The sequence below is a fragment of the Alternaria arbusti genome (genome assembly GCF_024043155.1).
Source record: "Alternaria arbusti strain BMP 1465 chromosome Unknown scaffold_42, whole genome shotgun sequence".
In the NCBI taxonomy this organism is placed as follows: domain Eukaryota; kingdom Fungi; phylum Ascomycota; class Dothideomycetes; order Pleosporales; family Pleosporaceae; genus Alternaria; species Alternaria arbusti.
Genome location: NW_026249982.1, coordinates 1 through 55,201, shown reverse-complemented (window position 1 = coordinate 55,201; position 55,201 = coordinate 1). Strand labels below are relative to the sequence as shown.

The window sequence follows — 55,201 nt, the reverse complement described above, 5'->3', positions numbered from 1 at the left end:
AGCCTCATCTCACATACTCGACATCTCCAAGATCCAAACCGCCTCTCACAAAGCAATCTTCGTAAACGATGAATGTACTCATTCATATTTCATTTCATCCAGATAGCAAATATACACACGAATCACCCAATCCATCCCAGCCCATCCGATCCGATCCATTCGCCCTGGATTATAAAAACGCCTTGAAAAAGCCTTCCTCATACGAAGAAGCTCAATTGTCATCCCATCATACTGCATCCCAGCATGCATCTAAACAATGGGGGGTATTAACCAAAAAGCACCACCTCCATTATCTTTCATGCTTTCTTCACCACCACCCACTCATTACATCAATATCCAGACCGACCCACCGACGAACAAAGCGAAGATGAGGATCGTGAGGATCGCCGCGCCCGCTTTGTCCCCAGTGGTAATTTCGGATTGGAACTTGGGCAATCGGTCCGCATCGTTTCCAGAGCCCAACCCGGGGTTGCCTTCAGAAGTACCGCCGGTATCGCGTGAGTACGGCGGCGGCACCCTCTGCGCATTCAACACACTGATGACGTTGAGAGCCGTCATCTGCGGACCCACACCTTTGATGTTGTCCCAGCCCTGCTTCCACCAACTCATACCGCACTGGTGGTTTCCGCCGCCGTGGTCAGACGGACCCTCGCACGTTTGCGCAGCAGCAACGGCGGACTTTTGCAGCTTGGGCATGATCTGGGGCGTGAATTCGGGGGCCATTTGCATGGTGATGCCGAGCCAGCGGGCGAGGTACGCTTTGAAGGATTCCTGGTCCGCGTCGCAAACTATGTTTGCTTCGCAGATCTCGACCATGACGCCGCCTTTGTCTTCGGGGAAGAAGATGGCGACTTTGTTGATGAATTTGGTGAGTTCGTTGCGCCACTTGTCGGCGCCGTTGGTGTAGTTGTACATCTGCGACATGGTTAGCCATGTGATCGTAAGTTTAGTACTGCCTATCTTACGTATGCTGCTCCAGCAATCATGATTCCGTAGTTGTAGGTCCAGGGCGTTTGATCGGCGTCGCTGCATGGAGGGTTCGTGCTGATACTGGTTCCGTCGTAGACTTGGCCATCGCCAGGCAGAATGGGACTATTCGCCATCCAGTCGAATGCCTTCTCCGCCCACTTTGCATATGTGTCGTTCTTCGTGTACATGGCCAATCGCGCGCCGAGATGGAAAAGTCCTCCGTTGGATGCGGTGTTTTTATACGTCCACCCATTAAGCCACGGATAGATCTGCCAGCGCATGCCACCGCCGCAAGTGCCGTCGGACACCTCCTTCTGGTAGCGGCCGACGAATTGGTTGAAGACGGACTGCGTCATGGCGAGCCAACCGGGCTGGTCTGAGGGAGGATCTTTGAGTTTGTATTCGGCTGCGGCGATCATGGAGAAGGCCCAGAAAACTTGATCATCGTTTCCTTCGTTCTTGGACTGGTTGGAGGGCATCTACAAAGCTTAGCGACAGCCCTTGCGATAGCGCATAGAGATACATACCAGGTCTTGATGCTCTCCGAATTGATGTATCAGTCCCTCGCGGACCATCTCATTGTACTGATCGTCGCCGGTGTAGTGCCAGTAGTCGAGGAGGGTACCGAACATGGCGCCCGCCTGCCACCAGTAGTAGGGTTCGTAGAGGATACCCGGGTAACCACCGAGTACATGGATGCCCTTATCGTCGATAGTCGCATATTGCGCGACGAGCTGCTTGGCGACCTGGGAGGAGACATCGTTGATAGAAGCTGTAAGGTGAGGTCAGTATATGCTACAAGCGCATGGCAGTCATGCGACGGCGACGGGCATCCTACTCTCAGAATTGGGGTCAAGCACGATGGCCTGGGTGAAGGGTCGCACAACATCTGTCGACAGCAGAGAGAGCGCCGCTAGCGCTCGCGCAGGGCTGAACAACCTCATCTCGACATGTGCTTTGCGCCTAAAACAATGCTAACGAATGGCTACCCCGCAAGTGCGTGAGACCAAGTGGGGAGGAAGCGAGAAAGCGAGATCAAGCAAGATCAAGCAAACAAGCAGCGTGGTGAGGTTGACCGGGGAGTAGGAGGCAGGTACCGGAGAAGGTGGTGACAGTGGAGGAACGGCGACAGAAAAGCGAGTGTGAGTGGTAGTGGTAAACAGGCGTCCAGCGTTTGATGACGGACGTGACAAAGAGAGGCGGGAGCGATCGTCGAGGCAATAGCGGGCAGCGGAATGGCGGCACTGGCAAGGTAACTTTGATGGATTAACACGGGCCTGTGCCCCCATAGGCTACCCTGGCAATCCCATGGTCGTATTCGCCGCCTGCATCTAATCATCATGCAGCTGGCGTTCCCTCTAAGCCGAGGAAAGGCAGGTCAAGTTGTAATTCACAGCGCAAGCGCCGGTGCGAACGGCGCCACACCACCACCACTAACTGAATACAAACAGTATCCAAACAGTGAATGCATTCCCACAGTCTGCGTGTATCTTGCGCAACGCAGCCGCAGGCCCGGTATCCACGTTGAAACTCGAGGACCTCTGGAACGGATTCCGCATGCCTGCGCCCCACCTGCAGGGCATGTTTGTGGCGCAGGCGCCTGACTTTGCGCTGTTTGGCCTGACTTGACCGTTTGTTTTCCTCGTTCCGCTTCGTTTCGTTTCTCACGTGGGTGAAAACTCCCGATCAACAGCACCGCATCTGTGGCTGAGTGAACCTGATCTCCAAAGCTACGACGTCAACGTCTGTCTCACACAAGCGTTTCCAAGCAAGCTTACAGGCGTGCTTGAGGCCGAACCCGCCTGCCCAGCTGTCTTGACGGCTCACTGCCAAGACCTCTGCCAAGCCACTTCCCGTGCAATTGTGTGGGGATGCCGGAAATTGCGGTCATGGACCCTATTCTTAGTACACAGGTAGTTAGGCCAGGCCCTAAGGCAAGCAAGGCAAGCAAGGAGGGCAAGAAAAATATGGAACACCAAAGATTCTTGGTCAAGGGCGCGAATATCATGCTTTTAAGCAGCAAACAGGGAGACGCGCGTATCGCACGCGTGCTCTTACGAAGCCTTTTTTGCGTTTACATCCTAAACACACCCCAAGTGCTCTCCTTCTCCACGCCCTTGTTCTGCCCACCGCACGCCATCTGCAGGCCCATGCCAAGGACCCTCCGTGTATGTTCCGGCGGTATGATTCCATCGTCCCATAGCCTTGCCGACCCGAAGGTGGCCTCACTCTCGTGCTCGATCCGTGCCTTTAGCGCGGGATCCACTTTCTTGCCCACGGCTTCCATGACGGACGAGAGCTGTTCTGCGCCCATGACCGACGTCTTTGCGTTGGGCCAGGTGAACATAAGTCGGGGGGAGTACGCGCGGCCGCTGTACTTGTGTTAGCAATGTTATGTCGGGGAGTGGGACTAGAAGGAGCCTTACCACATGCCGTAGTTTCCAGCGCCAGCACTAGATCCGACGACGACTGTGAACTTGGGTACGTCGACGCAGCTCACGGCTGTTACGAGCTTTGCGCCGTTCTTCGCGATGCCGCCCTTCTCGGCGTCCTGGCCGACCATGAATCCTGAGATGTTTTGGAGGAAGATGAGGGGGATGTGTCGCTTTCCGCACAGCTGAACGAAGTGCGCGCCCTTGAGCGAGCTTTCGCTGAAGAGAATGCCGTTGTTGGCTACGATACCCACGGGGTGGCCGTATATCTTCGCGAAACCAGTCACCAGAGTAGAACCGTACAATGGCTTGAACTCGTCGAAAGAAGATCCGTCGACGATGCGTGCAATGATCTCGTGGATGGGGATCTGGCGGCGTAGATTGGTACCGACGATGCCTGAAAGCTCCTGGGGGTCGTAGAGAGGCTCCTGGAAAGTAGGCTGCGAAGTAACAGTCTGGTTCCGGTGCCAGTTCAAGTTGCCGACGCTCCTCCGCGCAAGGACAAGTGCGTGTGCGTCGTCAACTGCGAGGTAGTCTGTAACACCAGAGACCTCACTGTGAAGCTTGCCTCCACCCAGGTCTTCTGCGGACACCACCTCGCCAGTCGCTGCCTTGACGAGCGGTGGCCCGGCAAGGAAAATATGACCCTGATTCTCCACGATAATGTTCTCGTCGCTCATGCTAGGTACATAAGCACCACCCGCGGTACATGGTCCCATGACAACACTAATCTGTGGGATACCCATGCCCGACATGCGCGCTTGGTTGTAGAAGATGCGGCCAAAGTGGTTGACATCCGGGAATACATCTGCTTGGTTGGGCAAATTCGCACCTCCAGAGTCGACGAGGTAAATACAGGGCAACCGGTTCTCTTGGGCAATCGTCTGAGCTCGCAGATGCTTCTTCACTGTGACGGGGTAGTATGTGCCTCCCTTGACTGTAGCGTCATTGGCGACAACCATGCATTGCACACCGTTGACTGTGCCGATGCCAGTGACGATGCCACCTGCAGGCACATCGTCCTCTCCGTACATGTTGTAACCTGCCATCTGGCTTAGTTCGAGGAATGGCGTACCCGGGTCAATGAGTGCAGATATCCTGTCTCTGACCAGCATCTTGCCTCGCTGTATGTGCTTGTCTCGAGCTTTCTGAGGTCCACCTTGTGCGATCTTCGTGTGCAGGTTGACAAGGTTCTCGGTTGCCTCGTCCATCTGGCGCTTGTTCTCTTTGAAGTCTGCATTGCTCGTGTCGACGTTCGTGGGGATCACAGAGACGGCTTCGGCATGGTGGGAATGCGTAAAGGTTGCGGTGTTTCGAACAGTCTGTGGGGTAATCTGAGATTGGGTGTGCGATGGTATTGTAGGACGCGATGTAGACGAGAGGAGGCAGCGTTGTGCTTGCGATCGGACAACTACTGAGGGTCGTACAGAATGCTTGAGCAAGGTCAAAGCCTCTCTTGAAGGCGCTCTTGGAACCATTTTAGTCGGATGAGTGAGCGCTTGGATGACCTCAGCTGTCCAATTAGCCCTCTGTGTGTATGTGGGGGAAGTTGCTTTGCGCGTATCCACGACGCGATATCGAAGGTGTGATGGATCGTTGGTAAGTTACAGCTCAACTATAGCACCTAATAGAAAGCAGACAAAAGAGAGGCAAGAAGTACCCGGGCTTCCGCTCCAAAAGAAATTGACCTCGTTGTTTGCCGAAGCGCAGTTGAAGCTGGGGTTCGGATGACATCTCAAGACCGCTGTTAGCCGTACCGCGGCTCTGCGGGGAAACCGCGCTAGTCACACATCGAGCAGGTACCAAAACACCTTGACCATGCATCGTGATGCGCGAACAACATTGTAGTTTGTTCTATATGATAATCACGCGCATGGATGGTCATATTTCACAGCTTCTCACACTCAACCGGCACCTCGACCACCTGATCCAAGCCCTCATACTTCGGTATATCAAAATTATACTTATCCGCCATCTCCGGGCTCAAGAACCTCCCACCAAGGAAATGCCTCCCAGTGAACTTCTTAACCAGCGGCTTCGGTGCAGTCAAGCTGATGAGAGCTGGTGGCATGAAGCCCTTGCCAGGTCCAGAGTCTTGAGGCCCGTCCTCGATATCCCACGATGATGGCGCATCGACGGCGAGCACAGGGACAGAAGTAGATGCTAGAGCCTCGATGACTTTGGGGAAGGGCTCGCGCACTTCGCCAGAGAAGCTGAAGCCGAAGATTGCGTCGACGATGTGGTCGGTTTGTTTCAGTGCGGACGTGAAATCTTCTGTGAATGGCACTTTGAGGTCTTCGAGTTGTTTCTTGAGGCGCTGTGGAGGCCGAGGGTCAGATAGATGTGCCTCCGCTACTTGGCGGAGTATATACCTGATAGAGCTCATTCTTGCTCTGCTTTGGGTAGTAGATTGTAGGTTGGTAACCGTAGTGGAAGAGATGACGGGCTGCGACTAATCCATCGCCGCCGTTGTTGCCAGGGCCACATGCTACGAGGATGCGCTTGCCTTTGCTGAGAGGTTGTAGTTTGAAGACTGAATCGTCAGCTTGACGGAGTGGATTCTACAAACTACCAACGTACCTGCTTGGGAAACAGAGAGACCAGCGAGCTCCATCAACTGATCGATGGAGAACGCGCCCGATGACATGAGCTCTTGGTCGAGCGCAGCTGCGCTTTTGGCAGAGAGAGTCTGCGAAGTGAGATTAGTAGTCAACATCAAGTCAAGAGTCTTGGAACTCGACTTACTCGAAGAGCCATCGTAAAATGTTCAGTTCACAGATGGTGTATGTAATGTTGAAGGCAAAATGGTTGTCACAAGATGTATTCGTGAACAACATGGTGTTGCCATTACATCACCGCTCAAGGATGATGAGGTGAGGGCAACAGCAGTTGCACAACATCACTACACAATCAACCTGGATCTCTACCTACTTAGAAGACAGAATAGGTCAGCAAACCACAGAATAATTTGTTTATTCCTCATTCTCCAAGTCATAGTACACTACAACTCGCACGTGCCCACGCATCTCGGCAGATCCTCGGAGCAAAAAGATATACCCAAACCACCAACCAACCGCCCGCTCTGCTCGCGCAGTCGTCGCAGCAGCAACATACCCATATCACAACACCTCACAATGGTCTTAAGAATTCGACTCGCCCGCTTCGGCAAGAAGCACGCCCCCTTCTACAACATCGTCGTCGCACACGCCCGGTACGTCTCCCAATTCCAGAAAATAAGTACATCTCGGGAGTCCGCAAATACTGCAACCAACACATCCTCACACACCTTCCCGACCGCCCACCGCCCAGAATCATCGCTCAAATACAATAGCCAAGATTGGTTCGCTAACAAAGAGAATTACAGCACAGCGCGCAACTCCCGCCCCCTAGAAGTCCTCGGCACCTACGACCCAAAGCCCCAACCACCACGACCCGGCGACACCCACGGCCGGCCGTGGAAAGACATCAAACTGGACCTATCGCGCGCGCGGTACTGGGTCGGTGTCGGCGCCCAGCCCTCAGATACGGCGTGGCGGTTGCTGTCCATGGTGGGGATTCTGGAGCCGCAGTATAGGGTGGGTAAGATTGCGGGGATGGTGGTGAAGAGTGGGAGTGCGAGTAAGAGTTTGATTAATCCGGTGGGTGAGGGAGGAGGGAAGCCGGGGGTTGTGGTGGAGAATTTGGAGGGGGGGACGGCGGAGACGGCTTCTGCTGCTTAGGTTGTTGAGGGGAGAGTGTGGATTGTGCGGATGCGAGGTATCTGGCAACGCGTGAAGAGGTGAAAGTGGACAGAAGGCTGAGATTTAGGTACCTGGACACATCAGCGTTCGCAAACGACCTCGGGATGGTGACTGGGTTGCGCTATGGAAGCTTCAATCTGGACGATTTTCGAGTTTATCTGAGCAGGAAGGAAATGTGCGCAACACAGCAAATCAGACTTTGGCTCCGAAGAAGGAGCATATGCCTCAGAGGATCAGCTCAAGAAGACCTAGTGTAGGAAAGCCCGCTTTATGGAAAAGTGGCATTTCCAGTCTTTTACTACAGATCGGGGAAGGTTACGTCTGAAATGTATAACTTGTAACAATACAACAAACATGAACATGCGGACTTCTACTCTCGATCAACGCAATGACAGGTCATGAGGGGAAGATGTCTCGGAAAGAGCGGTACGATTACTATTTCGCTCCAGACTACCACAAGGCTACACATATACTTGTGAGAATACAGCAAAACCGTCGACACCATCATCGACTTAACTCCAACATCAAGGCCATCCCATCCAGTCTAATAGATAAGCCCCCAAGCAAATAACTCCCGCTAAATGCAACACCATCTCCCCAAACGCAACAAGATCGGACCCTCTTCAATGCGCCGCAACCAAAAAGGTATTCGTAATGAGACAAACGACCATAACAACAACACCGTAAATGCTCAAAGCAAGCGCCAGATTACGCAATAGGCCCCTTCTGAAATCACGATTAAGATGTCCCTCGCTCGTAACATACCCCTCCGCCTCTCCACTCTGATACTCATCTTCGTCGTCTTCGTCTTTGACAAGACGTTGGTGGTGTGAAGATTCCGGGTCAGAAATCTTGTAATAAAACAAACCGGGTAGAATGAAGGAAATCGTCGTAGAACCCGTGCTTCCAACATACGCCAGTACTTTCTCCAGACTAGAAACGGTCATGGCGGTGATGAAGGAGAGGATGATGAGGACGGTGGAGATGACTGCGAATTTGAGGTCGCTCATCTCGCTGCTCTTGGGCGCGCCGGGCTTGGGCGTGTTGTTCATGAGTGTGTTTCGTGAGGGGCTGCTTTCGCTTTGTTTGCGGCCGCCGGGGCGCCACTTTAGACATGCGTCGATGCTGGCGCGGCAGGGGTGGATTTGGAGGGGGTAGGAGAACATGACGAGGATGACGATGGCGAGGCGGCCGATGGTGCTGGCGGCGGCGGTGGGGTACATGGATACGATGTTGCCGTGTATGTTGTCGCCGTAGGATAGGTAGCCTGTGATACCGGTGAGGATGTACAGACCGCATGCACCTCCGATGGAAGCGAAGATGACGGTGGTTGTTTGGAAGTGCGAGTTGTCGGCTATTTCGTTCAGGATCGAGAACATGTTCTGGTGGCATGTGTAGGCGAAGACGATGACGGGGAAGGCGGCGAGTGCGGAGACGGGGCCCGCCCATTCGAAGACACGGACGTTGCCGCGGTCGGCTATCGTGTCGCCTTTGAGGAAGTGGGCTACGACGAGTATGACGAGGTAGGCGATCGAGAAGAGGGCAATCACGCTGGTGTACTTGAGTGAGTCCAGGCGGCGCAAGAAGGACAGCGGAATGACGATGAGCCTGGATTGGTTAGTACACACCACTCCGAACTTCATAACCAGCACCTACATGAATGCCGTGATCCAGAACTGCCTGTCGACCAGAAAGGTGATGTCTCCAGCGCCCGGCGCAAATCCTCGAACCACACCCGGCATCAGATCTCCGATGATGATCAGATAGCTGACGGCGACGCCGAAGCACTTGACCGCGATAGCGGCGTCGAAGATGATAGACAGGTTCGGGTATGTCATCTGAGACAGCGTCGCAAAAGATACATGTCCGCGGTCGATGTAGCGCGCGCATCGCGTCTGGAGGTAGAGGCCAAAGCCTGCGGTCGTGCCAGCCCATGCGATAACGAAGATGCCGAGGAAGATGCCCATTTTGGAGAGCGCGGAGGGCATGGCGAGGAGGCCGGCACCAAGGACTGTGGACGGTCAGCATGATCTCGTGTGGGGTAGCTGGCATGGGCGTACTGGTGTTGGCCAGGTTGATGACACTGGAGATCCATGTCGCCTGGCCCTTGAATCCGACGTCCTGCTTCCCTCTGCCTCTCCTACTTGGGTCAGCTTTCAGTCCGATAAGAGATATACGAGGCTATCGTACCGTCGCCCTCTCAGCGACCCGGTGCTCGAAGTCATGGGGTCTGCGTCTGTTGGCTCGGGGCCGATGGCGGAGTAGGAAGCCATGCTCTGGGGTGCGAAATGCGCGGTTCGTGTTATTGCGCGTTCATCCGTTGCGGGTTGGCGGTGGTGCTATCTATATTGCGATGACGAGCACAGGCAAGCGAATGTGATGACAGAGCTATGGGAGCTCGAGCTGGCAGTGAAAAGCGAGGGTGGGAGTGCTCCGCTGACGTCTGGTCTCGAGGCCCCATAACCCGGGGGCTTATCAGCGGCCGCTAAAATTAACATCCGCTCCGCTCGAGGTACGCGCCCGCGTTTACACGGCTGGGCGAACATAAACATCGAATTCAGCACCACCATGGACGAATACGAGGAAGCGGTTCTGTTCACATTCTCACTGCTGGAATCGCGGTTGGATCGCCTGGAGTATATCCTGGGCGGCCCGCAGGACAACACCAAGGACAAGCAAAAGACCATCCCGGATCGCATACACAGGATCGAGCAGTCACTGCAGCAGCTGGCGGGCAAGACTGCGCTACTCGATGAGGCCAACAACTTACGTACGCAGCCCTCATCTCCTTCACTATTCGAGGCTAACGTCACCAGTGAGCAAGCACAAAGATGTCCTCAAGACACAACACGACGACAACGATGACGGTCCACCACTCGACAACGCCCAGAAAGCTGTCTTGGTGACCGAACGCGCAACAAGCTTCGCGACAACTGCGTCACAGCTCCAAGCTCTCGAAGACCAGCAGATACCCACCACCGATGGCTTCGCCAAGCTAGCTGTGTTGCGACCGCGTATTGCCGAAGCAGAAGAGCGCCAACTACAACAAGCACTCAAGATATCCGAGCTGCGGAAAAGGAACGGCTTGCTGAATCAGCGGTACCAGCAGGTCATGCTCCTCGGCGCAGGAAGATGCTGGGTCGACTACGACGAGAGGCTGAGGAAGGCCCTGAGAGCGCTTGTGCGGGAGGAGTATAGGAGAAGGCCTGCTGAGGAGGAAAAAGGCGTGGCACGCGAAGAAGAAGAGGGCGATGAGAGTGAATCTGAGGAGGATGAGCTGTGAGAACTGTCAGCATCACGCAACAGTTCACCGAACCAAGAATGCCACGCTCGGTGCCATCAGTCTCCGCGCAGAAGCACCAATCGCCTGCTGAGACACCGTACGTCCATTACTATTTTCTCAACCACGTTGTGTTGACGGTACGTGGACTTTATGCGTTGCGCAAATACCGACGTCAGACGGTTTCAAGGCGTGGCTGACAGATGCCAGGTGCTTCACGTGCACCTTGGGCGCCCTCGTCACAGCCACAGCCGGTACCCGCGACCGTCATTCTAGTTTTGCACATCTGACAGAGGCTCAGCAGTCTGGGCGGGGCATGTGGACCAGATCAGCAGCGAGCATGTGGACCGGTGTCACCATCGTTGCAGCGATCCAGAGTCGCGCATGTTACAAAAGCGACGCGTTGCCTCGGATCAAGCAAGCATCCGAAAGTGACATATTGCAAAACAAACTTCCCGATCATGACGACGGCCATGGGGAAATTGATGCGTGGTACAGTAACGTCAATTGACCTTTGCACCCTGACCGGAAACGCTTTGCCATGTCACAGGTAGCAGTCGCAGATAGTTCAAACACGAAAAGAGTTTGTAAGCGCCAGCTTTTTCTTGCTGAATGATGTAAAGTGAGGTCAAGTGAGGGTCTCAGCAACTTTGTAGGGCTGCGGAGGGTTCGGTGCCGTAGCACGGCGTTTCATGACCGTCTCGTGTCAGCTTGGTGACCTGGCCCAGGGCCCCGAAGCGTAATGGCGCCGACAATGGTCCGGACGTCAATTTCCTGGCTCGCCTGGGAACTACTGCGCCTAGACACAGCTTCAGCCGCAAATGGACGCGGCGCACGTGTCGGCTACCATGGGTAATCAAGACAGGCCATGGGGAAACGTGGATGGCATGCCTTGAGGGCGACGCAGGGTGCACATGAGATTAGCCAGACTTGTGCAGTGGAATTGCAGCTGTCAGACCAGTTGTGTATGACAGCAGCGGTGTAGATTGTCGATTTAATCAAAGTACCACATTTCGGACGGGGATGTCCTGTGTGTGGGAGGGTTCTCGGGGTGTTCTTGAGTGACGAGTCGAGGATGCATGATGAGGCGTCGCCATGTATTGGGATCCCTTTGAGCGACGTACCTAGGTCGTACTAGCTGCGCCACGTCTTGGCTTGGCGTATTGAAGAGTGGATGAATGGATGAGTGAATGGCCGTGAACAGCTTGACATTGTCGACCACATTGTCGAGCAACAGGTGGACGAGATAAACACAGCACTGAGCAAACACACACAGTAGACTTTGTCTGTGTACGGCGGCTCGACGGCCGCCAAAGGCACTAATGCACTAAACGCGCGTGCAGCTGTCCAGGCCTTTGGCTGACGGGCGCGGTGCCATTTTAATCTCTGCACAAGTGGGACCCGCAGCGCTGCAATCCCCGAACAACCCTTAGCCATTCCAGCCGGCGCGGCCAATCGAGAACTACTGGGAACCCAAGGTGAAACCGTCGCATCTCTCGCTCTGTTCCCGCCCTCGCCCGTAACCCTCCCTCGACATCCACCGCCTGCTGCCATAATCGACCTTCACGCAGCCGCCAGAGTCGCAGAAGCCTTGCGCGCCCACCAACACTGCTGGTCACTGGACGCCCGCCTCCCGCTGCTTGCGCCCTGTGCACCGTTCGCTGCCCTGCACAACTCCACCAACGCGCCGATATACTGGCCCAACCGCCCACGCCCACGAACATCACTCACTGTCTTTGACTCTCGACATTCACTCATAATACCGCATCGGGCACCCACGCTCTTTCCTGCTCTTCCTGCTCTTCCTGCGCCCGCGACAGCATAGCTTAATCGCCCCTTTCCCCGCCGCTTCCACCAACACATGCCCGCTTACGGCTCGCTGGGCGGCTCTCCTTCACTACGCAAAATGGAAAACGGAGGCTACGGCCAGAGGTCCCAGGGCTTCAGCATGAGCCGCATCATCGGGGATCCCTTTGCGCTCGCCACGATATCGATTGGCATTGTGAGTAGCCCGGAGTACGCGGCAGTCGCGGGATCTGGTCGCTAACGTGGTATACAGCTCGCCTGGGTCATCGCCTTTGTCAGCTCCATAATATCAGCCATCCACGGCGGCTTCCCCAACTTCGCCTGGTGGACGCTCGTCTTCATGTTCTTCTGCATTGCGGGCGTCACCGTCACAGTCGCCTCGGATGCGGAGAGGACGTACCATGTCGCAGTAAGTAGCCGCTACGGCATACCACGAGAACGCACTTGCTAATTCCAGCAGATCGTGGGCTTCCTTGCCGCCGGCCTGGTCTTCACCACCTCATCCGTCAACTCGCTCGTCTACTCGCCCGTCGCTCCCTTTGAAGCCGCGGCTGCCGGCTACATCCTCCTCTCCATGATCGCCGTAAGTCATGCCAGCACGCCCACCAGCAGTCCCAACTAACATGCCCAGATCGTCTGGATATTCTACTACGGCTCGCAACCACAAGCCAGCCACCGCGCCTTCGTCGACTCCTACGCCCTGCACAAGGAGCACCCCGGCTCGCGCTCCTCCCGCCCCATCTCCAACGGTTACACCAACCGGCCCGAAACCCAAACCGCCAACATCCCGCCGCAAATGTACACATCCGCCCAACTAAACGGCTTCGAAACCTCATCGCCCGTCTCCGGCTACCCCGGCGGCCCCGTCGGCGCAAACGGCCGCAACAGCTCAGCCCCCCAGTTCGGCGGCATGAACAACAACGTTTCCACCCCCACAAACGACGACGCAAACAACCAGCAAGAGGCTTCCATCGAGTACCCGTACCGCGCCAAGGCTATTTACAGCTACGAAGCCAACCCGGACGATGCGAATGAGATTAGCTTCCAAAAACACGACATCCTCGAAGTCTCGGACGTGAGCGGACGGTGGTGGCAGGCTAAGAAACCAAACGGCGAGACGGGTATCGCGCCCAGCAACTATCTCATCTTGTTATAAGAGAAGAAGAAGAGAAAGGGCGCGGAGAGACTGGTTCTCTCGAAACCCTTCTTTACGACCCTGCCACGAATGTTTCCTTGCCTCGTCAACTTTCTACTCTACACTTCCATGTGCACAGCTATCGACAGCCAACGCGGAGCTGGATAAGGAGAGAATTTATGTGGGTGTTTCTAGGGCTGATTGGATATTTGACACCGTGCAACACAGAAAGTTGCGCACACGGGTGTTACTGTGGCTACCATACCTTTCTGCACGATACCCAAAGTTTCCCGTTTTTTTGTCTCTTGTTTCTCAGTTCGCTTCTACATCAATCAGAGTAATTCTAAATCTTTTGTTCGTTTTACTCGTTTGAAGCCATTGTGCTGTTTTACCTTCACACTCACAACTTACCCTTCTTTCCTAGCCTTCTTGTCATGTATTTTATGTATCTCTGTTTTTGCGTTGAGTTCATCGGCTTCCAATGTGAAAGCAGAGCAATGGGTGTTTTTCGGCATGTGAGAGGGTAGTTTTCGTGGTTGTATCTCATGAAATTGAGACAGAGGAGATAAGTGGGTGTATGCATTAGCCTCAGCAAGCCGGGTCTTTTTCAGCGCGCAACAAGTAGCGGGAAAATTAGCGATTAGCGATTAGCGATTGTGTGGAGGAAATGAAGATTGTATAGAAGCAACAAGAGAGAGAGGAGTAAAGAATGCAAACTTGACTGAACTCATCAAAATGTGCGTGCTTTACTTTCTGCGTGAAGACCATGCTTTCACCTGTCCGCATGTTAAAATAGTTTAGCAAGTGAGGATTCCTTAGTTTATAGTAAGAGAATAAGATTGGGTATCTAAACGCCTGTCCAAGGAGATGCAACCAACGCCTTGTTATATCCAAGCCTCAGAACGCCGTATCCGTACATAAATCTCCTCGACGGTCAATAAGAACCATGACCCTCGAGCGATAATCCGTCTCATACTCGGCCATACAAGCCTCTAAATAATATACCGCCTCCATCCATTAGGGACAAGACATTTCTTCCCACTGTCATCCGGGCCCATACGGAACCGCTCCCATCGCGCATCATACCCAGCGCCGAGAACAAGGATAGTCTCATCGTCGAGCCATCCGATGAGCCCCTTGGTCGGTCGGCCGCCCGGCACACCCGGAATACCTGCACTCAGAGTAGCGGACCTACCGTGTGGACCCCAAGTGGTAGGCTCGTCACCCATTTCGAACTTGGCCGTAGCCGTAGGATATATATCTGAAAACGCGCGGGGCAGACCAGGGATCTTGGACAAGATACCATACTTGTGCTGCGACGGATCGGCTTGTGAAGAGGCATTTGTCGCGGTTACGAGGTCGTAGATGTGGAGGCTGGATTTATCGGATGTCACGGCGAGGGTCGAGCCGTCGGGGGAGAAGGCGAGGGAGAAGACAGCAGCGGGGTCGACGCCTCGGCGGAGCTCTGCTAGTTTCGTGCAGGACGGGAAGGACCATAGTCGGATGATAGTGCCCTTCTCGCTGGCTGTTGCGATGAGGTCGCCGTTCCTGCTTATGCCGATTGCGCGCAACGGGCTTTCGTGAGCGGGTATGATACTCACATTGCCCGTGTTGAGATCGTAGATCTTGACCTGGCCCGCCGCCCTTCCTGGAAATGCGACGATGCTCGTGCCCAGCTCACACAGCCCGAACGGGTTATTGACGGTCTCGTACTCCGCCGATTTGACCGGCGGCACCTTCATCTTGTATATGCATATCGAGTTGAGCAGCGCGACGATCATGTGTGACTGCGAGAGGCGCACGCGCTGGACGGGCGTCTTGAACTCGGTAGATGTGGTGAAGCGCTCGGTTTTGTCGTTCCAGATTTGGACCTCGTAGATGATGTCAGTGTCGTTGACGCTCCAGTCGGGGTCCTCAGGAGGTACCTTGTTCTGGGGGTACTTGGGCTGCTTCCCTCCTCCGACCAGGGCGATGTAACTCTTGTTGCCGAGCATCTCTGCGCAGCCGATGCCGCCGCCGACTTCTGTGGGGGTGTTAGTGGGATGTGGTCGGTATTTAGGATAGGGTGCTACCTCTGGAAATCTTCTCTTCGCATGTTGAAGACGAGAATACTGGAGGTGTTAGCAGGGGCCTTCAAGATGTATGCGCGCGTCATACCGCGAAACCCGTTCTCCAGGGCTACCGAGAAGTGCGAACAGTCGGCGTTGAAGGATGCCGAGAGCACAAAGGGCCCGGCATCCGAGTCTAGAATGGGCCGGGTGTTCATGCTGGGCGCAGCGAATAGAGCGGATGTTTGTACGGGAGGTTGTTTCGACTGCTCAAGTGGGGCGTCTTAAGTGCAGTGCGGAGGTGGGTGGAGCGCTGTGCTGAGATACTTCGAACTTAAAGTGGCCAGCAAACGGCGCCGACAGCGTTATCGCGGTGTATGAAAGTATGCTAGGCCCATTTTATCAGCAGCGACTGAGGCAAGGCGAGAGTGAATAGCTGCGAGAGGGTTGGTTGATAGCGATATCGAGGGTCCACGGCTCCTCCAAGAGCTCGGTCACGCCCACGGGATCCACCTGAGCTCTCCCGGCGCTAGCCATCTAGGGCAAGCGCGACTTGAGGACCTGATGGATGAGCAACGATGCTTTTGGGCACCATCAATCCCATTGCTATGACCGGAGAATTACGACCACCTCCCGCGCAGAGCCGCACGTGAGTGATGGGATTCTCTAACTTTCCATTTCAAGTTATAATGTTGAGCTTCGAGACCCTGATAAAGTACCCCGCTGAATACTGCTACCGGGCAGAACAGCGCGCAGACATTGGAAAAGCACCAACGCGTTGTGCTTGCCAACTACACATACTCGCAATACAATTCGTGATCAATGTCAATTCGCAATCACTCGTGTTGTACATCTTGCCGAAATCAGTCGCGCCAGGTGGTCGCGCCAAGAACGAGACTGCGACCGGGGTGTTTCCCGCTAGCGAGCCCCTTTGCATCGCGCAGGGAGTAGCTGCCAACGTCCCCAAATTTCCACGACGACACCGCTCCAACACCACACCACAGACATACGCCCCCGTCTCACCCCCAAGCAGTCTCGCCTCATCGCTAAATTGTCTCCATTGCGTGTGCACCCCGCCCATCCACCACACCCATCACATTCACCGCCCCCGAGTTCATCATGTCTTCGGTACGACGCTCCCCAACACCACGTCTCCCTCAGGCCACAATGCCGCCCTACCCACCACCACACCACCTGCCATTGACCACACCCGCTAACAATGTCTCAGGCGCTTAACAAGACGCGCAGAAAGAAGAATGTCAAGAAGGGTATCCAGTTCTGTCTGATGGTCTGTGGTGCCTCTGGTACCGGCCGGACGACCTTTGTCAACACCCTCTGCGGCAAGCAGGTGCTCGGACACAAGGAGGTCGACGATCCAACAACGGCACACGTCGAGGAGGGCGTCAAGATCAAGCCCATCACAGTCGGTACGTCGCCCTGATAAGGACCAATGGCTATCATTATCGCGTGCGGCTGCTAACAAACATTAGAACTCGACGAGGAGGGCACCCGCATCTCGCTCACCATTGTCGACACACCCGGATTCGGAGACCAGATCGACAACGAGGCCAGGTAGGCATCTTCTAGGACTTACCACAACCCACGCTTACCCTCCGCAGCTTCTCAGAGATCGTCGGCTACCTCGAGCGACAGTACGACGGCATTCTCGCAGAGGAATCGCGTATTAAGCGTAACCCCCGATTCCGCGACGACCGTGTACATGTCCTGCTCTACTTCATTACACCCACCGGTCACGGGTATGTATGCCGATCTCCTCTGCCAGCTCCAGCTAACACGCGAAAGTCTCCGTGAACTCGACATTGAGCTTATGAAGCGCCTCTCACCCCGCTGCAACGTCATCCCCGTCATCGGCAAGGCTGACTCCCTCACACCCGCCGAGCTCGCCGAGTCGAAGAAGCTTGTCATGGAGGACATTGAGCACTACCGCATCCCCGTGTACAACTTCCCCTACGATATCGAGGAGGACGACGAGGACACCGTCGAGGAGAACGCCGAGCTCCGCGGCCTGATGCCCTTCGCCATCGTTGGATCCGAGGACATTGTTGAGATCAACGGCCGACGGGTACGGGCACGCCAATACCCCTGGGGTATCGTCGAGGTCGACAACCCCCGCCACTCCGACTTCCTGGCTGTGCGAAGCGCCCTCCTCCACAGCCATCTTGCCGATCTCAAGGAGATTACGCATGACTTCCTATACGAGAACTACCGTACCGAGAAGCTTAGTAAGAGTGTCGAAGGTGGTGCTGCTGCGTAAGTTTTGTCCCCGCTCTACTATAATATCAGTACTAACATCCTACAGTGACTCGTCGATGAACCCCGAGGATCTTGCCAGCCAGTCAGTGCGCTTGAAGGAGGAGCAACTGCGACGCGAAGAGGAGAAGCTGCGCGAGATCGAAGTCAAGGTCCAGCGCGAGATCAACGAGAAGCGGCAGGAGCTCCTGGCCCGCGAGAGCCAGCTGAAGGAGATCGAGGCCCGCATGAACAGGGAACAGAGCGGCCAACTGCAAGACCACGACGCAGACGAGGCTTAGATGACGCCAACACACCTCGCTTTCAGGATCCGGCTGTTGCATCTCCTGCGGTCTTGGTCAAGCACGGGTAGCGCGCTTGCCACGGGAAACCATCGAGTCGTCAAAAGGTGTATTGATCATCACAGCTGCGGGCGTTTGTAATAGGTGGCTTGTGCAATGCCGACACGGAAGGGACATGGTCGGATGCCGGGCTTCATTTCTTCTTATTTGGGGGCCTTCCATCTTTTAGCCGACAGTGATAGCTCCCTTGGATCACGTCTGTGGTTACACTGTCCTCGACATGACACCGCTTCTCGTATGTTTTCTTAGCTTTTTCGATACTTATTCCCCCGCCTTTTGGTCCTTCATGTAGGAAGTAGTAATTAACATTCTAATATCACCCCGGTGGTCATAAATGCTGTTCGTTGTTCACAGTTTCGTTCTATGTGCTTGAGTATCTCGCGGCTTTGCTCCTTCCTATTGTAACTGCAAATTTGAGTCTGCGTAGCGCGCCTTCCACACAATGTCACTCACTCCACGATCGCGCATGCTGGGGGCCTCTAATCCATCGACGATCACATCTCTTCTCGTCTCCTCAACACAACGCCCACACTTGCTTTGTTCGTGCGCCTTCATGTACACTTACGACACCACAACTGTCGACTTACGCCACATCGCCAACGTTTTGTATACCCAAAATACGCTAGATTAGCTTGCTGTTTCTTCACCGATCAGTCTCGCGAATGCCGTCCACCCTGGCCCGGCAGATTCTCACCGCACGTTCAGGTTGACGAGATGGTATGCTCAAGCGAGCAGCATTTGAGGCCGGCACCGCGAGACGCGCATTTTGGAGCTGGCGGCAGTGGCAAGTATAGCAGTAACCTACTGCGTCGAATGGGCACACACGCTCGATACACGGTTCCATTCATACGGACTCTCTACTGCACCCTGAATACCTGGTCCACATCTGCTTCTCCCTCTCGCCCTAACAGTTTGCAGCCGCTACGATAGCGCTGGCGATACTCTTCTTACGTCCAATGGGTTGAGTCTGATCAATCATCAGTCACGTGAAGGAAGCCAGCGAAGCAAACGTCACGCACTCATCCAATAAATGGCAATGGCACAGAGAAGAGTGAGGCTGATGAGGGCACAACTGACGATACAGACGACACCAAAAGACTTCGTTGCGATGATCGCTGTCTTGCTGGTCGATCTTAGTGAACACTGCGATGCGAGAACGAAGCCATTCACTTTACGCCCAGACTCAGCGAGTATACTGGCCCCATCAAGAGCCAATGACAAGATTTCCTGCAGCTCTTGCATACATCATACACCCCATACTGATTCCGCATGCGCGAATTGCAATCTGGCCTATGGGTCTGGTGTCTCAAGGTGGACGATGATAGGGCCTCTCGTATGCTAGCTGTCGAAACTTTCACGTCGGGATTGACTGCGGAGACACCTCAACATATTCCGAGTATATCCTGCAGTGTGAATATACCTCGCCTCCGCGTTTGCCGACAGACTTGTCACGGAGAAGACCGCAAGAAGCAACTACTGCAGTCAGCTCTAGGCCTTTACCCCAGGTCTTTCGTCCACCAAGCGATCTTCCCGCACCGGTCAAATACTGCACGTCATGGTAGCGGATCGTTTCGACCCATTCCATCCTGTCTGATCGGTCTACTCTGCAAGTGCCGATGCGCCTTACTCTCATGCTTTTCCCGTCGGCTTCTAGTCTTGCAGAACTACTCACCGGTCACATCGCGCACAAGACGACATCAGGCATCATTCTCATGGAAGGATCTGCCAGCGGATGAGACGATCATGGCGAAAACATGATGTTAATGACCATAACAATGGGTTTCAATAGAACTCACTGCAGTAGTCATCATATACGGCCGCACACTAAACGATCAAGAGTCGCCCGTGCTCGTCGGAACGGCACCCTATCTACTGAGATTCATGGCTTTTACGTTTGAAGGTCGGGATAAATCAGGGGTTAGCCTGCCGTCCATTAGCGTTATACTGGCTTTATCCCTGGTGCATCGCGGATTAACAAAACCACAGCACAGCGGCAAAGCGAACGCGAAAGTAGGCACGCATCAGAGCTTCGACATTGATCAAGGCAAGCCTCGGGTCATACTCGTCCAGCCATCTCCTGCCAGTTTAAACATGTCGATCCTGATCACGTCAACGGCCTAAAACCTGGCCGAACGTACGTCTTCAGATCCCAAGATGCTCCAGGGACTGGCGTGCTCCCCACACAGTGGGTATATCGGCCCGCTTCTCGCCAGATTCATCTGGTCTGGCCTCTGATGCTTCCCTTGCGTATCGGACCACGATGCCCTCAAGATAGATGATCTTTGACAAATCCCTCAGCCAGACATGAACAACCCGGTATCAGACCCTTTCAGCGTCGGTCCGCTTGCACATCCTCGTATGCGACATCGGCATACCGAACGTCGCCGACTCTGCACGCCATGTTCTATGCGTCTCTTCACCGTTCAGATCCCAGGATGGTCAGGATGTCAGACTCGTGGCTCGATGACATTGGCTTCATTGAACGGAGTACGCCCGGCCGGTACTCTATCTCGTGTGGGTCCAGGAGCAAAGCCGAAGCGCAACTATCCATCCACGTCTCGGTGCCAGTCATCAATACAGATGGGTGCAGCCGATGCGAATATGGCTAACCGTCGCTGCATCATGCCGGAGATCGCCCCGATATGGATTTCTTCGTTCGTTTTCGCAGAAGATGGTATCATTGAGGCGAGGTGAAAACGTGCAGATGCGTGAGACACGCAGACGTCCTGGTCTATTATGCAATGCCGTCCCAGGAACATATCCTGCATGTGGTCCTGGATCGAATAAACGCCACAGCCAAGTGGCGGCAACGGCGGCGGGGAACCTTCACACGTACCAAGTGCCAACACAAAGTCGACGCGTTATCTCCTCCTCGTACACGCGGAATTCAGCGCAAAGAATGTGTTCTCGACCGGCATACATAACCGACAGCTTTGTGTATGAAACGTATGAACCGAAGTTCGTCGATCGGTAGAGCGTTTGGTTCTCTGGCTTGCGTGCATGGCGCACGCCCCTAACCCCACCTTTTCCCAACGGTTCCACTTTTTGACCTGATCCGGCTGGAGATGTACAACCATTATCATCATAACCGCGCAGTGCGCGGCTGTCGTTATTATGTTCGGATGTCGACGCAATGACTCAAAATATTCTTTGGGACCGAGGCGGCGATTTGCCGGTTCAGCTGGCTACTAACGACCCACTGCCTATCAGCTGCCGCGAAAGCTGCGAACTCTATCGTCCCTCGCGACACGCCTTCTCGGCTGTGCTACTCAGCAGTGCAGCATGTGCACTCCTTTTGTGCCGCGTCTGCAACAGCGTTGAGCGTGTAGTAGCTGGCTAGTTGACCTTACATGTCGGCCACCACTTATTCATCATCAGCTACTGCAGACTGCTGCGAGGCGCCAGGAACCGAGGACTAGACACACGCTCGGATGGGGAAAGCAGAGCCTCCTACTAGCTGAATCCAGTTGTACTGTATACAGGATCGAATCATAAATCCGGTTGACGCCATCTTATGCAGGCGGGGTCCCACCGGCGTGGTTCGGGAATGCCAGGTGATGCAGGTCTCAACACAGCCGCCAACCGCACGTCAGCTACCCACCTTCAGAGTTTTCAGGAACGTCCGTCAGTGTGCAGTAATGCACAGTAGCCGGGCACGCGCTCGCCGAGCTCACCGGAGGATCGAAGTCACCTCATCAAAACGAAGATTGACGGACTGTCCTTGAGGCCAGTCAGGATTGATGTTCGCGTGAGCCGCTTGGAGCGCGGCGGTAGTCTACGCACGACCACATCCGGAAATACATCTACAAGGTTATTCATTGGATGCAGATTAACTTTACCCTCTTCGATGTGCATTACTCCGTAGTCTACAGAACTGTCCCGGCTGTGAGCGATTGGGTTTACCAAGTGGCCACCATGTTCTTTCTTCGTCGCTCAATGCAGGGACCCAGCATCCGACCGAGCCTTGTATGCATGCAATACCGGGGCTTTCGTCACCCACCCCCTTCAACGTCTGCATCGAGATGGAGTGGACCCATTTCCTCATATGAGGATAGATGCGTTCAGCGAAAAGTCTAGACTCGCCAATCGGATTGCAGATCGGCTGGGGAAGGAAAAGTATCCCTGTATACGCTAGCTCAGCCACTCACCTCTTACCGAGTCTGAACGGAGTCGCTCTTCAGCGCCGGGAGCAGGGGCATGACTTCCCCGAAAGCTGAAATCTCACTAGCTGCCTAGTCTAAATCGTTCTATCCAAGGCCATTGTGCAATGGTATGACCAGCCGACTTATTCTTGCACGCGACTGCGGCGGTAGAGCTAGTAAAATGGGACCCTCTGACAGTTCCGTCATCACGCACAACATGTTGCCTGGTGTGAGCGGGTACCACTTTCGCCTTCACCTGGGTGCCGGTGCTGGCGTAACCGACTGCTCTGTCATTAGTTGGAAACTTTCTTTTGTACAACCCTCCCGCTTCCTCATCCTACCATTGGTGAAGTCGTTTAACTACTTCTTCCTCCTTTACTCGAACCAGGTACCAGAGCGATAGTACATACTACACCTGGTGCGACGTGAAACGCCACCAGATCACGTAAACTCACATCTCTACACTTCCTTTTAGTTGGCTTCTTAATCGTACATCTTGTCTCACCTGGGCCTCTCTTTTCACCATCATCCATCTTCCCACGCACTGAGCTTTACACCTCTTCACCACTTCTTATCATCCAAGACGTAGTGAGAGTACTCTTCCAAAGCCATGGACAGACCGCAAGTTTCGATACCACCCGTGAGTAGTACCATCAATATCGCATACAGCTCCAACATACTGACCCCAAACGCTAGGCTGCGAATATCCTTGGTGTAGGTTTCTCTGCTCCACCCACGTTTTTGACTTGAGTCATGATACTGACATGCGATCTCGTTCTCTAGACGCTCGGCACTGGTGAGTACCTCCGAACGTTTCGTGGCTAATGACTATGCTAACTTGAGTAAAGTGTATGCAACCCCACGTCAAGCCCTTGACCCCACGAAGCACTTGCTAACAAAGGTCCGAATGCAGCTGCTGGTGTATCCAAATCATCCCACAGTAAGTGTCACACATATCAGCATCGCAAATGACGGGTTGCTGACTTTGCCGAAGAATATGGACCAACTGGCGGCGAAAGAGCACTGAAGGCCTCCCAGGCACCATGCTGATACTCTGGTCAATTTGTGCGACACCCCACATGAACGAACCTGGTCGACTCAGCTAACCACAGGATGCAGGCGGCGTACCGTTTGGTGTATACGCGATTGTTCAGGTATGCTAACACCCACCGCGCACTCCGTCTTACCTTTTATTTACGTGTGATTAGAACTTCAACTTCGCCCTCCAATTCCAACCTCAAGCTTTCGCCAGTCTCACCCTCATCGCATGGGGCCAAACACTCTACTACCACAACAAATGGCGGGTCTGGACAGCTACTCTCGCGACCATCGCTCTTGCAGCTAGCTTCGGTATCATGGAACTCATCCTCATTCTTACACTGCGCGTAAGTCAACCACACGCTACAAATCACCATCTTGTAGAAAGCTACTAACGAAATACCGTACAGGGTCCATACAGCCGCGGTGTCGAATGGCCCATGATGCTAATGGCCATCTCCGCCTCCGTCATCCAAGTCATCGGCCTAATCCCGCCTTACTTCGAGCTCGCCAAGCGCAACGGCCGCGTCATTGGCATTGACTTCTGGTTCCTCACCATCGACTACCTCGGCGCCTTCTTCTCGCTCATGGCCGTCGTCGCGCAGCAATGGTTCGATGCTCTCGGCGCTAGTCTATACATCGCCTGCATGGTCCTCGAGACTGGCATCTTTGCTAGCCAAGCGGTCTGGCTATGGCGTGTCAGACATGTGCGCAAGGAAGCTAAGAAGGCGGGCAAGACGTACGACGAATACGTTGCTGAGAACAGCGGCAAGAAGTTGCCGAGGTGTGGGAGTGAGGAGACGTTTGTTGATGTTGAGACGGGGTGCGAGAAGAAGACGACCATTGGAGGTGGAGAGTATGATGCTGGTACAGCTGAGAAGGCGGTCGAGAAACCATCCACGACCCAAGAGGAACGCATCGATGCCACCGAGGCCACTGCGACACCCGCATCGACATCGAAAACCACGTTGACGCCCATATTCACTTCGATGACAACAGCGCCATCACCCGACGCCCTCCAGGCTCCTCCCGCTGCCGTCCTGAAGAACGACACGTCCGGTTGAACCCCTCATTCCACATCTCCCTTTTCTTTCGGATAATTTGCACGGCGTTGCACCTACCTCTTCCGACTTCTTCATGTCCTGTACGATACCTCACGATGGCAATCACGGCGTACCATATTTCCTTTCCTTTCCTTTCTTTCCTCAATCTGGCGACGATGGTTAAAAGCTCTTCCCGCTCCTCCTCTGGTAGGAGGTCAAAAGCTCGTTTCCTTGCAAAAAGTTGAAAATCACTTGGGTGGCTATCTGCTATGGTCTATGGTGTTACTTGGGGATAGGGATAAGTCAAACTGCTGACCAGTGTGCGTTGGCATGGCACGGCTTGTACGAGTAGGAGTCTAAAACTAATAACATGGTTGCTCTAATAGTGCGGACCTTGGTTGAGTTGCATTGAAGCTAAGGCTTACAATCGACACGTAATCTGACAATGCGCGATAGTCATACGGGCTAGTGAGATGTCTTTGCTCGTACGGTATTGGAGTGCCTGTTTATCTGACTACAGTTTGCTACTCTCTTTACTACATTTCCTCCCCCCATCAAATGATACCAAGGGCAATGATCAACTCAACTTGCTACTCATCATCCATTTGAGCCTTGCCTCGCTGTTCCTTATTCTCAGGACCAGGTCGCTTGGTCGACACCGTACCTTTGAGCTTCGCAGTCTCAGCAACACCCTCACCCTTCTTACTCATCTCGCCCTGCTTGGAAATCTGGGAGCTGTGGTGAGTGTCACCATTAGACAAACCCTCTTGCTTTCCAGACATGTAGTTGAAGCTCCTGGGTTTTCCGCGGGGATCGGCCTGTGGTGTTACTTAGCAATCAAGAAGTGGAAAAAAGTGTTACATCTTGTACGAACCGGGTCGGCTACATGTGAAGGTGCAGCCCCGTGACCCATAGCTTTCGGACCCAACTCTTCATTTGGGTCCGGCCTGCCAGCACCAGGTGCGCTGGGATCGCCTTTCATAGTGATCTTGTGGCTGCGCATGTTTTCCTCGTTCTCGCCAGCCATCTTGCCTGGCATGGTGGGATGCGGCTGAAGATTGGCCGCAAGGTTCTGCTTTGACGAGGGACGCAGATCTGAATTTATAGCGAAATAAAGACCGCCGGTGAAGGCCATGGCTACACCTGCGAACTTACTAAAGGATACACGTTATCTGGAGCTCCGGGGGACTGTTACAACGACGTTGAACCTACAATGTGAAATCGCTATTCTGCACCTTGGGAATGATGGGCTCGCTGGCATACTGCCTGCTCTGGGCGCCATTCCGCAGTGGATGAGGCCTAGCGCTACGAGAACATTTCGAGCCCTGTATAGTAGTACCTGTAGCAGAGGCGACTCGCGGCTTTGTAAAGCGAAGTAGCGGCATATTGAATCACATAGATGTATAGAAACTAAGTGTATTGTGTGTGGAGGAATGATTGGTAGTTTGTTTCCATCCTCCACGATATTTAGACATTTGGTGCTAGGCCAACATCAGGTTCCAAGGTTATCGTCAATGCGCGCGAGATGATGCGTCATCGATTCGTCGGAGCCATCTCCGTGGGTTGAGCGTCGACAGAAGGAGATGGAAAAAGCAGTACGTGCGCTGTGGACTGCATGAGAACGCGTTTCATCAGAGTTGCATGGAAGGATGACGTCTTTGCGGGGTGCGGGCGCGTGTCTGGGGAATTGGAAACTGCGGTTCTGGCTAGCGTGGTGAATACGTCATGGTTCGTGAGCGATGACCCATCAGCGACGAGCTGATTACAACTACAACCGATACATACTATATCCATACGCAACGGCTATCCCAGCTGTCAGACGTCACACGTTCAAGTGACATGTGCGGAATAGTGGTAAGGTGTCCAATGAGCGATCTAGGCAGTGAATCTCATACGCGAGCCAAGCAGTCCTCCCCCGCGACGCGTACCAACACCCTTCAACGACGACAACTAACCATGCACTCGCCTTAAACATCTCAATATGACGACAGGCCTTTTTATGGCTGCGCACCCAATGCAGGCGGATCTGGAACTATTGCAACAGCAGCTCGTTCGTACGACGCCCAACACACTACCTCGCACCGACGATACGACCACGGTTCTTGTCCACGGCGCGATAATCCCCCAACACTTGCGACATGCTAGCGATTGGAGAGAGAAATATGTCTCTCCCGAATGCGTGACAGATGTACACCTCTTTCTGGCTTCTCCGGTTCGCATTGTACGTCGATGAAAAGGTCCCTTCCAGTGGAATATATCTCCTGGACGAGTCCGGACTGCTTTTGTCGACTAAGGTCATCAACATCTATGACGGCTTCCCGCCGAGACTCTGCATCTTAACACAAAGGTTAGAATACCCATATGGCACATAAACGGCAATATTGTCATCGAGATTATGACCGAGATGCCAGCCATCATGATGGCTATCGCACAGCTCGTGCTTATTGAAATGATATCGTATGCTAGTGACCAAGATACAGTTGTATTCAGAGATAGATAGTCCGCTCTTCCGGTTCCATTACAAATCCAGATGAAAGCGAGCAGTGTGGAAACCCCTGTATCTGCTGGTACTGAGCAACACCCCACTGAACTTTACCCAAGTGGACGTCGACTTCCGTAGGCGATGGGTGGCAGGCGGCGCTTATGACAAGGCTGCAAGATCCCGCGGTCGGCACCTTTACCGACATTCTCTTGACTCCGATAAAGAATACGACGCCAAGTAGTGAGAGTGCAGCAAATAGCAATACATATAGACTGAGTGCCGAGAATCCACATGCGGACTTCGTGGCGCCTTTGAGCATCACCCCGTAGCGATCAAAGAAGTCAGCACGCACAAGAAAGAAGGTTTGCGATAACAGCCAATGCAGCGTTCCACTGGTGATGATGAGTGGAAGGCTCCATCTGTAGGGTAGTTGTAGGAAGTAAGTGCTTCGCTGATCGCCGAAAGGTTTGGTGACTCTCAAACCCTTTTTGGACTTTGCTAGATGGTTCCATTCGTTGGCTCCGGACATGGCGGTACATATCATGTTGACCGAAAGGTAAAAGAAGGATAGTATCAGTTGTGGCACGTTGGCAAGCCAGGCATTCCACAGGGTAGCGGTAGCTGTGGTCCCATCAGATCCAAAGGGGACGTTGTCGTCTGATCCGATTCCCCAGCCCCAGTGGCCACTTGATGTGTATAGTGGGCCTAATGCCAGTGTGATGACGACGAAAAGCAGTCTGACGGATTAGTACTGAATCCAAGATGGAAGGGTGTTACGTACAAGAAGCTATATAGCACCTTCGCTGAGCGATGGACAGGAGCGAAGTATGACTGTGACCTTGATAGCCATGTACCCTTTACGCGCAAATCCAGGTCTGATTTTTCTTCGGGGGTGGAAAATGGTCGCTTAGACGGATGGCCCAGGGTGATGAGGAGCTCTTCTCGACCGAGCGCACATATCCCCGTAGTATGTGGATCGGGATGCTCTAGGAATGAGGCTGCGGCGTCTCCCAATGTGACTAGGTATGCCGAACGGTCGGTAATGAGAACATAGGCCATGACGCTGAGCTTGAGTAGATTGAAGACCGCGACGATGATCAAGAAGTACAAGCTGATTTGAACTCTGCTGGGTGGGCTCTTCCTCTTCTCCGCTGCGGCTTCCACTACATGAGCTGAAATGCTCATCCACTGTATCGTGGGATCTGGCTGAGATCGAAACCTTATCCATGATGCCGACTCCGACGTGAGATCCCGTAAGGTTCTTTGATTTCCAGTGACGTTGTAGTCCAGGTATGTTGATGTGATGTTGATCGCCTCTGGATTTATGGCAGCTTGTGTGGTATCAAAGGCTACCCGGTCTATCGCAAGATACAGATCGCCATGTACCGATATATACTCGTTGTCGTACACGGTTGTCCATTTTCCGCCGCCGAGATTCGAGTATGAGCCGTTGGTCGATTTTCCCACGTCAGTAGTGGAATTGATACGATTCCATTCGTCTGACGCGACGTCTACAGTAAATATTTGATATTCGCTTGACGTGACGACTTTGAAGATCGAAGCATTGTAACTGGAGTGCGTCAGTCCATGCATCATTTCTTGGGTGAGCGTTGCATACAATAAATGTAGAGGTACGGAGGATAGCGCTAACGTGTACCAAAGCGCAGCACGTTTCCGAGGGATCAGCCTGAGATTGCGAGGACTGAGAACGCCGATATCGAGCCACTGTCCACGAGCATGCGCGGCATCAACATCTTGCCTGGTTGGTGAACTCAGAACCTGCATAGTGTAGTTCGAGCCAGCGAGCAACATCGTGCTGAGTGCGTTGATCAGCACGTGCAATGCGGTATTCCATTGCGAGATGACAGCTTCATCACCAATCTTCAGGTTAGCTATCCCTCCGACATTGTCGCCAGTTTTACTGGTGGCTGCGACGACGATCATGGCAATATTGCAGCAGAGGACGAAGGAAGACATGCAGCATCCAAGCAAGACACCCATCCGCCACCCATGGAAGCGACTGCCCCGAATCCACCGTGTCAGCCTGGCATCTAGAGTGCCTGGAAGCTTCTTCAACCATCGTGGCAGTGAAAGGAGCGACCTAGGCTTCGGAGTTTCGCCATCAATGGTAATATTGCCGCCACTGTGAACAGTGATACCAGTGTTGAAAGCGCCGCTGATAGACCATCAGCATCGACAGTATAGTATTGCGAGCAGACTCGTACTTGAAGTATGACATGCCAACATGCTTTAAATCAACAGACTCGCTTTCCCTGGATTCGAGTGGCGGAGGTGACTCTGTACGGACGCGGTGCTGCAGCATGGAAGACGGCAGAGTGTCGCTGAAGCGCTCATCGTCTACAGCCAAAGGCGGCAGCAGAGGTACCTGCGAAGAATTTCGGGAGTCACTAGCCATTTGCACTTGGGCGGACTTTCAAATGATCTGACAATATCAAGTAGGCTGACAGGACTGAGGGCCTTGCGTGGGGCGGGCATGCGTATTATGGAATTGCTGCACCGCGACGAGGCTGACGCCTCAATAGTGGTGGCGGTCTCGGAAATGGCCCCCAGTGTGGTTGCCCGACCGTATTGAGATCATCTCATTGGTAGTGGTTTTGCAGCATGCATCTGAGCCAGGTGCGGCTGAGGCTATGCGGATAGACATCTGGAAAAACAACGGATCAGTGTGCCTTACTCCACGGGGCTAGGTGCATCGTCGCCAAGGTTCATCATTGTGAGTGCGAGACATTCACGGTGGTTCGAGGTTGTCGGGCGGGGTGGAAGAAGCTGGAAGTTGCGAGTTGATCGTGACACGGGCACGTGAAACGAAGTTCCGCGGCTGTGACCTCATCAAGTCAGCACAGCCCTAACGCATTTCACCTAACCTTCATCCTTCCACCTCCACCAACGCGCATCTAAACCCCCGCTTTCGCATCGCACGCAGCCAACCTTTGCGACAAATCCATCACGATGGGTGCACCCAAATATCAGAATGTGCCTCAGCGCGACTCGCTCGACGAGGCGGCACCCGCGCCGTCCTATTCGCAGGCGCCACCCAGCTACCAGGCGGCCAACGACCCCCAAGAAGCCCTCCTCAGCGGCGTCCCCCGCGGCGAAAACGACAACCTGCCCGATGATTTCAAGTTTGGCGGTGTTGTGGCAGAGGCGACGCTGGATATCCGGATGGCCTTTATCCGCAAGGTCTACGCCATCTTGTAAGTGCCCATGGCTCAAGGCGAATGTCGCGCATACTGACTCTCTGCAGGACCGTCCAACTCCTCGCAACCGCCGCCGTCAGCGCCCTCTCGATGATGTCGGAATCGTACAAGAACTTCATCCAACAAACGCCCGCGCTCATGTGGGTGTCGCTCATCGGCTCCTTCGTCTTTCTCGGCCTCACCTTCTGGAAGCGCAAGTCGTACCCGACCAACCTCTTGTTCCTTGCCGGCTTCACCGCCATGGAAGCATACTCCATCTCCGTCATCGTCTCCTTCACCGACTCCAGGATTGTGCTGCAGGCGCTCTTCTTCACACTGGGCATATTCATTGCGCTGAGCCTGTTCGCTTGCCAGAGCAAGTACGACTTCACGCACTGGGCACCGTACCTTTTCGGCGCGCTATGGGTGGTGGTCCTGTTCGGCTTCATGTCCATGTTCTTCCCCCACAGCAGCTCGGTCGAGCTAGGATACGGCGTCGTGTGCGCGCTCATCTTCTCTGGCTACATTCTGGTGGACACACAGATGATCATGCGCCACTACCATGTCGAGGAGGAGATTGCGGCGTCCATCTCGCTCTACCTCGACATCATCAACCTGTTCCTCGCCATCCTGAGGATCCTCAACTCGCAGAACAACAACTAGGCGGGGGGGAGTGTAGCAAGAGCTTAGATTCACTTGGGAGAAATTGTACGGCGTTATGGGTATCGATATCACTATGCTGGGACGTGTGGGCCAAGGAGCTGGGTGTGGATTATCGTACTCTATGTTACTTAGCTTTAGTTGTATAATACCACTTTCACACTTCTCCTCGTACCCCAAGCAATTACCAGAGAATCGGTGTTTGTATGCTGAAGACAATTTTTCCGTCTCATGATGGAATAGAGGCGACCATTCTATTGCATGCCGTATCCAATAGCTATGCATGCATATCAGGTCAGGCTATGGCGGGGTAGCACTATGGGGCTGCAGGGAGCGTGGGCGCGTTGATAGGTCGGGAGGGTGAAACGCCCGGACCCTTGATTTTCGGAGCACCAAGCTTCGTCGGCGGATGTCTTGGCAAACCGACCCTCGCAGGAACTCGACGATAACGGGTGCAGGGCCGTCTTAGGGGCAGACGAGGACGAGACTGAACTTCCACGCAGGCTTGCCACCTCCTTACGCTCGATGCAACACTGCCTGCCTTTGTTCGCGTTACACCCCTAGGCGCATGCTGCAGTCGGGTTAGGCGAGGCCCCATTTTTGAAGTGGGCAGATTCGTAGCGCGCTCCAGACACTTGTCTTGCTACAGCGAATACTGCTAGCTCCCGCGACACCTGTCCAGAAATACAGGGAGAGCAATTGGACACGCCTGTGCCATCCTTCACCCAGACTCGCAGCTGGCACGCAGGCAAAGGTGCAATTCGCGTGGCCCGCTCAGGAGATTGTTGATCCGCGCTTGCCCCATCCATCTCTAAACCCTGAATATCTTTGCTTGGGACCACCACACCGCTCCCTCGACTCTGCTCTGCCCGGGCGCATCGTGCTCTCCCCCGCCGAAACCTCGCCTACGCATCGACAGCCTACCGCGCCCATTCTTTCGCCCGTTTCGCTGCTCAATGGCTGTTGGTTGCTGAGACACGCACCCCAATCCGTTCGCTAAGACGTGACTGTTGAGCGACAACCAACGACCCCCATCGAGCCCACACGCCGCACTACACGCCGGCAACCGACACCGGAAACCGTCGCCGGGCTGCAAGCACTCTCTGGAATTCATTCCTCTGCCATTGGCTCCTCTATCGGACCGCCTCGAGACAGCGGGTATCGCGACAGCGTCGCTCCATCACTCTCTCGCTCCCCACATTGGGGCATATTGCAACCAGCCACCATGGCGACGACACACAACGCCAACGGCGCGCTGGGAAAGATGCACACGGCGGACATGCAAGCGCAAAAGCCACCGACTGCGCCCAAGAGGCGGAAGATGCAGGCAAAGAAGGTCGAGGATGAGGGGCTCATGGCCTCGCTGTGCACCCTCATCTGCGACCACCAGATTGGTATGCTCTCGCAGACTCTCAACAAACTGAGCACCACCAAGACTGACTCCCACAGGCATCTCCGTCAATCTCCTCACCCTCCTCGTCCTCACCCACACATTCTTTCCCCGCGCCCGAAGCCGGACCAACAAGTTCTTCCACATGTCGTACTACAACCCCGACACCAACATGTACGGCTGTGGCACCGACGATCTGCCCTTTGTCCTACTGTGGACCGTCATCTTCACTGGTGTACGCGTCGCAGTCATGGAATACTTGCTCGACCCGCTGGCAAGGCTGGGCGGCATCAGGACAAAGAAGGGCCTGGACAGGTTCAAGGAGCAGGCCTGGTTGATTGTTTACTACACCGCGTCGTGGTCCTTGGGAATGGTACGTCACGCAACACAGAACATACGGAATGGCAGTGCTAACAAGGCTACAGTACATCATGTACCACTCCGAGTTCTGGCTAGACTTGCACGGCATCTGGGAAGGCTGGCCTTTCCGTGAGGCTGACGGCCTTTTCAAGTGGTACTACCTTGTCCAATGGGGTTTCTGGGTCCAGCAGCTTCTTGTCGTCAACATTGAGGAGAAGCGCAAGGACTACGCGCAGATGTTCACCCACCACATCTTCACCACCGCGCTGATGTGCTTGTCCTACGGCTACTTCCACATGCGCGTCGGTATCGTCATTCTGACCATCATGGACTTTGTCGACATCATCCTGCCGGTAAGCAGTCTTGACTCACCAGATGAGTATCTAGGAACTGACTATCACAGACTGCGAAACTCCTCAAGTATATGGGCTACTCGAATGCCTGCGACTACGCGTTCGGTCTCTTCGTCATCGCCTGGGTCGTTACGCGTCACATTCTCTACATGATGGTCTGCTGGTCTATCTACGCCTACGCCCCCGTCGACATGGCACCCGGCTGCTACCTCGCCGACTCCACCTCGAAGTACACCTCCTTCGTCCCCGCATCCAACACCTCACAATTCGAAGCATACGGCGGTAACAACCACTGGGGCAACCTACTCAAGGCGTACAACGACCGCAACGGACCCATTTGCTGGAACCCGCAAATCCGATACTACTTCCTCGCGCTCCTCCTCACCCTCCAAGTCTTCTGCTGCATCTGGTTCGCCACCATTGCAAAGATCGTCTACAAAGTGCTCATGGGCAACGCAGCCGAGGATCTGCGCTCAGATGACGAGGGCGAGGACGAGGAGGTCGAGCAGGAACAGACCAAGACCATCTTTAACATGGCAACCACCTGCGGCGAGAGCGGAATGAGCTCCATGACGCCCAAGGAAGAGGAAGTCGGCGTCGATGCCCTCACCTTTGCGCGTCTCAACGGCGCCAGCCAGCGCCGACAAGCAAAGAGGGAAAGCTCGCGCGCAAGTGGGATTAGTATTCCCGGCCATGGCGATCGCAAGGAGCTACTCGGTCGCATTGGTTGTGATAAGCCTTCGTAGGCTTTTTGTGGTCACGACCACAACGGTTGTTGATGATATTTTCCGTGCGTTACGAAAAGTCTCGCGGGCGTCTGTGGCGTCATAGACTACATATATAGTCCTGGGTTTTATTCGTTTCGGTTTCCATCTTTTGTGGAAACGGGTGTATAGGTTTCGAGGGAATATACCACCATTTGGCTTGGTGAGATGTGTGGTTCCGTCTTGCGGTTGATGATCATATGTATACCCCAGAAATCGAAGTTAGATTGTTTTCTTGAACATGTTGGATGGCAAGGCGTGAAGTCCGGATGATGCTTGATTACGCGGCGTGGTTAACACCAGGGCATGTGCAGTCTTCCCACTCTACACCTCGGCACATGGCTAGTGTGAGTGGGATGGTGGGGCTAATGTTTACACACCACGAACGTTGTTCCGACTACCCAGGTACCAACCAAAAGTCAAACCGAACACGTGTTGTGAAGGCTCCCCCTTGCATTAGCAGCTGTGCCGTTGACATATCGCACTTCAAATCCTTCGACTAAAACCGTTCACAGTACCAGCTGTTCACACCGAATAATCCGTCGACCTCTACATAACCTCGACGAAGTCCACTTTGGTAACAGCGGAATCCCATCATTAAATCGGCTACATACACATACACATTACTGCCGTATCACCGCTACATCACTCCCACACCACCATGCCACCCCCAGACATCCCCACCCTCCCCACCCCACCCTTCTACACCCACATCCCCAACATCAACAACCTGCGCCTCGCCACTTACTCCCTCACCACCGTATCCGGCGCCACCCTCCGCCCAGGCATCCTCTTCCGCAGCGCCGAAGTCGCCAAGTTAGACACCGCCGGCTGGACCGCCGTCCGCGACATCGGCGTAGCCCACGTCTTCGACCTGCGCAGCTTACCCGAAGTAGAAAAGGGGTGGGCTGGTATTGTTGGAGATGATCCAAACGGTAAAAACGGTAAAGAAGGGAAGCCTGATTTTAGGCCGGGATGGATTCAGGCTATGGAGGAGGCGGGTGTGAAGAGAAGTTGGGTGCCTGTTTTTGAAGAGAGGGATTATAGTCCTGAGAGATTGGTAAGTTCTGACTACTGTACGAAGTGCATGTGAGATAAATACTGACCTTCGTACCTCTACCTCTGCAGGCGGAGCGGTATGCGAATTACATGGATGAGGATGTCAAGGGGTTTGTGGAGGCTTATGCTAGTATTTTGACGGATGGAGGGGGGGCTTATGGGAGGATTTTGCGGTATCTGGCCAGTCTGCCAGCACCCGATGATGACAATAGCAACGAGGAAGGAAAAGAAGGCGAGAAACTCGGTGCACTAATCCACTGCACAGCCGGCAAAGACCGAACGGGAATCTTCTTCGGTCTCCTCTTCGATTTCCTCGGTGTCCCGCGCGAGCAGATCGCCGAGGAGTACCAACTCACTGAACTGGGCCTCCGTCCTGCACGGGACGAGATTGTGGAGCGGTTGTTGACGAGTCCCGGCTTCAGGAAGTATATGCTTGCGCAATCAACCGGAAGACCTCTATCGAAGGAGGAGATGGCACAGATCATCCAAGGAAGGGATAGCGAGGGTTCTGATACGTCGGAGTTTCCGCCGGAAGTCTTGGAAAAGGGCAGGCAGGCTGCGTTGCGCATGGTGGGGTCGAGGAAGGAGAGTATGCTGGCGAGTTTGGATATGTTGGATTTGCGGTTTGGCGGCGCGGAACGGTATATGAGGGAGTATTGTGGGCTTGGGGATAAGGAGTTGGAGGCGCTGAGGAGGAATTTGGTGGGTGGGAAGGGGGCGTGACTAGGTGGGGGAGTGGGAGGGGAGGGGGTTTCGAGGAGGAGGAGAGGAAGGTTGTAGCAGCGGTCTTGGTACTCTAAACGTCTCTCTCGCTCTCTTGGGCTCCGTCATGATAGAACTCGAGATAAGTAAATGACCTGTCGTAATGGACACGGCAGAGTTTCCGAGGCTGTTGCGGTACAGGATGTATTTCCTGCATATGCTCGGCGAGACCACCAAAACTCTTCTTCAACTTCTCTGTGCTCTTGAAACTGTCGCTCAATTAGACTATCGCCGTCCTATTAGATGAGCGGGCAAACATTCGGGCCCACCTGGGCGGACCTGGGCGGTGGCAGTGCACTAGTGTCCAGACACTAAAACGCTTGCAGACGGGTTAGTGTAGGCAACAGTCCATCATAACAAAAACGCCATCGCGAGATACCGCCACTATTACACATTATCAACGAAGAAAAGCAAATCACGTTAATCCAGACTGCTCTCCGAATCTATCTACTCAGCATGCCCACTAGAAGAACCCGACCCACTATTGTACCCAAGGGCCCGTGGACCACGTCCTTAAATTGGGACCTATGCGCGACACCCCAGGGCGAGATACGCGTACCTTTCCGACACCATGTTCGTCCAGGAGAAAGAATAAAGTCTTCCTTGCTCGACGGTTTCAGACACTTTCCACGCCTGCCATTGGAGCTTCAGCACCACATCATATCGTTCTGCGACAACGCAACGCTCTTCCAGCTTATGCGCGCATCACCTGCCACGGGCGAAGAAGCCGCCAAAACTTTCTGGTCTGATCCTGCCGTCGAGTATCGCATACGCGGCTCTTGGTTACTTTCTGGCGGATATACGGGCCTTACACATGCCGCTCTCGAGGCTCACAAGCACATGCAATACGTCCTCATCGAGCTTTCGGGTGCGAACAAGACTCTTTACGATGACTGGGTGGATCTCATAACGCATCATATCAAGTTCTCAGATGAGGAGGAAGCGAGACTCTACGCAGAGTACCAGATAGCTGCATTCTGGCAGGTGCTGCGCGAGTGGTGTCCCCATGTCGTGAGCGTCGTGCTTCATACAAACTATATTCTCGAACCCGGCACAGAGCCTCCCGGATTTCTCACGCAGCTGGCAGAAGCATGTCCAAATGGGATTCATGTGCGCGCGTCGAACTTTAATGTTAACCACAATGGTCAGAAGCGTCCCAGGTCGAGGAAGCGTTGGCAGGCGATCAAGTCTGTTGATAAGCCAGTAGCTTGGGAGCTGATCGAGCCCTTGGATACACCGCGTCTCGTAGTTCCACCATTTCAGGAACGGGCTGGACCCGCGGGTAAATGGTGGCGTTGGATGCACGACGAGACTGAGCCCTACGACTACGTGTATCACGCGCGAAAACTTCTCCTTATACAGGCAACGGAAGCATACTATCTGCACACTCTTAAAGCCCCTTGTATATGTCCAGTGACTGGATGTGGTCTGCAATTCGAGGAACCGGGCCAATGGACATTGCACTACGTATCAACCAACGACGAACTACATGATAAAGCTACATTATCCCCGCCTCCATGCGAGACGCTTCAGAAAGCGTTTGTACAACATAACGAACGTTTAAATCGCATGCGAGAGATACAAAAAGAGAGACTGATCGAGATGCGCGCTGAATGGGGTGAAGAGGAAAGTGGACAGCGCAAGCACGTCACACACCAGTTCCTCCAGCAATTACGCGATGATCCGTTGTGCGCCATTAGGCAGGAACCAGAGAAGAGTCATTTTTGGCGTCGGTATCAGGTCATGATGAACGAGAAAGACCTTTGGCACTGGGGATGACGACTTTGAGCCTAGGGCCTTCTGTTTCTACTGAACATACGCGCGAGCATATAGTAGAAGAGGAATTCATATTTGATCTTCCCCTTTATTTCGATTCCAAGTGCTATCCAAAATACAACCGGAGCGCTGCGCACGGCACGAATGCGAGTAAGGGCTGGAAGAGACGTACTGGTAAAGGTGGGACGTATAATCAAGTGTACCAAGTAGCCTCCGGGATCTCATCCAACAACTCGAACCTCCCCAACTCTCGATTCTTATACGCCACAGGATCATGCAGCGTATGCGTCCTAACGTCTCTCCAAAACCGATCCAAACCTACTCTCGCACTCGTCGCTTTCGCGCCTGTGACCTCAAACACCCCAGAAGTAACCCGCAGGCTGGTATCTGTTGTAACGACCTTGACGCTCGCAATCCATTCGGCCAGCTCCCCTCGCTGTCGTGCAGTCAGCTTTGCGCGACTGTCCAGTTCGCCTCCGTATTTGTTCAAAATGGCATCGACTTCTTGACCTGCGCGGTCTGCCAGGGCGGATGCGGCGCGGAGGTGGGCATGGAAGTTGCCGTAGCGTTCGAGGATGTAGAATTCGTCTGTGGCTTTCTCCTTGTTCTGATTATGCGTTAATGTTGTGTACTGGTTCGGAGGATGTGTATGTGCTTACATCGCCACCGAATGGCCATGCTCGAGTTCCCTTCACTGTGTATCTTGCCGCATACTGCTGTGCGCCGAGCGCAATGCCGAGATAGAAGTTGCTGAAGACGAGCTGGATGGTGGGGAGCAGCAGCGTCGTGAACGGTATCTGTAGCGCGCGGGGGTCTGGTTCTTTCCTCTCGACGTTCCATCCCAGTGCATCCGCCCAAGGTACACGCACATCGGAGATCTTCACACTGCCCGACTCCGTCAAGCGCAAACCAATATTATTCCAATCATGTCCAAATTGGATACCGGGTTGATCCGTCTTGGCAAAGGCGAAGATGTGATTCCCGGTGCCTTCGTATACGCCCTCGAGAACCGTAAGATTAGACACAACACCGCCTGTGTTGAAGAACTTGAAGCCGTTGAAAACGAGGCCGTCGCCGTCGGACTTGATGGATAGGTCGCTGTCGCGGGGATTAACCGCGCCGCCGATGAAGTAGTTGTTCGAGATTATGAGCTTCTGGAAGCGATCGGCTTGTTCGGGTGAGCCAACGATGTTTGCTGTGGTTGACCAGAGGAGGTGGTAGCCGAGGAGCATGCCGATTGACCTAGGATAGTTAGTATACATATGCGTACGGGGAGGGGAAGACCTTACCCGTCTGCTTCGGCGACCTTCCGAATCGCCTTGTAGCCCACGCTCCAAGGCTGACCACCGCCACCATACTGCTTCGGACCAAGGAGCTTCAGTAATCCAGAGTGCTTCAGTAGTGCAACTTCCGCACGTGGAGACTTGTTCTCTTGATCTCGCACGACGGCATCAACGGCGAGAACATCGGCTACATCTTGAGCACGCTGGAGCCAGCCTGCTTCGTCTTCCGGAATAGAAGACCACTTCGTCTCATACTCAGCATAGACAGCCGGGTCTCTGAAGTCGACTTGCTGCGCATTTCCGGACTCGCTGTTAGTACCATTCGTCATGGCCATCGTGTAAATGGATAGAATGATGACATCTCGAGATCTCGATCACGATCTTATATTTAAACCCCGCAGAACATCCCTCGGAATGATGAGAATCACGCAGAGTATTGCGTGCTATTTGTTCATTCTTGAGCCATTCGCATTGGTGCGCATGAACACCTGAGTAGGTTTACGATGGCGATGAGAACGACCGGAGAGACAGGGATATACCGCCGACATGGTGAATGTTGAGTTGTCTGCCTATAGGCAGGTGTAGCTAGGAATAGTCCGATACCGTGGGGGCGTAGATTTCGCAAAGCAGTGTCGGTACAGCATGTGAACGTGAAAGTTGGAGAGTGAGACGCGTCGGCGGACCGCACCTGCATCATCGCATTTGAGCTAACCCAGAACGAGACTAGTCTGCAACCAGTGCGCACGTCCGAACGCGAACCGCGTTCGCCATCTAACCCCTCAATCGCATCATCCCCAACTCCGCACTTTCACGGCCCATCACAATGTCCAGCAGACTGCGCACCTCCGAGACACCTTCCGTGACCAGCATGCGAGCCTTGTGTTGCCTGTAGATTATTCCGCCTTTCTCTTCGCGAAGAACCGGGAAGTGTCGCCGAGTGGTAGCTCAACGATGGAGTCTTTGAGCAGCAACGCGAACGTCAGATACCACCCGGTCAATCCAGCCAAGAAACAGAACGCACCACCGCCTTTCTTGAGCGCGACGGACGAGGTCGGGTGTCCATCTGCCGTGGCAAAATAAGACGCCGACACTAGCAAGAATCCCAGCTCGACACAAAAGAAGATGATGATGTAGACCAGGTTTGTCGGTAACGAGGCCACGAGGAACACCAAGGCGAAGACCGTCCACACTGTCACACGATTAGTAGCGCTTTCACCACTCGTCGGTCCTGAGCAACTCACTGATCATGAAGAACCCGAGAGCGTTATTGTATTGCTTCAGATCGCCTCCATATGCTGCCTCAACTCCGAAGGCAGGGGTCAAAATCGCACCAAAGCCGGCGTAGAACAGACCAAAAGCGCTGAAGACAGTATACGCGAAACCATTACCGACGGACAGCTCCCACTGTGCAGTGACTACCAGGCCTAGTATCCAGTCAGCCAAAGCACACACACATCGTACATTCCGGTAACTTGCCGAATGCCGCCGCAAAGAAGAAGTTGGCGACGAAGACATTATTTGTGGTCACTCCTCGCCATTCCATCAGACTGAGCGACAGCGTGGTCAAAGTTGTCGCAAAAACTCCGATTGGAAGCGCCGTCTTGACACGTTAGCACCTGGGTAAGACGTACTGGAAGCATAACTAACTCCAGCACCCAAGGTCTTTGGAGCTGTGATTGGCACGGTTGGAGACTCATGGGGGAGTTGCTTTTCGACATCGGTCGTGCCAGCGCTGCTTTTGCTGTTCAATTCGGTCGTTGAGAATTTGGACATGATTGTCTGCACGCAAGGAATCCTTCATACAAACGACTGGCTTTGATCCACAGGCTTTTGTACTGAATCGTCATAAGCTCCCATATTGAGAGAGACCATATCGACGCGGGACGACGGCGGTGTCGGTACGTTGCCATTGCGATCATGCGATAGTAAATTACGTGCTTCGGCGTTACTTTCAGTGCTCAGTAGCGTTCACATGGTCGTGTCGGGACAATATCATAGTGTTGTAGTCGAATCTCGCTATCCTGGTCGATCTTGGTGTGGGGTATGCGGTGCTTGAGTATCTTGCTGCAAGTTACGGCACAGCACGTCTTCGGAAGGTTGGATTGCCCCATTGACCAGTAGGCCGAAGCTTGTAAGCAGCCAATTGAGGATGCCGGACTCGTGAAGTTGTCGCAAGATCATACACCACAGCTTGTCATACGCGAAGCCGATGTGTTGAGCTGCAATATAGAAGTCGGCCAGCTGGCTTAGGCAAGATCGGCGGCAAGTCGGCTGCAATAGAGCTGAACACCATCAAGTCTACGTGCCGGGTTTAATCTACGGCAATCCCACAAATCCCGCTCTCGGATGATTGCATATCACGCAATCCACGCTTATAATGCGTATATCTGATCTGCAATCGAACCCCAAGTCCATGTTGCGGGGCAGCATAGTACCGGTACTCAACTCACATACCTTCGTGTCTTCAAACTGACGTTCTATTGTATACCTCCAAACAAGCATGACGCCGCGCAAGAGACAAAAGACAGGTGAGGTTATGCGGAGACTACGGCTATCAAGAACGTGTGGGGCTGATAAGTTGTTCCTCAGCAGCAGAGAATGGCACGACGAATGGCGCCAATGGACACCTGAACAAGACAGCGGAAGATTACACGCCCGCAAAGCAACTGGACTTGAACCAAGATCCCGATCGCCTATTGTTCGCGTAAGCAGTTTCCCAAGGACAGCCGTTTACCGCACCTCCTAACCTTGCGACAAAATAGTTACTGGGTCCCGAACGTCTCAGGCGGTCTCGTTGTCTCAAAGATAGCCCAACGAACCAGTTGGGACCTTGCATCCAACGTACGATACGCCCGGACGGCCGAATCATACGGCTTCGAGTATGCGCTCACCCAGATTCGTTTCACCGCGTCGTATGGAGCCGACAACCAGCACGAAAGTGTATCATTGTCTCAGGCGTTGTTGCACAACACCGAGCGCATGAAGCTCATCGCTGCGATACTTCCCGGACCCTGGAACCCGACCGTCGCAGCAAAGCAGATCGCAAGTATCGACAACTACACCAACGGGCGCATTGCGGTAAACATTGTTTCAGGCTGGAACAAGAGTGAATTCCAGAGTATCGGGCAATGGTGGCTCGAGCATGCCGAACGCTATCGACGCTCCAACGAGTTCATCCGCGCACTCAAGGGCATTTGGACCGCTGGTGACGAGGGCTTCACTTTTGGCGGCGACTTCTATCAATTCCGGAACTACAAGTTATCACCCAAACCACTCCAGAAGCCGCACCCGGAGATCTTCCAAGGCGGCAACAGCGACGACGCTCGGAACAATGGCGCTGAAGTCAGTGATTGGTACTTCATGAACGGCAACGACCTGGACGGCTTCCGCGAGCAGATTGAGGATGTGAAAGAGCGTGCGCGAAAAGCTGGGCGTGAAGGCCAAGTGAAGTTTGCGGTGAACGGCTTTGTCATCATCCGTGAGACGGAAGAAGAAGCTATCCGCGTGCTGAAAGAGATCCAAGGGAAAGCCGACACGGAGGCCGTTGAGGCGTTTCGAGAAGCAGTAAAGCAGGCTGGTGCTAGCACAGGTAACAAGAAGGGGATGTGGGCGGACAGCAAGCTAGAAGATTTGGTGCAGTACAATGACGGCTTCAAGACCAAGTTGATCGGTACTAAAGAGCAGATTGCCGATCGGATATTGCTGTTGAAGAGTCTGGGCGTGGATTTGGTGCTGACTGCTCACTTGCACTACGAGGAGGACATAGAGCGCTTTGGCAAGGAAGTATTGCCGTTAGTAAGGAAGTTGGAAGCTGCAGGTAGAGGCAATGATGTCGACGACGAGATCAAGCGTACAGGCGACATTTATCGGAAGTCGTAATTGTCATGCAGCGGTGTAAGCTATCTGCAATCTCTCTCCACCCGCCTCTCTCCCACTATGCATGCACTTATACAAGGTTGGGAAACGTCTGAGCCGCCGCAATACCCAATGCCTTAGCACTCCCCTGCTTCACAACCCCAAATGTATCCTCGTTGGTCCAGAACTCAAAGTCCGCAGCACCTTTGCCCGGCTTGTTGATCTGCCAGATCATCCACGGCACCTTGAGCCCATTGAAGATGTCGATATGCTGACCCACCACGTTCGCCTTATTGGAACCAGACGCGCCGAACTCCTCGAACAGCACGAGTTTCTTGGCGGCTTGCGCGTGCTGCAGTGCGATGGGTGCTTTGTTGCGCCATTCGGATACGCCGCTGTAAGAGTGGATGTCGACGAGGTCGAGAGTCGCGCAGTTCCAATTCTCTGGTATGTCGGAGTTGGGGAATTCGTTTCCACCACCTAAACATGAAAAGTCAGTATCCTTGTCTCTGAGCACAGAGCAGTGCGAATGGGGATGTAGACTACGTACCTGTCGAGATAAGAATGGCGCTGCTGCCCATGATGCTTCGCATCTTCTTGCTTCGATTGCACCACCATTCTGGCGCAGGCGCAATGTTGTTGCGCAGATGTCCCTGTCCCTCGTTCTGGATGTTGAACGAGAAGATATAGTCTGACAGATCCTTCCATTGCGGTGAGCCCGAGAGCAACGCGTTCTTGTGTTGAAGAATGTGTGTGAGGCGGTTGTCGAAGTCGAAGATGGGCGATGCGTCCTGGTAGAAGAATGTCACGTCGTTCTGAGCGGCGGGCGTCCTCGCGCAGTCGATTGCAGGAAGTTTGTACTTCGACACGTATGTATCTGTGACACGCACGCGTTAGTATCACCGGCAACTCCAGTTCGATCTTGAAGGGAACATACCATTACCCCAGCAGCCCAGTTGATAGCGATCATGCATAGCGATGATGAGCTTGATACCTCGGTCATGCGCCTCGACCATCAGCTGATCAATGGCCTTCAGCTGGGTGTCGTCGTATGTGCCGACCTGCTGTGGCTCGATATCGGGCATGTTGACTGAGCCAGTGTCTTTGTTGTTTTGAGGCGTGGGAGAGATGAAGATACGCAGCGTCTTGAGTTTCGCATCTTTGACCGCGTCGAGTACAGCTAGACGATCAGCCCTGTTGATGGTGAGTATATGCACGAGAATTCCTGAGGTGCGCATACTTCTGGTAGGCATGAAGGAAGTACGAGTTGACCCCAGCCCAGCTCGAAGAGATCGCTCTCTCATCGAGTGGTTGCGCCGCCGAGAAAGGTGCGCTCAAGGCTAGCGGGAGAAAGAACTTGAGAAGCTGCATGTTGGTTGTATTCGATGCGAAGATGCTTTGATGGCCGTCCTTCTTTCGAGGAATCTGCTCTTTCTTATGCTTCTTCGTTTCGTGCCTTTAACCTAGCGTCTTGAAAATTCGATGTGTGACCTTCTGTCTTTGGACTTGGTCTGCAACCTTCTCTTTGCTACATGCTGTCTTCCACCTTGCATTGTTCGCGCACTCCGACTCTATCTTCTCCACTCTATGTCGAAACCCAATCTTGTAGTGAGAGGAAATCTAGAACTAATGCCCAAAAAGGTTGTGCGAGTGCGGAGCAGCCAGAACCGTGCCAGGTAGGGTTAGTACATCTGTACTTCGTACCAGCACGCTAGCCTTGTGAAGGACGGAACCCGATCGCCCGTGTCACATCTAGATTAGCGGATACACAAGGCTCGCTCGTGTTGTAAAACAATCCCTAGCAATCCTCGGAGTGACGTTCTTTAGTATAGAGCGGACCGGACTGCGGGTAGGCCCAGAGCTCGAATGTATGATCGACATTTGAGGGGAAATGAATGGCGTACTGACTTTCACGGCTGTCGGTTGTCGGAAGTACATGTAGTGCCGAGGTATCGGAGTCTCCGAGCCTTCCTCTCCCTGGACCGACCCGCGGGGGCATTGAACAACATCGCTCCCTGTTGAATGTACAGTTCTTGACTCAAATGTGACAGCTGCATAGCTTCCAGTCTGAGATATGCGTGCTGCAGCGCGGTCGCAATATGGTACAAGATTCTGCGTGCGCTACCAGCAATTTAACCAAGAGTCCAGTTGATGTCTTCCAACCCAACGTACACTGGTGCAACGATGATGAAGATTTTGTTTAGCTCATTTGGTTGTAGTCCCTCCGAGCATGTAGGGGCCCCGAGGATGGCTGGCCTAGCTGAGCAGCCGTGCATCAGCGACGGATCGCGATCATGCAGTGGTCCCACTGGCTTCACAGCCTCCCATGTCCCCCACAACAGGTCCGTATGGGCGTACCGATGTTTTGGCCATATGTACCAAGCGGTGTAAACATTGCGACGTTGTTGTTGGATCACCGGTATGCAGCCCAGACTACATGATGCCTGCAGGGTCCCAGGCAGACGTCGGAAGTTGCTCATCGCCTCGATGAAAACGTGTACGAATAGAACAGAACCCGCTAGAGTATCCCGATTGCTATGAGACCGGCCAACAGCTCGACACCGCCAGTTGTTGCGTCAAGCTCATGAGGGATAAACGTTCGAGACCACGGCGAGCACGAGGAAGCCGAATGGTATCGCAAGAGCGCATCGACGGACAGGATGATGGAGATATGACTCTAGTCTTGACCGGGAGGGATACTTTGACGAAAGGTCGACTCGTAGACGCCAGCATGCTGAACAGAGGCGAACGTTTGGGCAGCGCGTTGCGGGTGGATGTTGAGGGCGTCGTGAGGGTGGCGCGCAGATGGGCGGGCCGAGGCGCGTTGTCGCTTAATTCCGGGCAGGCTGCAAGCGTATCTCCGGGCGGCAGCATCGCCGCAAGCCTCCACGTCCTCAACAGCACCGTAGCTGTGCCCACCACCCGCCGCATCGCAGACGAATACACGCAGCCAGTTCATCGAGATGCCACAAGATTATCACGCGTCGCGAATACCTGTCTCAACATCCGCGCACACACGAGCACGCCCAAGCGCGACTGCCCATGTCAACACGGCAAACTGTGCGCGCACTCTTGCGACGACGAATTGACGACGCGATCAGAGAGCATCTCCCGCCCGAGATACAATACCCTTAGTCCAACCGCTTCGTTGCGCTCGTGCGCTTCCAGTATCACACCCATCCGCAGAGAGCTGCTAGTCTGATCTAGGCCGTCCAGCCAGCAAGTCGGTCGGTACATCGTCGTGAACACATACTTTACCAGCGCCGTCCTATAGGAAAGCCCGGCCCGACACATAAGCAGGCCATATCAATACGGAGCGTTACCTCGGACATGATGCTCTCGAAACGCGTCAGGCCATGATATGAAGGGCATTGCAGGTAATGCCAACCAGCTGTTGTCGCACGTCTTCGCCGCATTGCGCGAGACTGATACGTTCATGTACTCAACCAGTCAGATCGTCAAGTCGGAGACTCAAACATGTGATGGTATACTTCGCTGGCTCAGGTGAACGATATGTCGTTATGTCGATAGAAGAGCACGCGCATGTGCCTCAGGACGACTGTGATCTGCTTCCCACAATGCGAACATCACATGGATTATAGTCTGCATTGTTTGGATGATCCAGAAAAACATTATCATTATAGCTACGGGTCTGATCGACTGCGAGATCCCTCACTATGTAGTCCACTGATCGTCTAAGCAGTTCCCTCCTTGTCCAAGTCGGCAGTGGCAGTGCCGACCTGGCTGAGGGCAATAGGAATAGGTCCGTTCATCCTGACCATGAAGTCGCCCACCATGGAAGGTCTAAAGTTATGTCAGCACGTGTTCTCCCCACCCGATAATCGCTCGAATAACTCACCCGTTAAGAACGTGGGCCAATCTCAGATAGATGCCGCCGTCCACCTGCAAGACGCGGAATGTGTATGAAGAGTCGTCGCAGCTGTAGACGGTATCGACCCGGAAGTTAGGGTTGGCAGCGCAGTGGACGTTGTCAACGTGTTGAGAGTGAACGTAGAACGAGAAATACGTCTCGTCGCGACCGCCATACGAGGCGTTGTTAACGGTAACGGTCTCGAATTGGTCCTCCTGGACGGCGGTGGGTGCGGCGGCGGCAAGGCCGGCGAAAAGGGCAACGATGGCGAACTTCATGGTTGATTCGTGGGTTGGTAGCGAAAGTGGGTGAGATGAGTTAAACTTGTTGTGAAGAGATGGATGGATGCTGTGTAATGAGTACTTGACGGAAGCCCTTCAACGTTTATATACGCAGGTCAGTCTACGTCCGCCGTTGTCTAGTGCAATGACAAGCTTTCGTCTATTTCGGGGGGCGTCAATGCGGCTGATGCTTGTGCTTTCGAAATATCTATACGGGGTTACATTGGAGATTGGCGACAAGGAAGTGCACCGCTGAACGGACATCAGACTGGAGGCAATTTATTAGTAGCGGCGCTATACTTCGCTTTCGTGTAGTCCTTCCTTGCAGACTTGTGGGGAAGGAGCCTTCAAGCTAACCGGCGCGAGTAGACTTGTTTACCGCCTCGTTTCTCGAAGCCTTGCAGTCATGCCACACCGCAAACGTCCATCACCCACCGCGATTCCGATGATCATCTCGTAAATATATCGGGCGAGCCACATTATCTCGTATCGTGGAGCAGCGGTCCGAAGGGAGCCAACGTCGACTCTTCGCTGCACCTGCGCAGAGTCTTTCCATCAACCCCAGAGTCTAGTGTCGAGGCGTACTCAACATAGGTTCAGCGAGATATTCCTTGTGGAGATAATCATTTTCCCGCTTGACAAGCCTTCGACCTCATCTTCTAGAAGGTTTCGCACGTGTTGTGCGAAGTTCACGTGAGTACCCGCCGGCTTTTCATCCGTAGTACGGGTTCTTTACCCGTAGTACACAGCTCACGGTCGTTGAATAGCATGCAATGTCCGCGCTGACCCGACAATGCTAAACTTAGCATGTTAATACGGGGAATTCATGCGCATCTTCAAGGACCATGCGAAATATCGGCGCGACTGCCCGTTCTGTAGTGGAATAATGCGACGAAGCCGAACGCGAAGATGTTTGTGTCCAGCACACTGCAGGTTTACGTCAGTGGCCTGGCAACGTTATCAACTTCCAGATGGGAAATAGCTGCTGCGCCGTGAAGTATTGCCTTCTGACATCTCGTCCTTTGTGTCTTCGTCACTCCAACAATGCGGTCTGGATGTGAGTTCACTCGGCCGACGTTGTAACCACAACCCTGGTCACCAAAGCGCCGAATACCATCACACCGGTCAAGCTGCACGTTCGCACGGAAGCTATGGAAATGAAGCGTTCGCCTTTCTGCATGCTCTTCGAGTGCTTCTTGCCGCGGTCCTTTCCATCGCACGATGCTGTCCCACATCCTCGAAGCAGTCATTCTCTTAGTGCAGCGAATGAAGACTATCCAGATGTCCTCTGGACTCGTCACGGAAGCCTTCATGGAAACACACCAATACGCAGGGTATTGATGCTTCGCGCCGTAAAACACCAACACAACTCTCGTCTTACACCAATCGCGAAACACACCGCGAGGGAATCCGAGTAGGTACGGTTTCGGCTTTGTACGGTGCGAAATCCGACTCTTTGAACTTCCCACGGTAGCACCGCGCAGTCTTTTGGTACAGCTTTCCCGGGGAGCTGCGAAGTCCCCTTGACAGCTGTAGCATAGCCCATCCCCGTGAGCTCTTGAGGCCTCGAAACAAAGTTCCACATGAGCTCATTTGTTGACCACGTTGGCGACTTGCTGGACGTCAGTCGTGAGCACCTCCGCGGGCGCATCCCAGAAAGAGCCTTGCCTAAAATCGCTGATTTGACCGATGTACACTATGAACTCTATTCTGTTATGAACTCGTTGTAGAGTTGCCAATAGTGATGCGATACAGAAGGTGACATCGCTGGAACTTGACCTGTTGCGTGAGGATCGGAGCTGTGTGACGTTTGGTGCAGAAGATAGCTGGTGTCGCTTGGCTGCCTCGGCGATACAGTACCGCCAAGCTTCCTCGGGGTGTGGGGGCACACCCACCGCGACATCACCAACACGATCCTTACAGCGTCCCCTCCGTCTCCAGAATTACGTGGGATCTTCCTTCTCGCATCGCGCCTTGATGCCTCCGCCATCAAACAACTGGCGCAGGCGAGCCAGCTGAACATGATGCACCATCCACGCGCGCAACCGTCCACCGCTGCGCATCCTCCAACCAACTCCTCGTAGCACCGTGAATGAGGGCGACATCGTCTCTCACAATCCTTAATCCTCCTACTGCAACAAGATCGGCGCGACACTTGTATGCCCATCGCTGTCGCTGTGCCGTATAACGTAAGCGTCCCCACCCGAGCGCTGCCCCAGGGCCCGACTGACGTATCGCAGTAGCAGATGTTTACTCATCAACGCATTCCCCATCCTGACGCCGGTCCCCGTATCTCTAATCCCATCCTATGACACGACCGCACACGATGTCGGCAGACGCGCACTATACCATTACGAAGACTCGCTTGAAACCCATCCCAGCACGGCGCCACTCCGCCTCTCGAGCGGTAATGTATGCCTGGGACGGCCCGCTGGTGCTAGCATCCCATCGAGAGATGCACATAATCTAGGACAAATGTGTTTAGAATGTGCGCCGTATCAAGTACCACAAAGGTGAACAATGGCTGCGCAAGCTGTTGCGGGACATGGATACGACGACACGCGCATTCGCGCTCGCTTGGCTGACACGCGCATTCGCATTGTAGAGCGCGTCGTTACTTCCTCAACCCAATGTTTCTTTGTCAGCACTGGGCTTCTCGCCCTGCCCGCGTTCGGCGTCGATATCGGTGGAGGGCTGCGACCGTCGCCCGCTTCGTCGCAGACATCATGCCGCAGTCACATATACTTCTCCTACCACCCTCAAGCGTCGTCCGTTCGAAGAAAGCACTAGATCACTACTCCCAATCTGATGGTCGTATTTTGCGCACAAACTTGATGCACCAGCGCGCGCGACACAAAGCATTTGCTGAGCGCAGCAGTTCTTAGTCAAATCTACATGGAATGAGTTCTCCACCGCGAATCTTGGCCGCCTGGCTATGTACAGGAGTCGCTTGAGCTTGAAACCGGCTCAAATTTGTCGTTCGTACGGTCGCGGAGGGCGCTGCGCACTTTGCTTATGAATCTGATCCACAAGCGAGATGGCGCCTTACTCTTTCCGCACATCCTGCCCTGGTGAGACTACGTCGCGCGGTGTCGATGAATTTGTTGTAACTTCGCATCTATTTAAGCAAGCTTAGGTCGCTGTCGCCTTCGAAAGGAAAACCCGTCACTACCTGTATTGAGGCTCTTCACGTACGACTTCAGGACCCTGGACGACAAGCACGCCACAGGATCTACACACGATGACTACCGCGGATCACCCTGGTGTAAGGATGGTGGAAACCGATGGCACCCACTCCCTTGCGCTATACACCCACGGTCCGGAACCGACCGATCCTCATGATGCGGCGGTACTGTTTGTCTCTGGTGTCGCAAGCAGCAGGCTCAACTGGTCAGCCGTCGTGCGACAGCTCTCTGCATCCATGCGCTGCTTCACCTACGATCGCGCTGGCTACGGGCTATCCGACAGCGCTCCGTATCCACCCACGGCTGAGAGCATTGCGCGTGATCTCCTAACCAATATGAGGCGACGAGGATACGTATCCTCGCGCTGAACTAGGCTAAGCGTTAGGGCTCGCTAACCCAGAACAGCGGAATCTGAGGGTATCCTCGTTTAGTATCCTAACCAATATAAGGCGACGAGGATACGTATCCTCGCGCTAAACTAGGCTAAGCGTTAGGGCTCGCTAACCCAGAACAGCGGAATCTGAGGGTATCCTCGTTTGGTATCCTAACCAATATAAGGCGACGAGGATACGTATCCTAACCAATATGAGGCGACGAGGATACGTATCCTCGCGCTGAACTAGGCTAAGCGTTAGGGCTCGCTAACCCAGAACAGCAGAATCTAAGAGTATCCTCGTTTAGTATCCTCGCGGGCATTGCTATTTAAATTCTATTATTTTTACACCGCAGATTAACTTTTTACTATTAGAACATATCTTTTAGGTAACAACACTAACTATTATCTACTGTTGCGCGTCGTATTAAGCTGCAGAAAATATAGAGTTCTCGTAGGTTGCGCAACCGCCTAACACGCTAGCCGCCTAAGGAATATTAACTACTACAACAACCGCGCGCCGCCCGCATAACCCGCCTGCATTACTTAACGCGATTAAGGACACAATATGCTATCTATACGAGTACAGGACGCTTATCTATAAGCAGCACGCGACTACGCTACAGAATCTTAATGCGCATCTACGTTAACATTACAGTATTAGCAGCTAGCTACAGCAGCAGGTTATCGCGAGTTACAACAATCGCGAATAGATTCGCAACCCGCAAGAGATTTAGCTACCCGCACCGCTAGGCCTACTAATTGCAGAGCTTAGTGCACTGCTAGACAGCTTTTAGTGTGTAGAGGATAAGTGCGAATATATTACTATTAATATTAATAAGTTACAGATGCATTAGAAGAGTACACATAAGCTGCTATAGGATAAGAAGGACAACACCGCGTACAAAAAGGTTAAAGTGCAGACATTTTTTTAAGGAAGAGCGCTATAGCGATACTTTGTTGTTTATAATAAAGAGAACAGCGAGCTGTCTGTTCTAGGCGAGGTAGCTAAGGTTGTGCAGGCGTAACTAGGGCGATAGGAGGAGATAAAGAAGATAGAAGAGGAGAAGGCGCAGGTTATAGAGGCAGAAGCAGCAAAAACTAACAAAACGGGCTAGTTTAAGCGGACAGGCTGGCTAGAGCATCTTGCGAACTAGAACTAAAAGCATCTTGCGCATTAGATCTAGCTACCCGACCGCAGCAAGGTAAAGCTACAGCAGGCGGCAAAGTTAGTAGAGCTACTACTTAAGAGGAGTGTTAAGGGCTTATTAACACTAGCGCGAGAGTTACGACGATAGGTACAGAGCGCAAAGATGTCGGAGGCAGATGTGCGGCCGTTGGCTCGACTGCAGAACCTAGAGAGTTAGGTAACATACGCAAGCTATATAGTAAAGTTTATATGCTACTTGCTGCGTATACTTGCCGACAAAGAGCGCAGGATTGCCTAGTTCCGACAGGGTAGTGTAGACGACAGCAATAGCGATGCACCCGACAGTAATGCGGCAGAGGATCGTAATACTACTTCTTCTAGGTCTAGCAGATCTAGAAGTAAAGCTAACAGCGACAGCCGCCCGCGCCGTTAAGCGCGCCGGAAAAAGGAACCTGATTTTATAAAGGATACCCGCGAGCTCTTCTGCTAGCAAGGAGAGCAGAAGGGGCTAGCAATTACGTTATAGAACATGTTAGATAGGGCCGACACAGAGGCTTAGGTGGACGCATTACTTAACGTGCTTGCATCGTTTATCTTCTAATCTATTAGCAACGACTTATTCCGCAGCGGATTGCTACATTTTCTTGCTGTGCTAGGTATTAACGGCGAGATAGACTGCTTACGAACGGCGAAAAACTATTCGTATATGCTAGCTAGCGTAGTGTACTGCGTGCGTGTACTTGCCGTAGAAAAGCTGCTTCCTGCTGCACAGCGCGACGAACAAACGGACGAGGACCGCGATCGCTTTCTAGCAAAGAGACAGAAGTTTCTCGCCGACAGGTCGTACAGTCCGATAAGCGAAATAATTAGCTTACTCGCGTACGGCAAGTCGGTTGCATTAGCTGCTAGCAACTTAGGCAATGCGTACTAGTCTAAGGATAAGAAGATCTTTTATCTAAACGGTCGCTCTATCTACATTAGCCGCTTCTGTTAGATAGCCCGAGACATAGTAGCTAAGGCAGAGCGTATGCTTTGGCAGGAGCTTCTCTAGGTAGCTTAGGCGAGCGAGCGCTTTACTATTTCGCTTAATTAGGTTACGGACGACGTTACGTTTACACGACGCAGCGAGTCTTTTATTACTTGCCGCGACAATAGGCTTAACGACGGGCTTACGTAGATGCTAACGTAGGCTCGAGAGAGAGGACTAGGTTAGAGGATGCAGTCGAGTACTGGCACATAGAGCTGGTAGCAGGTAAAGCAGTATTTGCGTTAGGTTGACTGCTTTTTAGAGCTGTTGCTTATCTATATGCATATAACTTTAGAGTAGCCGGGCAGAGGGTCTAAGGTTACGACGATGCGGCATCGGAATAGCGTGTTGCAGGACCGCAATATCTTTGTTACAGATAGGCAGATTATAACAGTAGTCCGCTATTACAAATCGCAGTCGCAGTAGGACAAACTAAAGATTATGCCGCGCTTTCTGCCGCCGCGGGTCGGGCAGATATTAGCGGTGTACTTAGCGTACTTGCAGCCGTTTTAGGAGTATCTTACAGTAGAGGTGCTAAGGGGCAGCTTCCGTAACTACGTATAGGGCGATAAGCAAGGACTATAGAAGACTAATCGATTAACGCGCTTGCTGAAGCGGGAGACGGGCAAGCGTCTTAGGGTAGAGTTGCACACGCTTAACTACTAACACACGGCGGTTAGGATTAGACGTAAGGTAGTGGGCGAGACGTTTAGCAAAGGGTATTAGGACGAAGTAGGGGAAGTAGAGGAGAAGGAGATAGACAAGGAGGAGGAGAGCGCGTTAGAGCTGCAGAACTCGCGGACGACGATAATAGGCGTTAGTAACTACAGCGTGCGGTTAGATATTGTTAAGTATCTAAGCGTGCGTTCGATAGAGACGTTCCGGCCGCTAAGCACGAGGTAGCATTAGTTTCTTAGGTTAGCAGGAGAAGACGAGGGACAGAGCACTTAGACAGGCGAAAGCATTGCAGACAGGACAAGAAAGAGGCAATAACAGGAGGAGAATAGAGTAGAAGAGCGAGAGAGGACGGCTTCGGTGGTTAGCATGCGTAAAAGGGAGGTTCGCAAGGCTATACAGCAGGTGCTTAGGCAAGAAGAGGTTAGCTTCTAGTTAGTGCAGCAGGAGCAGGCAATGTACGCTGTACTAAACGGACAGACGCTGCTTGTTATAGTGCTTCTAACAGGTAGAGAGAAGAGCTTACTTTTTACTATGCCGGCATTGTTAGAGGCTAGTAGGGTTACCGTAGTAGTAGTGCCGTACCGGGCGCTAATTAAGGATCTAGTGCAGCGGATCTAGAACTGCAGGGTAGACTGCATAGAGTAGAAGTACAGTAAGACGAACCTAGTAGCTGTTGTTGTAGTAAGTGCAGACGTAGCAGGGGACGTAGTAAGCAGCGGCAACTTTCTTAGCTATGCTAGCATGCTTAGCAGCAAGGGGCTACTGCGGCGGGTAGTAGTAGACGAGTGTTATCTTGTATTTACATCGAGCGACTAGCAACCAAAGCTAGCAAAGCTAAAGAGTCTGCAGTTGCTACCGTGCCCGATAGTACTGCTTACCGCGACGCTACCGCTAGTGCGAGAAGAAGAGCTAGGAGAGAGCATGCAGGTACAGATAGCAACATACATCCGAGCTAGTACAGTACAGCCGAACACGCGGTACTTTGTATCGTAGTGCGAGAAGAGCAAGGCAGAAGAGACGGCGCTAGCTATATGCTGGCGACAGCAGGTGCAGTTAAAGGGAAAGTAGTAGAGAGGGATTATATACAGCCGCAGTAAAGCGCAGTGCGAAGCGTTAGCTACAGCACTAGACTGCGGGCACTATTACGCTAGAGTAGTAGATCGAGCCGAGAGGCTAGAAGCGTAGCTAAAAGAGGGAGGGTTAATTGTAGCTACATCTGCATTAGGCACAGGGGTTAATTTTCCGGGCATTATGTTGATTATGCACGTAGGAATGCTGTAGAGTATAATTAACTTTGCTTAAGAGAGCGGGCGCGGAGAACAAGCGGGGGAGATAGTAGACTCTGTACTTGTTATAGAGCAGAGAGAGGTAGAGCGACAGATAGAGTAGTAGAAGGGAGAACTAGACGTGCAAGCGATAGGGCTATTTATTATAGGGAGTAGGTGTCGCAGAGGGCTAATAAGCGGTTATCTTAATAGAAAGAGTATAGGCTGTAACGATATTAAGAGCGCAGGGTGCGACTAGTGTAGAGAGGAGATAGGAGAAGTGTAGGAAGCGCAGGGTTAGGCGAGTGCTAAGTAGGAGGATGTGCAGGCGATAATAGATAAGATTTAGCATAGATGTAGAGTGTGCTTTGTAGCTAGAGAGAGCGGGAGCAAGGGATAGAAGCAGTATAAGGTAGTGCAGTGCACAGCACACGCAGGGCTTACTGCAACAGATGTAGACTAGTTTCGATAGTTTGTGTGCGACAGCAGAGAGAGGATTTATAGCTGCCGACGGTGCTAGGTAAGTTAGAAGTACTGCGCGACCGGGGAGAGCATAAGTTAGCGGTGTTAGTAGCCGAACGTAGTAATACTAGTAGTTCGAGCGATTGCGAGTGAAGTAGCGGGCGTAGAGCTAGTGCGAGAGTTAGGGTATATAGAAGAGCTAGAGGGAGATTAGAAGGAGTATGCAGGATAGTTAGCAAAGCAACATGCAGTGCGGGTTTAGAGGGAGTATTTTAGCAACGCGATAGTAGTTGTAATACAGGTGTTGCTGTTCTGCCGCAGGGTGTTTTTTAGTAGAGAAGGATGTAGTAGATAGAGATAGAGGGTATTTGTTTCTTTTTATTAACAAGTTAACTAATTTTAGAAGGACGTAGTATTATTTCTTATACTACTAGAAAGCGGTAGAGAAAGAGCAACAGAAGAGTGGGAAATTCGAGGTAGGTAGTAGATAGTAGACTCGAGGTATAGATAAGAGGTTCGCGTTACTAGGCTGTAGTAGTAGTAAACTAGACAAGAAGAGTACTGTAGTGTACTTTGTAGAGAAAGAATATATATGTACCTACCCAATATGAGGCCGGGTGTGAGGCCTTACATTCGCTTAAAGTGGCTTAGCGCTAGGGTTTCCCGCTTTTCGCGAGGAAATTCTGACCCCCAACACCCAGCCCATCTACCCCCCAACACCCA

The 55,201-nt window shown here is 53.2% G+C and overlaps 20 protein-coding genes across 20 annotated transcripts; 10 read left to right on the top strand and 10 right to left on the bottom strand.

The window, feature by feature from the left end:
- Positions 1 to 324: 324 nt before the first annotated feature.
- Positions 325 to 4,879, bottom strand: J4E86_011735 (uncharacterized protein; the record flags this gene model as incomplete). The annotated part of the gene is made up of 5 exons (XM_051452225.1): positions 325 to 915; positions 966 to 1,448; positions 1,497 to 1,741; positions 3,061 to 3,341; positions 3,396 to 4,879. The coding sequence occupies 5 exons, from the start codon at positions 4,877 to 4,879 to the stop codon at positions 325 to 327; spliced, it is 3,084 nt and encodes a 1,027-aa protein (XP_051296619.1).
- Positions 4,880 to 5,289: 410 nt separating this feature from the next.
- J4E86_011734 (uncharacterized protein) lies at positions 5,290 to 6,158 on the bottom strand (the record flags this gene model as incomplete). Its single annotated transcript, XM_051452224.1, has 4 exons — positions 5,290 to 5,718; positions 5,774 to 5,934; positions 5,982 to 6,090; positions 6,147 to 6,158. 4 exons carry the CDS (start codon positions 6,156 to 6,158, stop codon positions 5,290 to 5,292), a joined length of 711 nt encoding a protein of 236 aa, XP_051296618.1.
- Positions 6,159 to 6,535: 377 nt separating this feature from the next.
- CYT21 (Ribosomal protein S16, mitochondrial) lies at positions 6,536 to 7,120 on the top strand (the record flags this gene model as incomplete). The annotated part of the gene is made up of 2 exons (XM_051452223.1): positions 6,536 to 6,612; positions 6,766 to 7,120. 2 exons carry the CDS (start codon positions 6,536 to 6,538, stop codon positions 7,118 to 7,120), a joined length of 432 nt encoding a protein of 143 aa, XP_051296617.1.
- Positions 7,121 to 7,764: 644 nt separating this feature from the next.
- Positions 7,765 to 9,414, bottom strand: J4E86_011732 (uncharacterized protein; the record flags this gene model as incomplete). Its single annotated transcript, XM_051452222.1, has 4 exons — positions 7,765 to 8,749; positions 8,798 to 9,152; positions 9,202 to 9,281; positions 9,332 to 9,414. 4 exons carry the CDS (start codon positions 9,412 to 9,414, stop codon positions 7,765 to 7,767), a joined length of 1,503 nt encoding a protein of 500 aa, XP_051296616.1.
- A 295-nt stretch (positions 9,415 to 9,709) lies between these two features.
- On the top strand, positions 9,710 to 10,424 carry J4E86_011731 (uncharacterized protein; the record flags this gene model as incomplete). Its single annotated transcript, XM_051452221.1, has 2 exons — positions 9,710 to 9,911; positions 9,958 to 10,424. The coding sequence occupies 2 exons, from the start codon at positions 9,710 to 9,712 to the stop codon at positions 10,422 to 10,424; spliced, it is 669 nt and encodes a 222-aa protein (XP_051296615.1).
- Positions 10,425 to 12,282: 1,858 nt separating this feature from the next.
- Positions 12,283 to 13,383, top strand: SHO1 (Transmembrane osmosensor; the record flags this gene model as incomplete). The annotated part of the gene is made up of 4 exons (XM_051452220.1): positions 12,283 to 12,423; positions 12,481 to 12,636; positions 12,688 to 12,810; positions 12,859 to 13,383. The coding sequence occupies 4 exons, from the start codon at positions 12,283 to 12,285 to the stop codon at positions 13,381 to 13,383; spliced, it is 945 nt and encodes a 314-aa protein (XP_051296614.1).
- Positions 13,384 to 14,354: 971 nt separating this feature from the next.
- On the bottom strand, positions 14,355 to 15,628 carry J4E86_011729 (uncharacterized protein; the record flags this gene model as incomplete). The annotated part of the gene is made up of 3 exons (XM_051452219.1): positions 14,355 to 15,385; positions 15,435 to 15,473; positions 15,520 to 15,628. The coding sequence occupies 3 exons, from the start codon at positions 15,626 to 15,628 to the stop codon at positions 14,355 to 14,357; spliced, it is 1,179 nt and encodes a 392-aa protein (XP_051296613.1).
- A 1,001-nt stretch (positions 15,629 to 16,629) lies between these two features.
- On the top strand, positions 16,630 to 17,962 carry J4E86_011728 (uncharacterized protein; the record flags this gene model as incomplete). The annotated part of the gene is made up of 5 exons (XM_051452218.1): positions 16,630 to 16,837; positions 16,901 to 16,982; positions 17,030 to 17,167; positions 17,214 to 17,681; positions 17,731 to 17,962. The coding sequence occupies 5 exons, from the start codon at positions 16,630 to 16,632 to the stop codon at positions 17,960 to 17,962; spliced, it is 1,128 nt and encodes a 375-aa protein (XP_051296612.1).
- Positions 17,963 to 22,774: 4,812 nt separating this feature from the next.
- J4E86_011727 (uncharacterized protein) lies at positions 22,775 to 24,266 on the top strand (the record flags this gene model as incomplete). Its single annotated transcript, XM_051452217.1, has 4 exons — positions 22,775 to 22,804; positions 23,277 to 23,318; positions 23,373 to 23,549; positions 23,613 to 24,266. 4 exons carry the CDS (start codon positions 22,775 to 22,777, stop codon positions 24,264 to 24,266), a joined length of 903 nt encoding a protein of 300 aa, XP_051296611.1.
- Positions 24,267 to 24,835: 569 nt separating this feature from the next.
- J4E86_011726 (uncharacterized protein) lies at positions 24,836 to 25,284 on the bottom strand (the record flags this gene model as incomplete). The annotated part of the gene is made up of 2 exons (XM_051452216.1): positions 24,836 to 25,063; positions 25,120 to 25,284. 2 exons carry the CDS (start codon positions 25,282 to 25,284, stop codon positions 24,836 to 24,838), a joined length of 393 nt encoding a protein of 130 aa, XP_051296610.1.
- Positions 25,285 to 26,316: 1,032 nt separating this feature from the next.
- On the bottom strand, positions 26,317 to 28,671 carry J4E86_011725 (uncharacterized protein; the record flags this gene model as incomplete). Its single annotated transcript, XM_051452215.1, has 4 exons — positions 26,317 to 26,534; positions 27,211 to 27,432; positions 27,582 to 28,297; positions 28,379 to 28,671. 4 exons carry the CDS (start codon positions 28,669 to 28,671, stop codon positions 26,317 to 26,319), a joined length of 1,449 nt encoding a protein of 482 aa, XP_051296609.1.
- Positions 28,672 to 29,697: 1,026 nt separating this feature from the next.
- J4E86_011724 (uncharacterized protein) lies at positions 29,698 to 30,587 on the top strand (the record flags this gene model as incomplete). Its single annotated transcript, XM_051452214.1, has 2 exons — positions 29,698 to 29,942; positions 29,993 to 30,587. The coding sequence occupies 2 exons, from the start codon at positions 29,698 to 29,700 to the stop codon at positions 30,585 to 30,587; spliced, it is 840 nt and encodes a 279-aa protein (XP_051296608.1).
- Positions 30,588 to 31,809: 1,222 nt separating this feature from the next.
- Positions 31,810 to 33,433, top strand: J4E86_011723 (uncharacterized protein; the record flags this gene model as incomplete). The annotated part of the gene is made up of 4 exons (XM_051452213.1): positions 31,810 to 31,978; positions 32,034 to 32,347; positions 32,400 to 32,687; positions 32,738 to 33,433. The coding sequence occupies 4 exons, from the start codon at positions 31,810 to 31,812 to the stop codon at positions 33,431 to 33,433; spliced, it is 1,467 nt and encodes a 488-aa protein (XP_051296607.1).
- A 679-nt stretch (positions 33,434 to 34,112) lies between these two features.
- On the top strand, positions 34,113 to 35,233 carry J4E86_011722 (uncharacterized protein; the record flags this gene model as incomplete). The annotated part of the gene is made up of 2 exons (XM_051452212.1): positions 34,113 to 34,511; positions 34,580 to 35,233. The coding sequence occupies 2 exons, from the start codon at positions 34,113 to 34,115 to the stop codon at positions 35,231 to 35,233; spliced, it is 1,053 nt and encodes a 350-aa protein (XP_051296606.1).
- A 735-nt stretch (positions 35,234 to 35,968) lies between these two features.
- On the top strand, positions 35,969 to 37,051 carry J4E86_011721 (uncharacterized protein; the record flags this gene model as incomplete). Its single annotated transcript, XM_051452211.1, has 1 exon — positions 35,969 to 37,051. The coding sequence occupies one exon, from the start codon at positions 35,969 to 35,971 to the stop codon at positions 37,049 to 37,051; it is 1,083 nt and encodes a 360-aa protein (XP_051296605.1).
- Positions 37,052 to 37,241: 190 nt separating this feature from the next.
- Positions 37,242 to 38,666, bottom strand: J4E86_011720 (uncharacterized protein; the record flags this gene model as incomplete). Its single annotated transcript, XM_051452210.1, has 3 exons — positions 37,242 to 37,655; positions 37,708 to 38,290; positions 38,338 to 38,666. The coding sequence occupies 3 exons, from the start codon at positions 38,664 to 38,666 to the stop codon at positions 37,242 to 37,244; spliced, it is 1,326 nt and encodes a 441-aa protein (XP_051296604.1).
- Positions 38,667 to 39,224: 558 nt separating this feature from the next.
- J4E86_011719 (uncharacterized protein) lies at positions 39,225 to 40,104 on the bottom strand (the record flags this gene model as incomplete). The annotated part of the gene is made up of 3 exons (XM_051452209.1): positions 39,225 to 39,520; positions 39,573 to 39,755; positions 39,963 to 40,104. The coding sequence occupies 3 exons, from the start codon at positions 40,102 to 40,104 to the stop codon at positions 39,225 to 39,227; spliced, it is 621 nt and encodes a 206-aa protein (XP_051296603.1).
- A 727-nt stretch (positions 40,105 to 40,831) lies between these two features.
- Positions 40,832 to 42,210, top strand: J4E86_011718 (uncharacterized protein; the record flags this gene model as incomplete). Its single annotated transcript, XM_051452208.1, has 3 exons — positions 40,832 to 40,859; positions 40,927 to 41,035; positions 41,094 to 42,210. 3 exons carry the CDS (start codon positions 40,832 to 40,834, stop codon positions 42,208 to 42,210), a joined length of 1,254 nt encoding a protein of 417 aa, XP_051296602.1.
- A 67-nt stretch (positions 42,211 to 42,277) lies between these two features.
- On the bottom strand, positions 42,278 to 43,557 carry J4E86_011717 (uncharacterized protein; the record flags this gene model as incomplete). Its single annotated transcript, XM_051452207.1, has 4 exons — positions 42,278 to 42,666; positions 42,737 to 43,063; positions 43,124 to 43,380; positions 43,427 to 43,557. The coding sequence occupies 4 exons, from the start codon at positions 43,555 to 43,557 to the stop codon at positions 42,278 to 42,280; spliced, it is 1,104 nt and encodes a 367-aa protein (XP_051296601.1).
- A 2,324-nt stretch (positions 43,558 to 45,881) lies between these two features.
- On the bottom strand, positions 45,882 to 46,335 carry J4E86_011716 (uncharacterized protein; the record flags this gene model as incomplete). Its single annotated transcript, XM_051452206.1, has 2 exons — positions 45,882 to 45,990; positions 46,046 to 46,335. 2 exons carry the CDS (start codon positions 46,333 to 46,335, stop codon positions 45,882 to 45,884), a joined length of 399 nt encoding a protein of 132 aa, XP_051296600.1.
- Between the last annotated feature and the right edge of the window lie 8,866 nt (positions 46,336 to 55,201).